Genomic DNA, 66,766 nt, shown 5'->3' with positions numbered 1-66,766 from the left:
CTAAAATAATATGACATTAGCAAATAATTACCACAAGTCTACTGGCCCTTGATTCATTTAGTTGAGTACATTTTAAATATGCAAGTAATACTACTAAAGATAACGGTGTTGAAACCAAAATCTATTGATTGATATACTTTAAATTGCACAGATATGTACTGGCGTATCCTGGTAACCAGGGATTGGGCACTTCCCCATTGACAGGAAAGTAAATACCACAATCTTGAATGTACCATAAAAGCCGAGGGGTCCACTAAGGGCAATCAATCATATATCCTATCTATCTACCTGTGCTACTGAACTATGCTGACATGGGTGATATATTGTATGCGTGTACAGGAATGAACTACTCTACTAGTCTTATATATAAATTGCAAATACATTGCGGTAACTGTAGATTAAAAATAAGATACATTTCAGGTATAGTTTCATGTTTTGATTGTCAATGTTTTGAAAACATTTTAATGCGTTCAATGAATAAAGATTGTTGATTAAAATATTTAATATATTAATGTTATAATAATGATAACAATGAATGCTATTAACTACAATGAGACCGGGACTGGTGTAAACAATATCTAAATACAGTTTAATGCATTCGTCATCAGCATTGATCTGATGCGTGTTTAAGTATAATGTTTGTCTAATGCGCTCGTAGAATGATATACATGTACACACATATATTTTATTTAAACACACTATAGCAGTAACCACTTTGTTATAATGACCAGAGATCCCTCCCTCATCATTGGAACATCTGGAATGTTACAATTATTCCAGTTAATGTAGTAATATCTAGATATTTTAGCCCAGAAAATATGTATGTGCATACATTTCAACTACTACAATTTATTATTAGTATGCATATTTATTTTATGTCATTTACATAAAGGGGCCGTTTCTTCTAACCAATTAGTTATAATATGAACTACCATGAACGGACTCTGATTTAAAGAAAAATGCTTGACCTTATTCTACTAATTCATTTTCAACTATATGTCAAATATTATATAATGTCTATAAAATATACAATGACTAAAAAAATTACAATCCTGTGATGATGCCTTCGAAATAATATAAACTAATTTCCCTCTATGCTAAGTAAATTAAAATATTTTATTGCGTATGGTCATAAAACATTTATCATCTTTGGGCCGGCATCCTTATTACAATAAACAATTCCCAGGCATTTTCATTTTAAATTGCAACTTAAATTTATTTTTGGTATAATATTCAAATTGTCTACACAATAACGACATAGCTTGTTAATAATATTTAACTAAGATTGTTGCACATGGGAGCCATGTTTAAAAAATATATATGTAGAAAGGAATTTTATATTTAATGACACACTCAACACAACTACAGTTATGTGGTGTCAGACATGTGGTTAGTGACCACAATATATTTTAGAGAGGAAACTATGGGCAACTATTTTTTTATTAGCACCAAGGGATCTTTAATATATGCATCATCCCACAGACAGGATAGTACATATCATAGTCTGTAACACCAGTTGTGAAGCACTGGCTGGAACAAGAAATAGTCCAATGATTCCACTAACAGGAATCGATCCTATTCTGACCGCGCATCAGGCCAGCACCTTACTACTGGGCTACGTCCTGCCCCGGCAAATTAATTTAGTTATATTATTTTTTCTCTAATACACATAGTAACTGTTCAAACTAAAATAAGGGAAAACAACTTTCCTTTTTAACTAGTTTCTCTATGTCTCTGTTCAGTTAATATTTTCTCAACTGCGTGTTTCTTCTGTAGAACAAAGTAGACTCTGCAATCACTTCTGATTCAAGTATTTACATAACCGGCATTTATTCAGCAACTACTTAACAACACATACATTTTACCACATTCCAGATGTCTAAGCACTAAACACTTCCAACCCCCCACCCCCACCCCATTGATTGTCTGCAGTCCATCTCAGATTATCACCAACATGTCAGCATCATGGGAATGTGTACTATGTATTCTGTCTCGGGCCATCGTGATGTGTACTATGTATTCTGTCTCGGGTCATCGTGATGTGTACTGTGTATTCTGTCTCGGGTCATCGTGATGTGTACTATGTATTCTGTCTCGGGTCATCGTGATGTGTACTATGTATTCTGTCTCAGGTCATCATTATATCAGGTCATCGTGATGCGTAAACAATTAATTCTAGCTACCTCTGCCAGAGTTGTTATTTCTTTGTAAGCCAAAACACCCAGCCAGAGATAGTTTACATAAAACACCATCGCTGTATGTAAACACTTAGAGCTAGCATGTGTCATTAGCGTGTCATGCGTCATGGCACATAGGATTCAATCTTCTCAGACAGTTTACAGCCCACCACAATCCAGTGTTGTAAGCTAACATGTTATGTCTGTCAGCTATGGGTGATACTACAAAATTCAAGAGAGACAGAATAAGGTAGTGCTCAAAACATGGTTTTGGCCTTTTGTGGAATTGGACATAAAAGATAATTGGTTTGGGTTCCGATGTATAAAAGCATAAATAAATGATTGATTTGAATAAGATACTGTAAAATGATAGTACTCATTCCCATGATGCTGACAAGGTGATTAACTAATTTTTGTATAATTCACCATATAATGGGGTTCTGGCACTAACCCTTTGACATACATACACACATAAATACATATATTTTCTTTCCTTATTTGTAGATTATTTTATAAGGAAGATAGACACCTTGACATTGAGATATGGAGAACAGACTTGAATATTTCCCCCATTCCTTCCAACTGAATGAACTCCAGGACTTCGCCAAGGAAAAACGAAAATCAGTACTTGATCGGTTATTGTTGGAAGAGCGCACAGAGAGCATGGGCCAGATGGAAAAAAACAGAACTGATAACTTTGTGTCGTACCTGTTGTTTCTGGAAGAAAATTACCACGGAGCGGTTGAGAAAAACAATGACGTCATCGAGCGAGATGGGACGAATGTTGTAGCTCTTGCAAATCGAGTTCGTTATGTACACAAGACTAACATATTCAAAGCAGAGGTGCATATGAAACTATTGGAGGAAATTAAGGAAAACGATCCAACTTTTAAGAGAATGCATGTGGTAGCGGAAGCTGAAATTGCCTTCTGCTTGGCGCGAATATCGCCCCTCTGTTATCCCAGAGCGCTCAAGCTTTATAGAAATGTCAACGAAACACATCCTGCTGAATATCTGTGGAAGTTTGGTGAAGCTATAACCCTGAGACGGTCTGTTTCGGCTAACCGTAATTTAATGGATGAGACTCCTGACGTAGTTAATTATGTAGTTCGGTGCAGTGAGCTGCTGCAAGAAATTACTGAAAATGCCGAGGAGCCTCTTAAAGCTAAAGCATGGGCTGAACTGGGAGCACTGAATGACTTGGTTGATCGTGGTATGCATCCATTTAACACTGCTATAGTTGAAAACATTAGAAGACAAAGAAATATAATCCCTCCCATAGAATGCTACGAACATGCGCTAGAACTGGGTCCAAACGATGCATTTGTCCTCCAGGAGTGCGGCATCCATTACTTTTTTGTTTTTAATAAATCCCAAGTATTCACAAACCTTGATCGGGCCGAGAACTTAATGAAAAGAGCAATTCAGCTTCAACCAAGAACGAAATCACATCAGTACCTTGCTAAGATACTGAAGGAAAAAGCTATACTCTGGGGAAATCAACATCATTCGAAGTTGTCTAAAGACAGTCCATATGTACAATCTTCAATCGAACATTTTAATATGTCGATAGACACCAGTGAAGGCTGTAACATGTCAGCAATGTCAGATTTGGGCTTCATGTATTTGCTGATAAATGAGGATGTCATCGCTGAGGAAACTTTCAAAAACATTATTCAATGTTCAGAAAATCTGCCATCACCAATTAAAAAGGTGCAGGCATGTGAACAGGTTGCTCTCCTCTGTTTGAAAAAGAGTCGGAACATAGGACTAACAGAGATTCAAAGAGATGACTTCATTGATGAGTGTCTATTTTTTATCACGAAAGCTGTGAAACATGTTGATGAAATGGGTCTTGAATCCGGTACGTTTAGTAGAGAACATTACAAACATCGCCAGGAATATAGGGCAATCAGTAACGAGCTGAAGAACTCTGAGAATCAAAACACTAGGAGGAAGTTTGCTGACCTCTGTAAACGTGTTGAGGATTTGGGGAACTCTTAGGCTACGTGTAGGAAGATTCGTCTAAGAGGTAAAGAGAAAGCTGAAAAATGAAAGCTGTCTAGTTATATTATAACAAGGATTAATTTCTGAAGTTGTTAAGTCTGTATCCCTATATACGCTAGGTTGATGGCGCTCGATATAATGTCGTCAGTTATAAAACGTTCTTTAAGACAATACACTATAACTTTCTTAACAGTTTGCACCCAATCAGAGCTAACATGTACATGTAAACTGAACTGAAAAACGTGAATTACCTGAACTGAAATTAATTTACCATGATAATATTGAACAAATCTGAACTGAATATAATCATATATTGAATTAAATTGAATTGAACTACAAAGTGGATTGCATTGAACTATAAACTGAACTGAATTAAACTGAACTGGTAGAAATTGTATTGAATACAGGAGACAATGTTTAAAAACCTTAAAATGACAGACCTAGCTTTTTAAACACTACAACGTATTTTTCATTATTAAAGCCGTTTTTGATCATTTAAATTAGAAATAGTTACAATTTATTATTTATAATATTCATTTTGTTACACCTTAAATGATTCTGGTCATCCAGGTTTTCGTAATACATTAATTCATAAAAACGAACGTTCGTCTGAGAAGTAATTTTATTGAGATAAGCTCTAGTTATTTTAAGACCGTTTTTCCCCGTTTAAACATCACAGACTTTAGCTTCTCTCTGTTAAAACTTTATCCAAAGGTGTTGCAGGTTTGTAGATTGACTAAATTTAGAGTCCATTTTCACGGACTGAAACTAGGGTATGTCCACGTGAATCGTGATAACCGATGTGCTGCTTATGAAGTGTTCTCAAATCTGTCTGGATAACGTGTGAAATACACGGATTTCTGTCATACACGAACAACGTGCGAAATACATGGATTTCTGTAATACACGAACAACGTGTGAAATACATGGATTTCTGTAATACACAAACAACGTGTGAAATACACGGATTTCTGTCATACACGAACAACGTGTGAAATACACGGATTTCTGTAATACACGAACAACGTGTGAAATACACGGATTTCTGTAATACACAAACAACGTGTGAAATACATGGATTTTTGTAATACACGAACAACGTGTGAAATACATGGATTGAATATTGAATATACATTGAACTGAACTGAAGTGATGTGCTGTTATCATAATTGTATTGGATGCAACTCAACTGAATTGAATTAATGTGATCGTAATTGCACTGAATGCAAATGAAGTGAACTGAATTGGTGTGATCGTAATTGCAATGGATGCAGCTGAACTGAATGGTATTGGTCGTGGCAAATTTATATATTTTTAAATCATGGAAAGCCACGGAATTTGACGAGAAAATGTATATTAAACTTTTATACACGATGCATTATAATTAATATATCCACTGGAAACGGTTAACAATTAGTATGAAATTATGATTATTTGCCTGCATATCAAATACGTATTGTTTTATGGAAAATGTTATCTCCTTTCACTTGCAATAACAGCGGTGAAAACTGGACAAAGTACGCAATTGTTCTTTGTGTTACATACACCAAATCAATTGCTGTTGTCAATAAAGTTGATATTATCTGATAAGAGTGATAGCAGTGTATCAAGGGACCCATGCAAGCGACTCATCTATATAAAAAGATGATCATCACATTTAATCTACTTTTTAAAAAATGAACCAAACAAAACAACAACAAAATGGAGTCAAGTAAGAGATTTAAAGAATACATTTGATTTGCAAAATATGACAGTTTCATGTTTTATTAATGTACAGCCTACTGGTTTCAAATTCTTCGATGTACACAAATACTACACTAAATAAAAGTATATTAATGTATTGAGTATAGATAATAGTACAACATATTTGCACTGTCACATGTTACTGCCAATCAGCTGTAGCTGTTTTGCTTTAAAGTTCAAGTTCAAGTTCAAGTTAGATGACGTAACATACAAAGTAAATATATTTTCTTATTTAGAATATCAGTGTCTCTATTTACAAGGTGTTTGTTGTTGTCCTAATGCTTGTAGTAGCCCAAACCGGATTTTACCTCCCAATAATATCGTACGTACGAAACGATATATATCACGAAGAGTGCTACAAACATTAGTATACGACCGCAAACGCATTCGATATACAGACACTGGTATTCTAAACAAGAAAATGTATTTAGTTTGAAATAGTAGTGGCCAACAAGGCTCTGTTGTCGCAAACATCTTACAATGGCTGCAAACTCAGGACAGTCCCTTTAAGTCCATATTTAATTCATTTCAGCATCGTAATGTTTGTATAAAGAACAATGATGTAATGTCAGACAGAATGGCAGTAATATATATATATGGGGCTGAATGGCAGTAACAAATACAGTTAATTTCTTGACAACATGGATGATGATGGTTTTAAATATCAGATTGTGTCACTTAGCCGAGATTTGCGGGCATCAAATTATAGACCATAAAACTCGCAAATCAAAAAAGTCCATTTGGTTATGTCCATTATAAACTCAATCGGTTTTCTACAGAACTAATTGTATATTTGGTACTTCTTGAAAAAAATACCTTGCTACAATCTAACTGTAGACCCTTGAACCGTCAACTTGGCCAGTTCCAGTCACAGGTACCCCCAAACAGAAACCCATAATACAAATGCTATAGTTACATATATAAAGAGTACGCTTTAATACATAACGTTACTATGATATATCTGACGTTGTTGTTTGGGGATACCTGTGGTTCCAGTTGCTAATGACGTCATTTACTTTCCGGGTGTTATTTTCATTTGATCCCAGAAAAAACACACTTGCCATCAGTTTACAATTATTTTTAATGTGTTATTTATCTTGACAACTTATCAACTTGCCGGCCTCGGTGGCGTCGTGGTTAGACCATCGGTCTACAGGCTGGTAGGTACTGGGTTCGGATCCCAGTCGAGGCATGGGATTTTTAATCCAGATACCGACTCCAAACCCTGAGTGAGTGCTCCGCAAGGCTCAATGGGTAGGTGTAAACCACTTGCATCGACCAGTGATCCATAAATGGTTCGTTCATGGTTTGTGCTATCCTGCCCGTGGGAAGTGCAAATAAAAGATCCCTTGCTGCCTAATCGTAAAAGAGTAGCATATGTGGCGACAGCGGGTTTTCTCTAAAAACAGTGTCAGAATGACCATATGTTTGACGTCCAATAGCCGATGATAAGATAAAAATCAATTTTCTCTAGTGGCGTCGTTAAATAAAACAAACTTTACGTATCAACTTTGACGTCATCTCGAATTGCACGACGTCATATCTCTCTTCTTCCAAAAAGAAAATATTCAGGAAAGTTTTAAAAATATTTGACTTGGTTTTCATCTTCATCTTTTATAGCACTTGATTTTCAATAAATCCCTGTATTGTTTTATCGGATAACATTGCGACTCAGGTCTCACTACACAGATGTCATCTGCCATTGAAACCATATTAAATTGCCCAACTTGGAGATTGCCAATAGAAAGGTTTTTCGCCGGCACTAACAACATACACCATTGCGAACATACATTATATAAGCATTTATTTTCACTCCAGAATTGAGAACATTTCCGTTTCAGTTGTTTTGGTGGTTCATTAACCGATTTACTCTGGCTGTCTCTTGCGCTATACACCCATGTCCCAAAAGATCAACGCACAATATTACAAAATAACATGGGCAAAATACAGCCAGAAGGCTTACCATTAAACATACATATTATTTTTTATTTTCCTAGAAGTGAATATGTGAACCATAACATGTGTCACACTTAGGAACTATAGTGGACCGCGACGAATGAACTCTCACCCGGAAGTCAACTGTGTAGTGAGACCTCAGTAGTTCAGGCAGCGTTAAATCAAGAACAAACGAGAGTGACGTCCTTTAATTTTGGTAATGAGCACGCGCGTCCAACAGAGCTTTTACCATCCAATATGGAACGTCCAATAACACTGTTTTGTGATTTTGTGGATACAGGATCGGTAACTATTGTTTGATCACGTGTTACAATTGAACCACTTTGATTGGAATAGATTATACAGATGTATAATAAGACATTTTCTCTAATTGTTAATACCAAATAAGCTTGTCACTAGTATTCAATGTTTTTAAAATATTCATATAATTATTTGTTATAATTATTATATAACATTTTAAAACGTCTGCAAATTAATATATTCAAAGTATGTCATTATACACAAATGTTAAATAATTTAAAAATAAATTATTTAAACATCTTTTCATTGTTACTGATCTAATATTTATTTGGCTTATAAATATTACTATCATTTTATTTACATTGATATATGCATATTTATTTATTTATTATACACACACACATACATACATACATACATACATACATGCATGAATGCATACATCAATACATACTATCAGTGCCAGAAAAACTATCTGCATTTTTAATTTCTTTGAAAATTTAATTTTTAATAGATACCAGTATCGATGACGGTGTGGAAACTACACATAAATACAGCACAATCCAAATATCTCCCAACCTGTGTTGTTGTTGTTATTCATATTTTTTAAAGGAAGGAAGGGAGCAAATGTTTTATTTAACGACGAACTCAACACATTTTATTTACGGTTATATGGCGTCGGACATATGGTTATGGAAAACACAGATACTGAAAGAGGAAACCCGCTGTCGCCACTTCATGGCTACTCTTTTCGATTAGCAGCAAGGGTTCTTTTATATGCACAATCTTACTGACATGATAGTACATACCACAGTCTTTGTTACACCAGTTGTGAAGCTCTGGCTGGAACGAGAAATAGCCCAATGGGCCCACCGACGAGAATCGATCTTAGATCGATCGCAAATCAGGCGAGCGCTGTACCACTGAGCTACCCCCCCCCCCCCCCCCCCCCCCCCCCAATTTCGTAAAGGTAACTGGTTCACTAATGCATTGTGCTATATTTCTGTCCAACACTTAGCTTCTTGCTTAAAATAACCATTGTCTGACGTCCTATTGTCTGCCAAATTAATATATGGGGAGAAAGAGCTTCATAAATTGAATAACGCGTGCCCGGTCCTTTTTGTCATCATAAAACAAGACTAAAACAATCACTAGATAGTGCTCAATACCGCCCGCCTGTACGTCTTTCGGATGGAGGAGCGACCATAAGCACTCGACCTCGACTATGCACTCCAACTTGAAGGACCAACGGTGGGATGGTGGCAAGCAACATAAAACTTCGATGCCAATTAAATTAAACTGTACTGTTAAACTCGTTCCATCTGTGACTCCCCGGATGGAGGAGCGACCCTAAGCACTCGACCTCGACCATGCACTCAAAACCCGGGGAGAGAACGGTGGAATGGTTAACATAATATATATCTAGCCAAACGACGAACAACATGCAACACCCCTCGCCTGTACGTCCCTCGGATGGAGGAGCGACCCTAAACACTCGATCTTGACTATGCACTCCATCCCGGGGGACCAACGACGAGGGGTAAAAGCACGATATTATATCCGATAAACTTGTATATTTGTAGATATAAATGCTCTTTATTTCTTCTTCTTTTTAGGAAATTATTGCGGTGGTTATCCCCTTAATTGGACACCGCAATACTGTAAATAACCTTCACGACTTTGCCTTTGCACTTGCACCATGTACTACCAATTACAAGCTCTATTATAGCAATATAAGGTGAGGCGGATAAGAAACCAGAAAACCAGATTACCAGACAACCAGATAGATAACAAGTAAGCTCACTTATTGGACATCATTTAACTTCATATTACCAACAAGTGAGCAAACTTAGCTAAGAATTTAAAGGGGGTGGGAACCAAAATTCAACTTAGTACATGTATACAGTTACTTACATACTATTCTTTCTACCGATAGTTGACTCCCTACCTAAATAGATGCATTGTTTCATTGGCAACCAAACTAAGTATGCTAAACACTAGGCTTTTTAACCAATACTCACACTATAAGGGAAAACCCTTCAAATTAGATAGCTAGGCTAGTATAATCCCCCCCCCCCCTCCTTGTATTTAATTATAATCAAAGGATGGGGGGGGGGGGGGGATGGGTGGCTCTGGATTGCCGTTGATTACATTAGAATAGGGACTTAGGACAATAGGAACAACCTTAACACCAAACTAGGGTTTACAAACAGACAGCACGCACAACGGCAACAGTACATAGGGTGCATTGACTAATGATAACAATGCACCCGCCCCTATTTAATGGCCCAGCACGTACTCTAATAAGGTGCTGGACAAAAGAATACCGGCTCCGAGTACACAATTGCACTGCACCCAGGGGAAGCTGGACAAAAGAATACCAGCCTACCCTATCCCACCCCCAAATACTTGCTGCTGGTGGTCTACTTGATACTTGGTGACACTGATGAGGAGGACGTCGTTAACTGCAACAACAACAAGATTTGGAAAAACCCCTGAACGACAGCGCCTTGCCAACCGGTGTTTACACAATTGGACGAGTCTCCCTTGGGTTGTTATGCAACGACCAGAAGCGGTCGGGCTCTTTTTAAGGGCCCTATGGGCAACCTAGGGAGACACCACAGCATCATAGAGGTCTAATTAACGAGGTACTCTCGATTCACTAATGTCAAAACCTATATTAGCTCCGGAACTTTATTTTTGACCGACCGTTCAAAACTACGCCCAAATTCCTCAATCAAACTTGCGCACCTTTTCTCTTTTGGCATAATTCTTGTTCCATTCAAAATTCCATAGCACCATTAAACCGCCCCCCCCCCCCACCCCCCCCCACCCGCCTGCTACCGACCACGGTCGGGCTGATGGTGCACACTTGCACCTGCCAGTGCAGGCGGTCCCTCCTCTCTCCCTCCCCACCTTTCCTGTCCTGTCCAAGACAGGCGTGCGCTACAACAGCTTGCTCTGAATGTGCACATAAAGCCCTATGACCTGACCTGACCGGGTCCTTTTGTGTGTCCATGTCTGTCAATCTGTCTGTCTATCTTTCTGTCTATCTTCCTTCTAAAAAAGGTTCAAGTTTAACAACAACACTTGACGAAACCCCCACCCAGCTGAAGCAAATGTCCACTTTCAGAACTAAAACATACAGGTTTATACATATGGAGTTTCTGATGGTGCAAAAACAAAATAGAAAAAAAGTCCACTTGGTTCATATTCGAACCCCCCAGGTCCAGATCACGCTACGCCCCTGTGATATACAGGCCATGATGCACTGGCTGGAACGAGAAATAGCCCACTGGGCTATGTTCTGCCTGTAGTTTTCATTACATTTGTACCCAACATTTTGACGATATGTAAAGAACTTAATGAGCATGTGACCAAATTGATGAACATGTTTAACTTTTACTGGCGTAGCCGGGTGGTGGGGTGGGGTATTGGAGTCTTGTCCCCATTATACCTCTTTTTCTTCTCCACCGTTTTTATTTGTCAGTCGTCCCATAACAGTGTGGGTTGCCCCCTAATGTGGATAGACCTCAATATAAAATCCTGGCTACATCAATGTTAACATTTTAGTAAAATTAGTTGTATGCTAACGTGAACGGTCGCGTGCAGCTTTAAGCTAATATCCTGTTTACCGATAATTGATTTAGGTATCACACTGTGCTAACACTGATACTAACAACGTATACGACAAAACTGCTACAAGTAATTAATTTGTAGTTACCATCCGGTTCTAAACACCACGTAGATATATCTCTGATCATATCTCAGATAGCTAGAGCCAGGGTGCCATAGAAACCATTACCGTGGTCATATTAATTAGTCCAGACGGATATACCGAAACTCGTATGAAGTATACCAACCAAAAAAGAAAAGAAAAAAAGGTTAAATTTGTTTTGTTTAACGACACCGCCAGAAAGAAAGAATGAATGAATGTTTAACGACACCCCAGCACGAAAAATACATCGGCTATTGGGTTTCAAACTATGGTAATGCGACACCGCCAGAGCAAAATTGATTAATTATTATCACAGCAGCAAATGATACGCTATATGCACTTTTCCACAAACAGGACATGACATACCACGGCCTTTGATATACCAATTCAGTTATAATTACGCCCGAAACAGTCACCTTATCGTCCATTTACTCTTATTTGCCATATCTATATCTATATCTGTATCTCTCTCTCTCTCTCTCTCTCTCTCTCTCTCTCTCTCTCTCTCTCTCTCTCTCTCTCTCTCTCTCTCTCTCTCTCTCTCTCTCTCTCTCTCTCTCTCTCTCTCTCTCTCTCTCTATCTATATATATATATATAGAGATATAGATATAGATATACATATACATATACATATACATATATACATATATACATACATACATACATACATACATACATACATACATATATATATATATATATAGAGAGAGAGAGAGAGAGAGAGAGAGAGAGAGAGAGAGAGAGAGAGAGAGAGAGAGAGAGAGAGAGAGAGAGAGAGAGAGAGAGAGAGAGAGAGAGAGAGAGAGAGAGAGATAGATATGGGAGATAAGGATAAATATATATATATATGGGAGGGGTATAAAACAATTCCCAAACGAGTTTGATAAATTTCGTATGGCACTCCTGCGAATATTATAATTTATTTATTACCCACAAACTATGAATTCGAAAAAACGTTATTTTTTTTTTAATCACTTCCCAATCGACATTGATAACATTGAGTGATGTGAATTACATGGAGAGAGGTTGGGATTGACATTGATAACATTGAGTGATGTGAATTACATGGAGAGAGGTTGGGATCGGCATTGATAACATTGAGTGATGTGAATTACATGGAGAGAGGTTGGGATCGACATTGATAACATTGAGTGATGTGAATTACATGGAGAGAGGTTGGGATCGGCATTGATAATATTGAGTGATGTGAATTACATGGAGAGAGGTTGGGATCGGCATTGATAACATAGAGTGATGTCAATTACAAGGAGAGAGGTTGGGATCAGCATTGATAACATTGAGTGATGTGAATTACATGGAGAGAGGTTGGGATCGGCATTGATAACATTGTGTGATGTGAATTACATGGAGAGAGGTTGGGATCGACGTGGTATGATTTCAGAGCCCGCGACTGTCGTGCGCTTCCAGTGCGCCGTAACAGTTTTCAATGTATTGTTATGACCAATCACCACTGACCACCTACAAAATCAAATCAACTAAACTGCAATCACACACTAAAGTTATTTTCAGAGCCGGTTTAAGGATCCTTGGGGCCTGTAGCACAAATAGCCTTGGGGCCCCCTTTCCAGGATATATTTTTCAACCCCCTCGGGGAGACAGGGTAAAATGACCCGTGAAAAATAAATGTACACATCACCGCGGGGCCCCCTGAAGCGCGGGGACCGTAGCACGTGCTACTAGGATAAAGCGGCTCTGGTTATTTGAATATAACACAACCACCATATTCTGTGATCTAATGTGAATGTCTTGAGTTTGAACACGAGAAAATTAATAATTTGTGTGCTTTGGTGGTTCGTCTGTATATGCCAAAGTGTTTTGGAGTTGTAATGGTTTCTGTATTAGGAATCTATGAATAATATTCAATATGTGCAATCAGGTAATACGTATTAAGTAACATTAAATTAAGTAAATACTAATTCTGGGGTCTGGGGACTGTGGCTTAACACAACAATATAGTTACAACCCAGCCAGGACCTGTAATACTTCAACTGATCCGGGATATAGCTTTACATGGGTGGAGGGGAGGGGGGGGGGGGGGGGGGATATGTTATGCTAATATAAAGTGCTCAAGTAAGGATGTCAATTGAGAATTAGCTTTGTGGCTTCAAATCCCCTCAATGGAAATTAAATTATCTGTTAATTTAGAACAGTGATTAAAATTCTTCGTGTTAATATAATTGAATTGCACGTGCCTTTTAAACAAAAAAAGAATTAAATGCATATTTCTTTATTATCCGCTGATCAACGTCCCATAGCCGATGATTAATAAATCAATGTGCTCCAGTGATGTCGTTAAACAAAACAAATTTTAAACTTTCTTATCCGTTGAATAAATATTAACGTGAACGGAAAATAACAATAAACATATACATTGTTACTTCAATGACCACGGAAGTAGAAGGGAAGCAACTCGATGCTGTATCTATTCGATTAATTGGTCAAACGGTTAAAGTGACATTCCTGAGTTTTCTGCAATTTGTAAGATGTTATCGACTAACAGAGAATTTTTAACGATTGAAATTACATATCAAATATATTTTCCTGCATACAATATTAGTGGCTGTATATTTATTAAACGTGTTTCTGATCGTTCTAACATTTGTCCTAGGTTAAATGTTATTTATTTCCTGAAATAGTTTTTATTCGTACATACGAAATTATCTGAAGGCAGAATCCAGTTTGGACTTCTTACAAATATTAAGACGACGAAAAACACATTGAATATACAGACACTAATATTCTAAACAAGAAAATATATTTAATAGACAAGTTTAATCGATGAAATATTTTATTAAAGGGACACACCCTAGTTACGTTTATTTGTTAACCATTACGGCGTTGTTTTTCGCTATTAAACCCCATTTTTCACAAATAAAATTGCACTTTACTTACATTTTATTATTTAGAATACACATTTCCATTCACCTGAAGTGCTTTTTGGTAATCCTGATGTTTGTAAAACCACGAAATGTATTTTTTGCATTTTTTCACAAAACGTGTTGTCGAGAAAAAACCGTTAAGCAAGCGAGGTCCAGTCTATTTTTAATGTCACAGACGTTGGTATATCACGTGACCGTTATCATTTTGGTTCGGTTTGTTTTCTCGTGCACGGTTCGCGCAATCAACATCCGATTTGTTGTTGTTCATTTGTGAGATTTTTCTTCACAGTTCGTGAATATTTTCAGTAACAATAAAGTTCAGAGTAAGTAAGTATCTCAATACAAAACGTTACAAACCCTTAAAACCAATAATTTTGGTAAGTCCTACGATATCTGGAGAGGGGATACAACCAGGACAGAACAGTTGGAACATGTCCAAGAGAGGTGAAACGAACGCACCCCAAGTCTGTGAAATTTGTCGTGACGTAGGCATTGTTGTGCTTCTACCGGTGACATCAGAATACTAACTTTCAAAATTATTTCAAGCAATTGGGACATGGGGATTCCCATGGTATTTATCGATATAAAACCTGCTTTTTCACTCCATTTGATAAAAACGTGTTACAGTTTGTAGATTAACCAAATTATAATTTATTTTCGCTGGATGGAACTAGGGTGTGCGGCTTTAATCGGAAACATCTTACAATGCAACAAACTCAGGAATGTCCCTTTAAAGCCAGGAAATGCTCAGCGACATCGATTCATTGGAACCGCATGAAAATAGACTTTTTGAGCATCTGTCATATCACTGACACGTACAACAACAAGGATGTAGCCCAACCATACACGCATCACCCGCTTTCTCGGTAAAAGTAGGTCATCAAGCAACGTCATATCCGATGACGTCATTTTATAACGGTACTTTATATTATTGAGCGTTAATAAAATAAATTATGATCTTGTTTATGTTTTTATAAATAAGTAATGTTAAATTTAATAATAAGGATTTCTGTTATTTCTTTGAGATCCATCGCTGATTCATAGAGAATAATACATGAGTGGCCGTCAGATACCATTTATGTCACGAGTTGTTTTTAAAAATGCCTAACAAGGGAAAGCTATTTTGATACGTTTTTACACAACGAGTTGTGAGATAAATGGTATCTAACGGACACGAATGTATTATTCTATTTCTTACATGTCCTCAGAAAACAGGTTTTAAGCAAAATTTAACATCTTTTTCGACTAAAAGTTATTTACAACCGTTCCACTTGTAGCTGACTGTCAGGCTAACTATACATCACAGTGTAATCGATTTCCACCGCAGCGTTTTTTTATTGGACGTATGGCACTGGTGTCCTGGTCATCACCTAAGAAACACAATTTACGCATCTTTTTGTTTGTTTGTTTATTCCCCCCCCCCCCCCCCCCCCGATGAATCTAAAAGAAATAACAGAAAATCCTTAAGTGTTGCGTTCTGTTGTATTATATCGTATTGCATTACATGTTTATTATATTATGATTTTTTATTTTATTTTTTATTATTATTATTATTACTTTGTTTTGTTAATATTTATTATCCCCAGAAAACTAGGTGATGTCAGGATTGGGGAGCATCGATTCACCACAGTACATGTTTTCATCTTTTACTTTACCCATATAGGTAAAACAATTGGCTATTTCCACTCAGGCCTAAACATACCTTGTGCATTTATTGTACTGAGGGGGCGAGATTTAGCTCAGTCGGTTGACTGTTCGCTTGAGGAGCTTGAGTCGCAGCATCGAACCACCTTGGTAGAACCATTCAACTGATAGGGTTTTTTCTAGTTCCAACAAGTGCACCACGACTGGTATATCAAATGCCGTGGTATGTGTTATTGTCTGCATATAAAACATCCCTTAGTGCGTTAAGAAAAATGTAGCGGATTTTCTCTGATGACGAGTCAACTTTACGATGTTTGACATCCAAAAGGCCGATGATTAATTAATCAATGTGCTCTAGTGGTGTCGTTAAAAAAACAACTATTGTACTATACACACAATAGAAAGTTCTTAAAAGTTTGTAATTTTTCATACTATTATTCTTTTTAAAAAGTGTTGTATATTTTGACCATTTAAAAAAAAAAAAATCCGCTTTTCTACATTTAGTGAAATTAGAACACTTTTAAATTTGGTATCTTATAAATAATTCGTTCTTTAGATGTTCATTATTCGACAAGATATTTTTCACGTTATTATGTATTATATTATATTATATTATATTATATTATATTATATTATAATTTAATGAAATAGTCGTAATTCAGTAAGCACTTCATTTACATGCCCTGTATGAAATACCCACCTCAATCCCGCGTGTATTTTCGTTGGTTTAGTATACTTAGTAACAGCTTGTTTTAGAAAGAACGCTATAATTATTTCTAACACTAAGTCTCACACTGATAACATCTGATCGCCAAAACCGAATTCTCCGACTTAACACCTGACAGTGACACATTCAAGCATTTTGCCTATAAAAGTCGAGTAAATCACATAGAACGTCATTCACCATTCGTCCACGGGTATCCATTGACACTTGGAAGAAAGAACGATAAAGGTAAGATTTTTACAATCATTTTTCGTTTAAACCCTTTACCTGTACCTTTAATATTGCACTAATAACTAAGGTCAGTATCTTTAACGATTTAGACTGCCTAATACTCAGGGTCTGTTAATTAATTTTACACTGCCAGGTGTATGGCGCTGCTTTGTGCTGACTTCAGCCAGACCGAGCGGGAAAAACGCCCGCTAGATTGGTTTGTGCGCTTCACGGTAAACCACGTTACGAACCAATCAAATAGTTCGCGAACGTTAGCGAAACGTTTGCTGGCTGAACTTGGGGCTAGTGTTAAAGTTAAAAGACTTTTAAAAGTTTTATAAGCACTGATTGGTTAATGTATTTCGTTGGTAAGCCTCTGCCCAGATTCTGGGCTGTACCCAACCTTAAAACAATCATTTCAATAAATTGTGGTGATTTCTAGCAAGAGCAGTAGTGTGCAAACATTTCAATAAATGTATGATGATTTCTAGCAAGAACAATAGTGTGCAAACATTTCAATAAATTTGTGATGATTTCTAGCAAGAGCAGTAGTGCGCAAACATTTCAATAAATTTATGGTGATTTCTAGCAAGAGCAGTAGTGCGCAAACATTTCAATAAATTGTGGTGATTTCTAGCAAGAACTGTTGTGTGCACAAATTTCAATAAATTTGTGATGATTTCTAGTGTGAGCAGTAGTGTGCAAACATTTCAATAAATTGTGGTGATTTCTAACAAGAGCAGTAGTGCGCAAACATGATTTCAGCAAGAGCAGTAGTGTGCAAACATAATAAATTTGTGTTGATTTCTAGCAAGAGCAGTAGTGCGCAAACATTTCAATAAATTGTGGTGATGCAAGAGCAGTTTCTAGCAGCAGAGCAGTAGTGCGCAAACATTTCAATAAATTGTGGTGATTTCTAGCAAGAGCAGTAGTGCGCAAACATTTCAATAAATTGTGGTGATTTCTAGCAAGAGCAGTAGTGCGCAAACATTTCAATAAATTGTGATGATTTCTAGCAAGAGCAGTAGTGTGCAAACATTTCAATAAATTGTGGTGATTTCTAGCAAGAGCAGTAGTGCGCAAACATTTCAATAAATTGTGGTGATTTCTAGCAAGAACAGTTGTGTGCAAAAATTTCAATAAATTTGTGATGATTTCTAGTGTGAGCAGTAGTGTGCAAACATTTCAATAAATTGTGGTGATTTCTAACAAGAAAGTAGTGCGCAAACATTTTAGTAAATTGTGGTGATTTCTGGCAAGAACAGTAGTGCGCAAACATTTCAATAAATTGTGGTGATTTCTAGCAAGAACAGTAGTGCGCAAACATTTCAATAAATTGTGTTGATTTCTAGCAAGAGCAGTAGTGCGCAAACATTTCAATAAATTGTGGTGATTTCTAACAAGAGCAGTAGTGCGCACATATTTTATATAAATTGTGATGATTTCTAGTAAGAGAAGTAGTGTGCAAAATTTTAAAATAAATTCACTGTTGCCTGCATTCTATGACATCATTTCAAGTAGGAGTGTTTTGACCTTTAAAACATCATCTTTTCAACGCTTTGTTATAAATATTTGCAATATTAGGCAAACTTGATTTGACTTTTTAGTAAATTGGGGCGGGACGTAGCTCAGTGGTACAGCGCTCGCTTGGTGCGCGATCGGTCTGGGATCGATCCCCGTCGGTGAGCCCATTGGGCTGTTTCTCGTTCCAGCCAGTGCACCACGACTGGTATATCAAAGGCCGTGGTATGTACTATCCTGTCTATGGGATGGTGCATATAAAAAATCCCTTGCTGCTAATCGAAAATAGTAGCCCATGAAGTGGCGACAGTGGGTTTCCTCTCTCAATCTCTGTGTGGTCCTTAACCATATGTCTGACGCCATATGAATAAAATGTGTTGAGTGCATCGTTAAATAAAACATTTCCTTCCTTCACTGTTGTATGCGCTTTGTAAACGATATTTCAAAAACGAACCACATTTGTTTTTGATCTATCAATAAATTCACTTTTGTTTACGTTTTGTTTAGATAATTTTAATATGAGCTACAACTGTTTTGATCTTTTAATAAATTCATTCCTCTACGTTTTATTTAGATAGTTTCAGTATGAAGCGCATTTTCTTTTGATATTTTAATAAATTTACACTTTCGTACCTGCGTCGTGGTTAGATTGTTTGAATATGAAACACAATTGTTTTGATCTATTAATAAATACATTCTTATCTGCGTTTTGTTTAGATACTTTCAATATGAAGTACAATTGTTTTTACCCTTTTAATTAGTTCACTATTTTGTTCTGCATTGCTATATATATATTTGTTTTATATTATTTTCTTTATTATGCTTTATTTTCTTCGTTTTGTCATACATATTTTCAATAAGAAACTGTTTTAATCTTTTAATAAATTCAGTTTTCCTGCGATTTATTATAAATATTTTGAACACGGAGCAGAACTTATTTTAACCTTTTAATAAATTAAGTTTTCTGCGATTTGTGACAGGTTTGGTCTTGTATTAAAGATGCTAAAAAAACCCAACGAAGACCGTTTGACAAATAAATGGGGTATTTTACAATTATGATAACCGTAATTATATTAAATTAACTTTAATGTTGTTGATTTTGTAATTCTTTTCTTGATTATCACAAGTATAGAAACACATATATACTTTAGAAACACCCCGTTTTTCTGCTACAGAGGTCTAGTTACTTCTGACTAACGTGTGCATTCTTCGTGCATTTTAGTTGCTATATAGTAATTCTATAAATGTTTTTAGAACAAGATTTGGAATTTACAATATTACTCAATATCTCAAGCCACGTGAGTATAAAACAAATATAAATGTGGCAATTATTTGTCCCTTACCGGTCCAAGTTTCATTTCCGTCTTTCTATCTATCTGTCTGTCTGTCCGTCCGTCTGTCCCACACATAGTTTTCCGGATGTTTTTTTTATAATGCATTAAAATACTGAGATAACGTTTTGTATATATCTTTAGCATGTACTGTTACAAATCAGGTTTGACTTTCGTGGTGATTTACCCATTTCGTAGATAGCTATGGCCCTTGAACTTAGGAGATACGGTAAGTTGTTTTCCGGACTTTTCTACGCAATGCCTCAAGATATTAAGCTGAAATTTTGTGTATATTTTGATCAGGCTTTGCTGCAGAGTTATCTCTCTTGAAGTTAGGAGATAGGAAAATGTGTTGTGCTTGTATTGCATTAGTAGTGCTCCCAGATTGTTTTTTTTTTTACGGAATAAACTTTCTAAAAAACCCCATAAAGCTGCTATAACTAAGGGTTGGATAAAGTTTAAAGTTTGTTTTGTTTAACGACACAACTAGAGCACGTTGATTTATTAATCATCGGCTATTGAATGTCAAACATTTGATCATCTTCACATATAGTCTTAGAGAGGAAACCCGCTGCAATTTATCATTTGTAGCAAGGGATCTTTTATATGCACCATGCCACAGACATGATAACACATACACCAGCCTTTGATATACCAGGTCCTGCTACACTGGCTGGAGCGAGAAATAGCCCAATGGACCCACCGGCGAGGATCGATCATAAACCAATCGCGCATCAGGCGGACGCTTTACCACTGGGCTACGTCTCGTCCCTACCTACAAGTAAGGGTAGGAGACACCTATAAGTAAGGGTAGGAGACACCTATAAGTAAGGGTAGGAGACACCTATAAGAAAGGGTAGGAAGACACCTACAAGTAAGGGTAGGAGACACCTATAAGTAAGGGTAGGAGACACCTATAAGTAAGGGTAGGAGACACCTATAAGTAAGGGTAGGAGACACCTATAAGTAAGGGTAGGAGACACCTATAAATAAGGGTAGGAGACACCTATAAATAAGGGTAGGAAGACACCTACAAGTAAGGGTAGGAGACACCTATAAGTAAGGGTGGGAGACACCTATAAATAAGGGTAGGAAGACACCTACAAGTAAGGGTAGGAGACACCTATAAATAAGGGTAGGAAGACACCTACAAGTAAGGGTGGGAAGACACCTATAAATAAGGGTAGGAAGACACCTACAAGTAAGGGTAGGAGACACCTATAAATAAGGGTAGGAAGACACCTATAAATAAGGGTACGAAGACACCTACAAGTAAGGGTAGGAAGACACCTATAAATAAGGGTAGGAAGACACCTACAAGTAAGGGTAGGAAGACACCTATAAATAAGGGTAGGAAGACACCTACAAGTAAGGGTAGGAAGACACCTATAAATAAGGGTAGGAAGACACCTATAAATAAGGGTAGGAAGACACCTACAAGTAAGGGTAGGAAGACACCTATAAATAAGGGTAGGAAGACACCTACAAGTAAGGGTAGGAAGACACCTATAAATAAGGGTAGGAAGACACCTATAAATAAGGGTAGGAAGACACCTACAAGTAAGGGTAGGAAGACACCTATAAATAAGGGTAGGAAGACACCTATAACTAATAAGTAAGGGTAAGACGATATCGAAGCACGTGTTTTGTTCCAGCACGTTCCAGCCAATACTCAACAATTGGTGTGACAAAGCCCGTGGTATGTCCTATCCTGTCCGTGGGATGGTGCATATAAAAGATCCCTTGCTGCTAATCCAAAAGAGTAGCCCATGAAGAGGCGACAGCGGGTTTCCTCTCAATATATCTGTGGTCCTAAACCATATGCACGACGCCATATAACCGTAAATAAAATGTGTTAAGTGCATCGTTAAATGAAACATTTCATTCCTTGTAGATGAAGTTCATTCTGCTGTTGCTGTTGGTGACTATGTTCGTCGTCAACCACGAGGCCGACGCGTGGAGAAGGTGGAGGTTACGACGAATCGTTCGGGTTGCGTCGAGAATCTACCGATATTATCGTATCTACAGGGACATCACGGGCAAGCGAGGTGGGCTACTAGTATTCAAAAGCGTTTTCTACATGTCTATCTAACATTAGCCATATAAAAAGTTAAAAAGTGTGTTCATTTTTGGTTTGTTTAACGACAAACATTTGGTTATTCTGACATATAGTCTTATAAAGGAAACCCGCTACATTTTTCCATTAACAACAAGGGCTCTTTAATGGGCACCATCGCACAGATGAGATAGCACATACCACGACCTTCGATATACCAGTCGTGGTGCACTGGCTGGAACGAGAAATAGCCCAATGGACCCATATAAAAAGTGACACATCACATTTAATCTTCTTCTGAAAAGAAAATCTTGATCGAAGGACAAAGAGAGGAAACCCGTTGCCACCATATAGACTTCTCTTGTCAAAAGCTGCACAGGAGAAAATATTAACTTAATGTAGGAAGTAAGCAAGCAGCCAGACAAGCTAGCAAACAAATAAACAAACAAACCAACAAACAAACAAATAAACAAACCAACAAACAAACAAATACACAAACAAACAAACAAATACACAAACAAACAACAAATAAATAAATAAATAAATATCTAATACATAATTGTGACAAAATACATTTATCTATGACAATGTGTAAACATGTAAACATTTTGTAACGTTTACTTTATTTATTTTTTAAATTAACATTTAGATATCGCGGGCTTTGACAAAAACCTGGACGGTCTTGTGGATCTGTCCGAGCTAGAAGATGTCTTATCAACCAGGGACGCTCGGGAAATCTTGGAAATGGCGGACGATGATGGTGAGTTGGGAAAAACTTTTGTTTAGTTTAACGACACCACTAGAGCATATTGATTAATTGAAGACGATAACACACACATAGAAGATCAGACTGCTTGCCTTTGATCCTGGCAAGTGGGACAGTGTGGCAGGAAGTGATCCAAATACACTTGTCAAATATTTGGTAGTTTTGACGTATAGCCTTAGAAAGGAAACCCGCTATATTATTCTATTAGTGCATATTAGAACATAGCAAGACCTTTGATATACTAGTCGTGGTGCACTGGGTGAAATGAGAAATAGCCGACGTGGATTGACCCTAGTCCGGCCCGTGTGTACACTTGTGTAATAAGACGTAAACTATAAAAACACGTGGGTTTACCTCTCTATCGTTCAGGAGACTCCCAGATCACTATGGTTACCACTATTACCGGCCCGTGTGTACACTTGTGTAATAATATGTAAACTATAATAACACTTGGGTTTACCTCTCTATCGTTCAGGAGACTCCCAGATCACTATGGTTACCACTATTACCGGCCCGTGTGTACACTTGTGTAATAAGACGTAAACTATAATAACACTTGGATTGACCTCTCTATTGTCCAGGAGACTCCCAGGTCACTATGGTTACCACTATTACCGGCCCGTGTGTACACTTGTGTAATAAGACGTAAACTATAAAAACACGTGGGTTTACCTCTCTATCGTTCAGGAGACTCCCAGGTCACTATGGCTACCACTATTACCGGCCCGTGTGTACACTTGTGTAATAAGACGTAAACTATAATAACACTTGGGTTTACCTCTGTATCGTTCAGGAGACTCCCAGATCACTATGGTTACCACTATTACCGGCCCGTGTGTACACTTGTGTAAAAGACGTAAACTATAATAACACTTGGGTTTACCTCTCTATCGTTCAGGAGACTCCCAGATCACTATGGTTACCACTATTACCGGCCCGTGTGTACACTTGTGTAATAAGACGTAAACTATAATAACACTTGGGTTTACCTCTCTATCGTTCAGGAGACTCCCAGATCACTATGGCTACCACAATTACCGGCCCGTGTGTACACTTGTGTAATAAGACGTATACTATAAAAACACGTGGGTTTACCTCTCTATCGTTCAGGAGACTCCCAGGTCACTATGGTTACCACTATTACCGGCTCGTGTGTACACTTGTGTAATAAGACGTAAACTGTAATAACATTTGGATTGACCCTAGTCCGGCCCGTGTGTACACTTGTGTAATAAGACGTAAACTATAATAACACGTGGGTTTACCTCTCTATCGTTCAGGAGACTCCCAGGTCACTATGGCTACCACAATTACCGGCCCGTGTGTACACTTGTGTAATAAGACGTAAACTATAATAACACGTGGGTTTACCTCTCTATCGTTCAGGAGACTCCCAGGTCACTATGGCTACCACAATTACCGGCCCGTGTGTACACTTGTGTAATAAGACGTAAACTATAATAACACGTGGGTTTACCTCTCTATCGTTCAGGAGACTCCCAGGTCACTATGGCTACCACAATTACCGGCCCGTGTGTACACTTGTGTAATAAGACGTAAACTGTAATAACACTTGGGTTTACCTCTCTATCGTTCAGGAGACTCCCAGGTCACTATGGCTACCTGTAATTACCGGCCCGTGTGTACACTTGTGTAATAAGACGTAAACTGTAATAACACTTGGGTTTACCTCTCTATCGTTCAGGAGACTCCCAGGTCACTATGGTTACCACTATTACCGGCCCGTGTGTACACTTGTGTAATAAGACGTAAACTATAATAACACGTGGGTTTACCTCTCTATCGTTCAGGAGACTCCCAGGTCACTATGGCTACCACAATTACCGGCCCGTGTGTACACTTGTGTAATAAGACGTAAACTATAATAACACTTGGGTTTACCTCTCTATCGTTCAGGAGACTCCCAGGTCACTATGGCTACCACAATTACCGGCCCGTGTGTACACTTGTGTAATAAGACGTAAACTATAATAACACGTGGGTTTACCTCTCTATCGTTCAGGAGACTCCCAGGTCACTATGGCTACCACTATTACCGGCTCGTGTGTACACTTGTGTAATAAGACGTAAACTATAATAACACGTGGGTTTACCTCTCTATCGTTCAGGAGACTCCCAGGTCACTATGGCTACCACTATTACCGGCTCGTGTGTACACTTGTGTAATAAGACGTAAACTATAATAACACTTGGATTGACCTCTCTATTGTCCAGGAGACTCCCAGGTCACTATGGTTACCACTATTACCGGCCCGTGTGTACACTTGTGTAATAAGACGTAAACTGTAATAACACTTGGATTGACCTCTCTATTGTCCAGGAGACTCCCAGGTCACTATGGTTACCACTATTACCGGCCCGTGTGTACACTTGTGTAATAAGACGTAAACTATAATAACACTTGGATTGACCTCTCTATTGTCCAGGAGACTCCCAGATCACTATGGTTACCACTATTACCGGCCCGTGTGTACACTTGTGTAATAATATGTAAACTATAATAACACGTGGGTTTATCTCTATATTGTTCAGGAGACTCCCAGGTCACTATGGAAGAGTTCCAGAAGGTGCTCACACAGATGAATCAACTGGAGTGAACACACAAAGGACAGTTGCAGAAGTAATCATTTCGGTGAGTTAGAAAAGGGTTGACGCGGAAACAAAGCACACGAATACGCACACACTCACGCATGTACTCACCGCCATTGAGCCGTTATCACTGTACATGGATACGAACCCAGTACCCACCAGCCTTAAGACCGATGACGTAATCACTATAACAGAGAGGCCGGTTATAATTTATGTTTTATCACGTCATTAAGAATGCACACTCATACATTTGTTAAAGGTATACATATATGCACACTCATGCATTCACATACATATATATATATATATATATATATATATATATATATATATATATATATATATGTACACCCACACACACACATATATATGCACACCTATGCATACACACATATATGCATACCCATGCATACACACACAATTATGCACACCCATGCATACACACACATATGCATACCGATGCACAGACACACACACACACACACAATTATGCACACCCATGGATACACACACATATGCACAGCTATGCATAGACACACGTATATGCACACCCATGCATACACAATTATATGCACACCCATGCATATATACAAACATATATATGCACATCCATTCATACGCACACATATATGCACTCTTAACACAACACATATAGCGCACACTGCAATTATTTTCATGTACCAAAAACAAATTACTTAAAGTTATGTAAGGTGTTTTAGCACATTCTAGAACGTTCCGATTTTAAAACTATTAAATAAAAAATGTTGATACCATAAAACGCTGTACCGTACAATGTGGTAACGTAGTTATATAAAGTATAGACCGAACAGAGCACTAAACATATGTTGTTAGTCTACAGTTAGTTACAACAACTAACATAAGTAACTGAGTTTGTTAATTGATTAATGCGTGTTTCTTCTCTTCTTTTTCAGTTCTTTCTAAACATCCACAAAGAACTGACTGTTAATGATATTCTGGTCGTGTGTCTACACAGAAATAAAATCTGCAACAAAAATATCTCAATTGTACTTATTTATTTTATTATTATTATTATTATTATTATTATTATTTTGATCGTGTAGTGGGGGTACCACAACTCTGCCGTGTAATATAACGGGTTTATCGGAACGTTCGTCACTTGTTATTTGTCATTTGTAATCGTTACCAGTAGTAAGGACCGGTCTATAGGGTATATCGATTACACTATTGCATCATCCAAGATGGCCGCCAAACTGCGCACTGGGGGGGGGGGGGGTGTGATGCAATACTGACGCCACTAGGCCCCGCCTCAAGAAGGATGTATACACATTTATTTGAAGAACTGATGTTATACTGACGTCACTAGGCCCCGCCTCCAGAAGGGTGCGTACACGTGTATTTTAAGAACTGACTGGTGAAATACTGACGTCCCTCTTACAGTGTACATCGTAGTTTTTATTTTAAACCCTGATGTAATGATCAATACAGTATTTTTTCCGAATGTGTATTTGAAGACAATGATTACTTAAAAGACATATGTTAATTAATATCCCCCACCCCCTTATATTATATATAAAGATACCGTTCATGACACCCAACTTTGAATACAGGTATACTAGAGAAGAAAAAATAATGATGGGATGTGAAACGATAATAAATGATACATTGATATTTGTATTGTATATACATTTAGCAGCAAAACCACTCCTATGTATTCTTGTTTAGTATTTCCCTATATCACGAAATAGAATATTTCCGCCGTATAAAATAGTAGAAACAATAAAAGTCAACTGAATATGTTTTGATATATATTATATGTACACAATTCAATTCCTCACTATGCTAATAACTAAACACAGTCAACTGTTTCCAAATACAATCATGTGTTTTACGATAGTCATTACTGCTTGATGCGCTGGCCCTAATACTTGACCACTTAAAAAATTTGAGAAATGATTTACAGAGTGAGACTGAAACCGGATACGCACACTTATGTTTGGACTGTAGACGTGATAAAAACCAGAAGAAAACAAAGACCACGTGTACTACAGTGCACTGTACGTCTTTAACTCTGATCCATGAATGTTTCTCTTATGAAACAAACAGTTATATATTATTGCTGTATAATTATATTAAAATTAAATTATTGATTTCGGTTTACAGTTCACAAAAATGGCAAAATTAGAGAACTTCTTGGACCTAAGATACTCAAAAGTCATACGAAACTATTTCGACTCAGCTATTTTGTGTGATACGCACACCATTCAAAATGCAAAAGATTTCTTTGACTTTGCGTGTTATACACTAGAAATACCAAAGTCGGGTATTTACAAACGTAGTGTGTATAATCGAAGTGTTTACATGGAAATACAATGATATGTCTGAAGTTTCCACCGTGTTTAGCTTAAATGAATACTAGTATAACCTGTATGCAGGCCACACAAAATGAAGCGTTTATTAAATGTGGGAGAAACAGGCCCGTACGCAGGATTTTTAATGGGTGGGTGCGAATTGCTCATGATGGGACCAATCAACATAAAAATAACCCCTCAAAACAACATTATTTAAATTTAATAGAGAAAAGTGGACCTTTAGTAATTTGGGGGGGGGGGGTACACACCCGTCGCACCCCCCCCTCCCCCCTGCGTACGGGCCTGGAGAAATGTGTATAAACTTAAGTGCTTTGCGACGAAACACATTTCCATTAAAATCGAAAGTAAACCAAAACTGACGCAACGCAAAAATTGAAGTGTTTTTATAATTGCCAATTTTTCTGACGTTTTTGACGTTACGTAAATTGATAGCAATACCGTGCGCAACGTCTTTATTTAACGATGCACTCAACACATTTTATGTACGGTTATATGGCGTCAGACATATGGTTAAGGACCACACAGATATTGAGAGAGGAAACCCGCAGTCGCAACTTTATGGGTTACTCTTTTTCGATTAGCAGCATGGGATCTTTTATATGCATCATTTCACAGACAGAATAGCACATACCACGGCTTTTGATATACCAGTCGTGGTGCACTGGCTGAAAAGAGAAACAGCTCAATGGGCCCACCGACGGGGGTCGATCCCAGACTGACAGCACATCAGGCGAGCACTGTATCAGTGGGCTACGTCCCGACCCCGCTCTCTTAAGGTGCAATCAGTCGGCTTATATGGACTCGGATTTCCTTCACTCAACCAGTGCCCCACGACTTTTTAAATCTCTAAACTGGTTTATAAAGATGCAGTAAAATGTCAAATGTAGATATTATACAAAGTAATTGAAAAAACTTACTTTGCCAAACTCGGGTATATTATTATTTTATGGTCCTGATGAAGTGTTTTTAATACCTGATTATATCAACGTCATAAGGTATTTTTCAAGAAGCATATGATGCAAATTAAGCTGTAAAATCAATTTCGTACTTATTTTTACATTTTTCTCATGTAGTTTCGTGTTTTAAAATTTGCATTATGGGCCGGGTAAAATCCTCACTTCGTCCTGGCTGGGAATAAAACGCGAATCAAAACGCGTAGGACAGGGTGCTGTTAAAACAAAATAAAACAAAACAAAAGTAGTACTTTCGATCACAATGGCTAACTCAATGCAGTAACCACTGTGACTGTATCATGTACTAGCGTCATTGCGAAATGGTTTATTATCCTGTTATCAAGTACCTATGGGTCGGAGTGATCATCTTATAGTCTATCTCCAAAGTGTGTATAGTCTCCATCCTAGTGTGTGTGTGTGTGTGTCTCTCTCTCTCTCTCTCTCTCTCTCTCTCTCTCTCTCTCTCTCTCTCTCTCTCTCTCGGCGAGATGTAGCCCAGTGGTAAAGCGCTCGCTTGATGCGCGGTCGGTTTGGTATCGATCCCCATTGGGCCATTTCTCGCTCCAGCCAGTGCACCACGACTGGTACATCAAAGGCCGTGGTATGTGCTATCCTGTCTATGGGACGGTGCATATAACATATCACTTGCAGCTAATCGAAAAGAGTAGCCCATGAAGTGGCGACAGCGGATTTCCTCCCTCAATATCTGTGTGGTCCTTAATCATATGTCCGACGCCATATAACCGTAAATAAAATGTGTTGAGTGCGTCCTTAAATAAACCATTTCCTCTCTCTCTCTCTCTCTCTCTCTCTCTCTCTCTCTCTCTCTCTCTCTCTCTCTCTCTCTCTCTCTCTCGTTTTTGTTGGGTGTCCAAACATGTTAATATCAGGGGCACTGAAAAGGCAGATTTAGATGTCGTCTGCTTTGGATTTGGAATGGTAAGTGGCAGTCCTCTTATAGGTGGTGCAAGAAGGATGTGTCATGTTCGCTTTATTCTGTATAATGATCATCAATCTCAGTGTGAACACTGTCAGTATATTCTGAAAGTTCACCACATTTTGGTGGATTGTAGTAATCAAATAATTCTAAAGTTTTCAAAACATTTTATTTAATTTGTTATACAAATAATTAATATACATGTATACTTATCTGTTATACAAATATTTTACTACAGCTCTTCACATTTTGTTTTCACATATTTATATAATTTTAATTTTCATGTAATCCCTTTTATCCACTTACCACAATTTATGTTTGACATCCAATAACCGATGATTAATAAATCAATGTGCTCTAGTCGTGTCGTTAAACAAAACAAAGTTTAACTTTTATTAAATGGGTAAAAACGTGTTTGCATTTTACAGTGGTAAATACTACAGCTGAAAGAACAGTGGGTGGTGTACTATTCAATGAACGGACGTCCCCCACACATCTCCCCTGCTGAAGTAGAAAAACAACACAATAATGGACAGTTCTGTATAACAAAACAACAACCTGTCTGACTTGCCTATTTACTTGTATAGAATTTCCAGAATATGTTTTTATAAAATGATGAAATTAGAAAATATTATTTTATTTAAAGGCGAAAACTGCTGTCAGACATGTTTATAATATTTTAAATTAAGATAAATTATGATTATAATATTTCTAAGCCAGCCAGATATTTTGTAAAAGTACATTAAAAATTACATTTTATTACGTCGCTTGCGATTTGTTTTGCATGTATATACTGAATTTATATCGTACAAAGACAACTGAATATGTATGGGTTTATAAATATATTGTTCTAATATCATAATTAATGCTATTTGCTGTTTTTATTCCAAATGTTACTTCTTTTTGTAAATAGGAAAATAATAGGTCTGACTGTTTACCCCAAGATACCCCAAGACACCCCTAGTTACCACAAGACATCATAAAAAAACTCAATTAAAGTACTAAGTGGAAAATGATATAAAAAATAATTTTATGCCTCATGTTTCTTAAATTATGTTCGTGTTTATATCCAATTAAGGTTCAAGCACACTGTCCTGGGCACACACCTCAGCTATCTGTGCTGTCTGTCCAAGACAGTGGGTTAATAGTTGTTAGTTGGTTAGTTGTTAGTGAGAGAGAAGTCGGTGTAGTGGTCTTACACCTACTCATTGAGTCATTAAAACTCGCTCTGGGTGGGAGCCGATACCGGGCTGCGAATCGTGTACCTACCAACCTTATGTCCGAAGGCTTAACCACGACACCACCGAGGCCGGTGTGCCTCACGTTAATATTAACAGCCGATTGCTAAGGGAGATAATCCAGTGCAGTATCTCAATTCCTTCACTCGGAGCGTCCAGGTACAATTAAATAAACATACTCATAACCATTTATTACATACCTGTTCAATCGTACTATAGTGATAAAGACATTTTAAATCCGCGTAATACATTTATTTTGTATTACACATATGTGCAATCTGGACCGGAACTTTTAAATGGGGAATTCCCTTTTTATTTTTAATGCAGTTAGCGCCCTATATTTACTGACGTCATATATGATTTACAAATTACGTCACATTGTATTTGAAACATTACACAAGGCTGCCACAGAGTATGATTCTTAACGTTAAGCAAATCCATGAAAGGAGTTTTGATCATAGATTTAACAAAGTTGTTATGACGTTAAATTAAAACCCGTTTTTGTAAAACATAAAAGAAGGTATGTAATAAATAAAGAACTTCACATACGTTGTTTCCGCTTCCTATTTATTGCACTCGTTTATTTTGCGAAAGAACATACCATATATATTCTTGCGCAAAATAAACTCGTGCAATAAATAGGAAGCGAAAACAACGTATAGGAAGTTCTGTATATGTATCCAACTATGTCTAGGCCACACCACCAGGAGGCGCTCTTCTCATGGCCTTTAAAAAAATATATATATAATAATAATAATAATAATAATTTAAAGGGACTATCTTGAGCTTTCCGCCCTAGCAAGATTGCGTTTGCACCCTACTAAATCATATTAATATATTTACCTTTGCTCGACAACCAATAGTCAATCTCGATTTTTTTTTTTTTGTATACTGGGGTGTCGTTAAACATTCATTCATTCATCAGTTCATTAATACATTTCCCTATAATAAAATAGGCACACGGTGCACATTCATTAAATAAGAACTAAACATTTTCCTTGTCCGATTCGAACTAAAACACACCCTGCGTTTTCCATTTTTAACCCCCCCCCCCAAAAAACCCCCCAAAAACAACAACAAACAAACAACAAACAACAAAAAACCCCCACAAAAAAACAAAAAAAAACAAAACAACAACAACAACAAAAACAAACAAACAAACAAACAAACAACAACTATCTTACCTTAACATGTTTTGGGTTATTTTGTGGGTGTCATGTGGGTTTTTTGAGGTGTCTTGGAGTATTTTGGGGTGTCTTGGGAGTAAATAGTGGAACCGGAAAAAGGGTTTAATATACATGTATCTATATATATATACCGGCCCCGGTGGCGTCGTGGTACACCATCGGTCTACAGGCTGGTAGGTACTGGGTTCGGATCCCAGTCGAGGCATGGGATTTTTAATCCAGATACCGACTCCAAACCCTGAGTAAATGCTCCGCAAGGCTGAATGGGTAGGTGTAAACCACTTGCACCGACCAGTGATCCATAACTGGTTCAACAAAGGCCATGTTTTGTGCTATCCTGCCTGTGGGAAGCGCAAATAAAATATCCCTTGCTGCTAATCGGAAGAGTAGCCCATGTAGTGGCGACAGCGGGTTTCCTCTGTGTGGTCCTTAACCATATGTCTGACGCCATATAACCGTAAATAAAATGTGTTGAGTGAGTTGTTAAATAAAACATTTCTTTCTTTTCTACATATATATATATATATATATATATATATATATATATATATATATATATATATATATATATATTGTAATGGACCCTATTAGTGTGCCCATTAATTAGTATGAGTCTATACGAAATCACGTGATTAACACGTTAATGGCAAACAGCTGATTTTTACACTAGCTGAGAGTAAATTTATTTTACTTAATACGACGATATTTCGATTAACTGGTTACTCTGTACTTGTTGGTACTGGTTTCAATGTACTCTAAATTATGTGATTTCCCTTAATTAATGATATTTTGGACTATTTATTCCTATTTATGCGCCTATTGTAAAAAAAAATAGTTTATTGTCCCCAGCTCATTTTGACGATGCCAGGGTTGGAGTGCCCTGATTCATCGCCTCACAGAATATGAATTGGATTATACACGCTAAATACTGGGAGTACATACACTTTGTGGTAGTATGCTGATTATAGTAATAGTAATACTTATACAAATAATGTAAATGATGATATATCTAATATTAATGCATATGCACATGCAGATAGTAATATTAATAACGCATTATAAATGGCTAGTTAATAGAAATATATTTAAATAGGCTGGTTGATGTAATGGGGATATAAAATAAATATATAAGTTTAGAAAGAAGGATTGTTAAAAGAAAAGCTATAGTAGTAATTATAGTAATAAGTAATAATGTCAAAATTCACGTCAAGCGCTCACTTGATAATTGTTTCTATTTTCTTCCATCAAATTACTTTCTTGACTGAAGAGTCGTTTCCATGGTGCCCAGATTGTATTATACTGTTCATATTTACAGTTTTTAAAAAGAATATATTTTTCTACTTCGTATTTATTTTTATAAAATTTCATTTTTTCCCCCATTTTTGTCTTGTATATATAATATTTAATATTAACAACCAGTTTATAAATTGTCTTTTATATCGCCTATTTGTCCAAATAAAATAATTGTTTTATTTAATTTTATTTGAATTCCTTTTTTGTTTAAAATCCAATTTACAACAGCATGCCACAGATCAGTCACTTTATTACAATAGTAAATTAAATGTGTTAATGTTTCTGGTGAACTGCCACAGAACGTACATTCATTAGTATCTATGTATTTAATTTTATGTAAACAAGTATTAGTTGTTAGTATCTGGTGTATAATTCTGTATTAAAACCATATCAAAGTTGTATCTTTGAGACTTATAAAAGTCACTCTATAATAGTTTGCCCATTCTTTTGAGTCAAAAAGCAAAACCTTGGTTTCTACATCTTACTTGTTGGTGTAATAATTTCGTGATTTAATAATTTATACATGTCTTTAATACCTGTTTGACTTTTAAGAATAATATTAAATTTTACCGGAAATAAAGGATTAGTTAGCAATGTAAAGTAGCCATTTCGAAATTAAGTTTGGATTCCTTCTGGTTACATAACCTATCAAACATTCTGGGGTTGAGAGAGTTATATCCCCATGATAATAGCTTTGTTTTATATTGTATTTAGTGTAGTGTGTGAATGTGTATGTTTGTATTCACTGCTGTGTTCTCTATATTTGAATACACATGTCCATGTTTGCAAGGGTGTGGATTTGTTTAATACTTTTTTTGTATTCAACACTTCTTTTCCACTTCTATCTGTTCTTCACGTATTTTTACAAACTTCTATTTATCTTTGCCAAAGCCACGTCAAGCTTTTATAGCCAATCCTCGAATATTGCATCCAGTAGTAGTATTATCTGGATAGGGAATGGTACCACATATCAGATCCAGTATCAACAAATTCGAAATATAGAAAATTCCACCTATAAAAGTAAACGTAATCATTTAAGATGGCGTGTGTGAAAATAATGACGGTAAACTGTCAGGGACTAGGAGACCCTGAAAAACGTCAAGACGTACTTAATTACTTAAAATGTAAAAAATTATAATGTTTATTGTCTGCAAGATACCCTCTTCAGAGTAGAACTAGAACCATATATAAAAACACAATGGGGATATAAATGTGTGTTTAATTCTTACGTTGAAAATGCAAGAGGAGTAGCCATTATGTTTAATAATAACTTAGAATATGAAATACACAAAATAGAAAAAGACAATTCGGGCAACTTCATATTGATAGATATCACTATAGGAGGAGAGAGCATTATTCTCACTACCTTATACGGACCAAATAGAGATAAAAAAAACCCATCCATTTTTATTAACATAATATCCACATACATAATAAGAGAGACATAAGTATAATACATAGTTACATGAAGATTTAATATATCAATTTGTTTTCTTCTCTCCACAGAGACAAAAAACAACAACACCAACCCAGCAAGAGAGGCCAATTATGTACTCAAAATTCGGGCCAAAAAAACCCACCCAAAAAAACAAACCCAACCAAACTAAAACCTACATTTTAAATAAGTTGTGGCAAATTGACCAGAATTTGGTGAATCTATCAGAATTACAGGAACAAAAAGCGATAGTCTTTGTTATATAATAGTAATCGGTCAACTCTTTCTGAATCCAGTTCAAATTGGGTGCATATGCATTGTAATGACTTTTGAATAATAAGTGTTTAGTAACCAAAACAATTGCATTAATTGGATCATTATTTCAAGTTAAAAAACCAAGAGTAACATTTTGTTTATTAAATTTACTATTACTACCAGTTTTTATATAAATCCAGTTTTGAATATCAGTCCAGATAGAGTTGACCAATGTACATTCCCAAAACAATTGAGTCATGGTACCAAGTTCTAAATTACAAAAACTACACATTGGAGAAGAAATATAACCAATTTTGTATAGATATGTATTTAATGGAAGTATAGTATGGATTATTTTAAACTGAAACCAACGTAACTCACTGCTTTCCGTGCATCGTAATGGAATTGTATTTATCATTACCCATTTAGCATCAGAAAAAATACAATTTAATATTTTTTCCAATTTTAAGTTACATGCTAATTTTGAAAAAGATGAACTTAATAATTTATTATAATAATATCTACTTCCTCTAACAGCTGTTTTCAATTGTCTCATATTGTATGGTAATATGGGAGAGGTAATTTTATTTATCTGTTTAACTTTACACAATTTAAGATATTGTTTACTACACTAATAACACCTTGGTATGTTAGAAAATCAATATTGAGCTTATATATAGATTTAAATTCGTTGTAAGATAAAAAAAAAAAAAGTAACTTAATAAGTCGTTAATAAATTTTACTCCAACCTCATACCAATCCTTATAAAATAAAGTGTTTCCATTTATCTTTATATTGTTGTTATTCAAAATATACTCTGTCAATATCTCTTCAGATGTCATCTTAGATTTGCATTTTTTAAGATATGAACTCCATGCTATTAATGTATCTCGCCAAAAACAATTATAAATATACTGAGAATATCGATATATTCTTTCAGAGTCAAATTCCATTACATTGGTTAAAAATGTATACTTTTGAATAATTAATTCCTTCCATTTTAAAGACCGTTTTAAAGACCATTTCCATTTTTCAAATAGAAATAATCCTAAATTTTATGAAAATATTTTTAACAATTTAGAAGATTTCCAAACTGATAAATATATAATTTGTGGCGATTATAATTTAGTACTGAATCAAAATTTAGATACCAAACACTATAAATATATTAATAATCCTAATTCATGTAATACAATTATAGAAACGGCAAAAACGTAAAATTAATTGTTGTATAATATTAAGTATTGCTGTGCTCCACTAATTCCGTTTGGGGCAGAGGTAAACTCAAATATTTACTGTAAGAAAACTAAGAAAACAATGTTCGAAGCAAGTCCAACGGCCGACTCGATGTTTGTCTTATAAATTGTACGGCTAATATGTATTTGATTTTGGGGCAGTAAAGTGCACATGAATACTGTATAATAGTAGATTCTAGATCTATTGACGGCAGAACCTGCCCCACGATATTTACAAGATTTTCTTTGTGTAATAGATCCGATCTCGTGTATTGTGACGCGACGTGACGTGAATTACGTGACGCGAATGGTTAGATGACGTAATGTGACGTCATATGAAAAGTATAAAAAGAACAAAGGAACCTTTATTTAGGCCTGACATTTGGAATGGAGATTGACACTGTTTACAAGCAGTTTAAAGTATTTAAACGAAATGAAATTATAATTGTTTGCATTCCTATTACACTGCTTTTGCTATATTCGTAGCTCAGCTTCACTTGAACACCAGACAGGATCTACTGGATAATGATGTTGATGTTACTGTGTTATTCTGGCTATAGAGGTTATTCACGTGACGTCACTAACCGGATGCTCCGCCATATTGGAGATACCGACGGTCGTAAACAAAGGCCGAACAAAGGGGCATTGTTCACGATTACCGACCCATAGCTCTCTAAGGTGTCTTTCACAAATACTTGTTCAACAATGGTGAATTACTGTAACGTATTACAGTGTCACAACAGATCAGACAGGGAAACTGATCGTTCTTTTTATAGAATTCCTGCAATAATTAGAAATCAGGGTCAAGCATGTGAAACGCTGTCCAGCCAACGACGACTTAAATGGCTGTCAAGGCTAAATCAAGATTTTACCGGGAAAAACCTCGGGAATGTCAGAGTGTGTTCAGATCATTTTATTATGGGTAAGTTAAATACTAAATATTATCATTATAGATAATATTGTTTTAATTTGTGGATTGTGTTACTCAATCCGGGGCAACAGAAATGTTCGTTTTGTGGGTGGAGTCCACACTGTGTACAAGTCGATTACCAGTTTGTTTGGTTTAAAACGACACCACTAGAGCACATTGGTTTATTAATTATTGGCTATTGGATGTCAAACATTTGGTAATTTTGACATTGTTATAGAAAGGAAACCTGTTACTTTTTGCCATTAATAGCAAGGGATCTTTTATATGCACCATCCCACAGACAGGATAGCACATACCACCACCTGGTCCTGTGATTTACCAGTCGTGGTGCACTGGCTGGAACGACCAATAACCCAATGGGCCCACCAATCCCAAACCGACTGTGCATCAAGCGAGTGCTAAGTCGTGTACACTTGCAGTGTGCCATATTTCACTTTATTAATAGTGTCAGATTTATCATGTCTTAATTATTGTAAAAACCCCCACAACAAAACAGTGATACACCATACAATATATGTATTAAACAGCCATGATAGTTATTCAAATACAAAATATACAACAAAATGCATGTAGAAACATAGTATGAACAAAACAATATTAAATGAAATAATAGTATACAATGTGTGTGTGTGTGTGTGTATATATATATATATATAATTTTTGAAGTAAGCACACACACCCATATTTGCACTCTCTTGCATACTTACGCACAGACACTCACCAACCCTTCTCTCCCTCCCTCTCTGCAGTATTCAGACACTCATTTAATTTTTTTTTATTTGGCAGGCAAACCAGTTGACTTGTATGACGAGACCAACCCTGATTGGGCTCCCAGTCTGAAGATGGGCCATAAAAAACTTGGGTTTTCTAAAACTTCAAAAGACCGCTATGAACGCATTTCCAAGCGAAAAGCCACTATCAAAGCAAAGGCGGCAGAGATGTTCCCAGAAGAAGAATTCTGTCCAAATGAAGCCCCTGATGACAGTACTAACACAGATTGTAATGTGGAAACACAGACAGATTTGAATGGGTTTTTAATAGATGCAATGAGTTCTGAATTGCAAGCACTAAGACTTGAAATGATGGATATTAAAAAGCATGTTGCCATTTCCAAATTATGTTTGTCCGATTTGATAGGGAAAGATGATAAGGTGAAATTTCTGACCGGTTTGTCATCTTATAATGTGCTTGCAATGTTATACGAGTATCTGGAAGATTTTATTCCTACCAAAAAATCGCTAACCAAATTCCAGATGCTGTTTATGACACTCATGCGGCTGAGACTGAATTTGTCAGAACATTTGAATTTGCTGTTTCACAATCTACAATATGCCGAATGTTTTGTGAAGTTGTAGATGTTTTGTATGCTAGAACTAAACCATTTGTACATTGGCCTGAACGTGAGGAATTGTATAAAACCATGCCTATGGAATTTAGGAAATATTTTGGGAAAAAAGTGGCTGTGATCATCGATTGTTTTGAAATCTTTATAGAAAGCTAGGGCACACACATGGTCATCCTACAAACATCACAATACTGCAAAATTCTTAATGGGCATAACACCACAGGGCATAGTCTCATTCATTTCCAAGGGTTGGGGTGGACGGGCCACAGACAAATACATCACTGAACACTCAGGTTTTCTAAATTACATTCTTCCAGGTGATATAGTCTTAGATGATAGGGGGTTTGATATCAAAGATATAATGGGTAGTCTCTGTGCGGAAGCTAAAATACCTGCATTCACTAGGGGAAAAGACCAGTTATCACCCCTTGAGATAGAATCAACAAGGAAACTTGCTCACTGTCGAATTCATGTTGAGTGGGTAATAGGATGTGTTCGTCAAAAATATACTATGCTTGACAGCACAATTCCTATAAGATTTATGATGACAAAAGACAGTGTGAGCATGACCATGGACAAGATATGCCATGTATGCTGTTCTTTGACAAACCTCTGTGAACCAATAGTCTGTTTTGATTAAATTTAGCATTTTATACACAGCAGCTTGCAACCATTTGGTTGTCTACGATTGCCAAAGCATTACATAATACATGGTTTCCTCTAGCCTTCCCCTACATATTAACATCAATAAGAGAACTGGAGGCGACTCATAGGATTATTAATAAAGTATTATAGAAATTTACTTCTTATAGTCCGTCACACAGGGACCGCCTTTTTTCATACTATGGAATTTACGAATGCCAGACAACTCGGCCCGGAGGACAACTCGGCCCACGTCGAGACAGCTCGGCCAAGAGTTCTGAGACAACCCGGCCCACCGCGAGACTACTCGGCACATGGACAATCTTGTCTATTGTTGAACAAGTGTTGTTTTTTAAATTAAAGTATTCTCACAGAAATAAAAGAATTTGTTTTTTGTTAAATTGATAAATTGCTGATCCATTTATCTTTGAAGATAGTTTCCGCTGTTCGAATAATTTGTTTTTGTTCTACAGTCGGTGACCTAAACATTGGAGATGATGCCAGAAAAAACATGCAAAAGTTATTTATCGTTGTAACAACACTGACTTTTATCTTTTGTTGGACGTTTTATTTCTATGTTCTTTTGGTGATTGGTGTTTTATTTCTTTATTATAACTATTTATGTATATGTGTTCTGTTGGTTTTTTTGCGTACATATGTGCGTATGTATTTAATGTAATAAATGTGGGAATTTGGCAAATGATGTCTTTTGCGTTATTTCTATAGTACAATACTTCTAGAAACCCATCCGACATTACGATATGCGCCTACGACATACACAATTGTCATTCTTAATGGTGACCATATAGTTAGCGGTATCTATCAGTATAATGCATTATTATTACTATAGTACAATACTACGACACTACGACATGGCCAACTATCATACTTAACACGCATATAATGTGTCACAGCATGCCCCGTCTATCAGTCTAATAACTCGGCCACGGGGCCGAATTGTCTCGGACATCTCGGCCCCGTGGCCGAGATGTCTGGGCCGAGTTGTCCCCCGGTCCGAGTTGTCTGGTCCCCGAATTTACTAGAATCTATTTATTTATGAGCCGATTGATTTGTATTGTAAATTGCACACACAAATAATATTTATTTGTTATTTCCAAAACACTTTTACTTTCTTCTTATATCAAACCAAACTGAAATTATTTACATTTTTTTTTTTTTAAATAAAATAAACAGGGATGCAGGCCCCACACCCTTAAATAAGTGGGATGCAGCCCCCACCCAATATTTTCCCCCCTTTTAAAATATGCCTGACCCCTCCTACAACTTCACACTATATTCTTATGGAAAGAGTTAGGGTAAAGTATTTGATACAAGTACCATTGTAAGTTGTACAGACTACATAAAACATTGATTTTAAGAAACAAACAACTCACCTTTGCTGAGACGACACAATGTTCCTTTCTTAGGCACACCCGTTTGTCCCGAACCCAGCCACAAACAAACTGGTTGTAGGCCTCCATACCCTTGTAACTCCTTAAATCATCCATAGTATAGGGATTTGGAGAAAACACTAAATAGTTCAAAAGATCAAAATACGATATGGACGGCAGGAGTTCTTTGTCTCTTGTCCAGTCCGACGTTGGGATTTCATACGGGTCTGCACCACCGATCTCTTCAAGTTTTGCCTCATACCTTAAACGTTCGGCATTTGCAAGGCTTTCCCGATAGCTGCATGCTACTTTATCGTTTTTTTTACTAGCCATGTCCCAAATTTTGAATTCTCAGACGAGTTGAGATTAAAATACAAAACAAATATTCTTTTCCACACTGCTCTAACACGTTCTTTACTCGGTTGATATCTCCAACATGGCGGAACATCCGGGGATAGGTCAAAATCGTGACGTCAGTGCATAACCTCTATTTATCTGCTGCAGTAAATAAATCTGAATTGATGTTTTCTACCATTACTGACTTGTTCCTTTTGTTAGCCGGTTGACTTAGGCCTACAATATATTATTATTATTATTATTATTATTATTATTATTAGTTACGCGAATTTTTGACAGGGCTCACGGGATTGTACACCCTGTCAAAAACTCGCGTATCGAATTTATTACCTTTTAGATCTTTTTTTACACTAACAGTCAAGTACACACACATTTTGAGTTTGAGTTTAATAATAACATAACATAACATCAAATGCCTCAAAATATAGGCCTATTGGATGTTTTTGTAAACAAATAACTTAGTTACTATTCAAGGTATTTACAGCTTTTTTGTTAGCTGTTTGGGTATTAAGAGTGTCAACAAGGATTCCGGGTGGTTTTACCCCGAAACCATTTGGAGACCCGTGTTTCGCAAAGGGAGACAACTCTTAGCGCCTTATTATCTTGCGTGTTTTAAACGTTTACGATCATGTTGTAATCGTATCGGGAAAATAAAATTGAACACCCACATCCGAACAAAAATATTTGTCGTGTTGTACTAACTTATAGAACCTATAAAAAATCCCATGTCGAGTTATAACCTAAAATATGTTCGTGATAATTAGCTCAAGTTCTACCACGGTAACTGATTACGCAATGCTATATTGTAGCATTCGATTTTAATGTGCGAAAAACTACAATGTAGCAAAAATTTTGGCCAAACGGGCTCAAGAAATTTTCAAATAAGCAGTAAAAATAAAATTTACCGAATTATGGTATTCCCATTTATAACAAATTTAACAAATTTAATCAGTGAGGCGTCTTGGAGAAAATTTCGTCGGTCTCATCCGCAGTTCGTATTTTCGTACAACCAGTCGAGCAAGTCACGTGACATTTCGTACACCCCGGCAAATTCTGTATTTTCCCGCAAATGAGACGATGTACTTGTGGTATGCATTGGCTATTGACCAATCAAAACACATGAAATTTATCTAAAAGGTGTTTATATATATATAATATATATATATATATATATATATTTATATATATATATATATATATATATATATATATATAATTATTTATAATATTTAATTATTACTCATATCGTCTACAATAAACGGTTAAATAAATATCATATTTTCCCACGATATCTTTATGGCATGGGTCACAATACAACTTTGAAAACTGGTATGGCACACGTCTGACGTCACGAGTCGGTATAGCAGCTGCAAGCTTACGACAGTCGCGGTTTTTGAAATTGACATGATTCAGCTTCACTATAATTGTCATCGCTTAATAAATGATAACATACGAAATTTATGAAACTCGTTCAAGAATGGTTTTATACCCCTCGATTTCCTCGATACCCCTCGAATATAATCTGAACGACAAAACCGTAATACATGCATATGGTCAGGGCCGCATCTCTGCACAATAGAGAGTCGAATGGGCGTTTGAAGTGCAGCTGTGAGGCTTAAAATGGTGAACACTAGTTTTATATCTTATCGGAGTTACAGCTAAGGAACGTACACGAATGAGGTCTACATACCTGTTTGTTCAAATACTATAGTCCTGTTGAATTGTTTAGACCCCAATTTGTTTGCAAATATTACGTTTAATTCCTATTCAATCCTTGTTTTCTTTACATTTGCACGAAAACAAACCCAAACCCCGACAGGTTTTATATACAATTCATCATCTAAAATGCACGAAGTTGACTTATTTCCATTTAAAACAAATCTCTGTATGTTTGGAATACAGGTTCGTTCTTCTATAAATAACTACGGGTATCTGCACCACTATATAGTATGTTTCAAACTAATGTTCTTTTCCACCTTCCTACCGGAATATATTGTAGTATGACCTATATTTAAGAAACAATTTGGAAACATAAGTCGATAAACAATTCAGGCGCGAATTCAGGCGGGGAATCCAGGTAAAACGCCCCCCTCTATTTTTGTCAAACAATATATATTACAGAATACACAAAAAAATTAAAACTAATCCCATCCACCTGTTAAAAAGCAACAACGGTTTTTGGTTCCCCGCTATTGAAAAACTTCTGGATCCGTGCCTGCTATGTCATTAATGTAATGTACTAATAGAAAAATAAATAGGTCCGGGTGCTATTGGGAGAATAAAACACTGTAAAGTAACTATAAGATAGTTTGACACATTATGACACAGGTAAGTGTTCATCTGAAGACCACGTTCCCGTTTAGTGAGGGGGTTTGGGGTGAGGTCTTAAAGCCGCACACCCTAGTTCCATCAAGCGAAAATAAATTATAATTTGGTTAATCTACAAACCTGTAACACACTAAGATCACCTTTTTATCAAATGGAGTGAAAAAGCAGGTTTTATATCGATAAATACCATGGGAATCCCCATGTCCCAATTGCTTGTAATAATTTTGAAAGTTTGTATTCTGATGTCACCGGTAGATGTCGCTCGAAGCACAACAATGCCTACGTCACGACAAATTTCACAGACTTGGGGTGCGTTCTTTTCACCTCTCCTGGACATGTTCCAACTGTTCTGTCCTAGTTGTATCCCCTCTCCAGATATCGTAAGACTTAGCAAAATTATTGGTTTTAAGGTTTTGTAACGTTTTGTATTGAGATACTTACTTGTCTGACCTTTATTGTTTCTGAAAATGTTTACGAACTGTGAAGAAAAATCTCACAAATGAACAACAACAAATCGGATGTTGATTGCGCGAACCGTGCACGAGAACACAAACCAACCAAAATGATAACGGTCACGTGGTATACCAACGTCTGTGACATTGAAATGGAAATATCCCCTCTAAAAATAGATTAGACCTTGTCTGCTCAACGGTTTTTTCTCAGACGCGCGTGAGTTTTTCAGAAATACGAAAAATGCATTTTGTGGTATTACAAACACCAGGATTACAAAAACACTTCAGGTGAATGGAAATGTATATTCTAAATAATAAACGGTAAGTAAAGTGCAATTTTATTTGTGAAAAATGGGTTTAATAGCGAAAAACAACGCCGTAATGGTTAACAACTAGCCGTAACTAGGGTGTGTCCCTTTAATCTCGTGATGTTCATTGTGACATATTGCACCACACACGTGGCCAGTATATTGTATATCCGCGATTGGCGAAGGCGTGGCCCTCTGCCCAACCCCACACCCACCTCTGGCTTCGTATGTAGGTGTATTGTATATGGTTTTATATTGATTTTCCGTGTTTTGTAATACACGTTTATATTTGTTCAATTGATAGGTTGTTTGATAGTAACTGATAATGAATGTCATGGGAATAAATTGTCTTCAATGTTAAAGAGTTAATAAATGCAAATCCAGAAGGGAGAAGCAACTTAAGAGTTAATAAATATATGCTTGATGGGTAGAAAGAAGCAACTTAATCACTCGACAAACTCATTTCTTCATCACTGTCTTCGTTAAGGGAGACTATCACAGGTGGTATTTTCTATGTTACTTTTCACAAGATCAGAAAGAACTAGTTTTGTTATGTCATTCTGAAAGGTAATATTTTGGTTACTAGCCACAACTGTATGTCGTCCTTCTTGGCGTTAGGTGTAGGACATCGTGTTATATCAGTTATTTTGTTGTGGTAGCTAACATTATCCATGACGAAAAAAAAAAAAAAAAAAAATGTTTTATTTAACGACGTACTCAACACATTTTATTTACAGTTATATGGCGTTAGACATATGGTTAAGGACCACACAGATTTTGAGAGGAAACCTGCTGTCGCCACTTCATGGGCTACTCTTTCCGATTAGCAGCAAGGGATCTTTTATTTGCACTTCCCACAGGCAGGATAGCACAAACCATGGCCTTTGTTGAACCAGTTATGGATCACTGGTCGGTGCAAGTGGTTTACACCTACCCATTGAGCCTTGCGGAGCACTCACTCAGGGTTTGGAGTCGGTATCTGGATTAAAAACCCCATACCTCGACTGGGATCCGAACCCAGTACCTACCAGCATGTAGACCGATGGCCTAACCACGACGCCACCGAGGCCGGTATATCCATGACGATGACAGAACGCTCTGGTAAAGAACGCATACGTTGTTCTTCAAACCATTAAATAAAATGTTCATGCTTCATCTCATCATGGTACTCTCCGGTTTTTTTTTTTTAAATACCAAGTCACAACCATCTATCAGTCCATATTTATCACAGCCAGCATGACAGATAATAAGTCGTTTTCCCTTCTCAGCCATCGAACAGAGTTTAGGTACTCGATGAGTAGCGTTTAATTTAGTCAGGTGATTAGCGGTGCGTGTGCCCGGGTGGATATCTGTCCAGTGCTTGGATATTGTACGGTTAACGTTCACCCACCCACTGGACACTTCATGGAGATAGGAGAGTCTCCTGATTGATATATTGGCGTCCTCAAAAATCACTTTCCCAGTTGTAGAAATATGTTGATATTTAAAATCGAAGTTGTGAAGTGTTCTACGTAATGGTGATATCGATACGTTGATTCCTCAAAGCCAAATTAACCTTATGTAATGTAGGCAATTCGCCCTCTGTATAAAATTGGTATACTCGTCGCCTAATAGCATCTTTATCAAACAAATTGATTAGTTTTCGGTCAGGTTCTTTAACAGTGCATTTTGTGCTCGGATTGGTAGCGTTTACATTTTTTATACTTCATTTTACTGTTGAAACTGAAACTTTAAGTGCAGCGGCAACTCGTTCGACAATTCGATACGCGGCATATCTAGGTCTACCACACTGATATTCGTCTTCAAAATAATAAAAAACGTTCTTAATACAATATTTTACATCAACTGAAATGCTTTTTGATTTACCCATATTTTACTCAAATAACAATAATGTATTGAATGTCCAGTAATACATTTTCTGTGAACTTATATACCCTTCTATACTTGTATTTCATGTGGTTTATACCATGCATGTGCAATCGCAGATTATACTTCGAAAATAATATGTTATTGCCCATCGACTTGATATGTTCCAGCAATGTTATTGTAATGTGGACAGTCAGACCGTGTCTAAGGGATGGGTAAGTGGCGGAACCCCCGAAAAAGTGTGAACAATGGCTTTTTCGTTTACAAAATTGCTTTGCGCATTACAAAAGTACATCTCCCCGCATAACTACTATAGATTTGACCACAAGGGATCCCAAATAAAAGACAAAAAAATGTGGAAAGAGGAGGACCTATCAGACCTAACACTCCGAACTTGTGTAAGCTGTATTTTGTTTGTTACTACACACCGGTTGTATTAGGTTAGGTACAGTATGTAAATATATAAATTATAAAATAAAATTCAAATCAATAATGTATTGGCAAACTTGATTCTATATACTGCATGTATATGGAATGGTGACATGTATTTTTACGTATATGTTTAAAGAAAAGGTTAGACAAAGATGGTACACGTTTTACATTCCAAAACTTTCATAACCTTGATTCAGTGAAACAAGCTATAATGGCCTTCACGTAACCTCGTATCCTAATCTTTTGTTATGCAAATAACCTTAGTTATTTATAGAAGAAAGAACGTGCATTCAAAACATACAGAGATTGTTTGTAAAATGAAAATAATTCAATTCGTGCATTTTAGATGAAGAATTGTATATAAAACCTGTCGGGGTTTGGGTTTGTTTTCGTGCAAATGTAAAGAAAACAAGGACTGAATAGGAATTAAACGTAACATTTGCAAAAAACCTAGTGTCTAAACAAGTGAACCGGACTATAGGGGCAACCACGCAGGAACGGGATAATATGTAAGTGAACCGGACTATAGGGGCAACCACGCAGGAACGGGATAATATGTAAGTGAACAGGACTATAGGGCAACCACGCAGGGACGGGATAATATGTAAGTGAACCGGACTATAGGGGCAAACACGCAGGGACGGGATAATATGTAAGTGAACAGGACGCAGGGACGGGATAATATGTAAGTGAACCGGACTATAGGGGCAACCACGCAGGGACGGGATAATATGTAAGTGAACCGGACTATAGGGGCAACCACGCAGGGACGGGATAATATGTAAGTGAACCGGACTATAGGGGCAACCACGCAGGGACGGGAGTAAGTGAAACCGGACTATAGGGGCAACCACGCAGGGACGGGATAATATGTAAGTGAACAGGACTATAGGGCAACCACGCAGGGACGGGATAATATGTAAGTGAACCTGACTATAGGGGCAACCACGCAGGAACGGGATAATATGTAAGTGAACAGGACTATAGGGCAACCACGCAGGGACGGGATAATATGTAAGTGAACCGGACTATAGGGGCAACCACGCAGGGACGGGATAATATGTAAGTGAACCGAACTATAGGGGCAACCACGTTATGAACTACACAGATACTGACAGAGGAAACCCGCTGTCGCCACTTCATGGGCTACTCTTTTCGATTAGCAGCAAGGGTTCTTTTATATGCACCATCTTACAGACAGGATAGTACATACAATGGCCTTTGTTATACCAGTTGTGAAACACTGGCTGGAACGAGAAATAGCCCAATGGGCCCACCGACGGGAATCGACCTCGATCGATCACACATCAGGCGAGCGCTGCATCACTGAGCTACGTCTCCCCTTCACCCCCACCCCCCATTTCTTAAAGGTAACTGGTCCACTGTGTGGTATTTCTGTCCAACACTTAGCTTTTTGCTTAAAATAACCATTGTCTGCCAAATTCATATATAGCGAGAGAGCTTCATAAATTGAATAACTTGTGCCCGGTCCTTTTGTGTGTCCATATCTGTCAATCTGTCTGTCTATCTTTCTATCTATCTTCGTTCTTAAAATAGTTCAAGTTTAACAACACCACTTGAGTTACTTGAGCACATTGATTTATTGATCGTTGGATGTCAAACATTTGGTGATTCTAAAACATAGACATCAGAGAAAAACGCAACAAGATATCTTTTATATGCACTTTCCATTGCACAGGGCAGCACATTCCCCGGCCTTTGATATACCAGTCGTACAGCATTGGTTGGGACGGGAGAAAAACAGTCGGAGAAAAAATCCACAGATACATTTCGCCCCTGTGACCCATGCACCCGAGTCGAATGCTTTATTATCTCACATGAATCCAGCCCCCTCGTCCCTAGTAAAACTTTGATAAACCAGTCGTGGTGCATGGGCTGGAACGAGAAAAAGCTCAATGAGGTCCACCGACGGGGTTCGATGCTAAACCGACCGCGCATCAAACGAGTGCTTCACCAGTGGGTTACGTCCTGCCCCTAGTTTTCGTCACAGTTTCTACCCAACCTCGTGACGATATGTAACGAACTCATCAACATCTAACGAAATTGATGAACATGTTTAACTTTTATTGGCATAGCCGGGTGGTGGGGGTGGGGTATTGGAGATCTTGTCCCCATTATATCTCTTTTTCTTCACCACCGTTTTTACTTGTCAGTCGCCCCATAACAGTGTGGGTGGCCCCCTAATGTGGATGGACCTCAATATAAAATCCTGGCTACATCAATGTTAACATTGTAGCAAAATTAATTGTATGCTAACGTGAACGTTCGCGTGCAGCTTTAAGTTAATATCCTGTTTACCGATAATTGATTTAGGTATCACTCTGTGCTAACACTGATACTAACAACGCAGGCCCGTAGCCAATTGAGGGTCGAGGTTTTTTTTTTAATATGCCCCCGAACCCCCCCCCCCCCCCCCCCCCCCGAAGCAACTCAGACGCTTCGCGCCCTCGTGTGAGGCACTTCGTACCTCACCATAAGCCTAAACGAACCCACCCCCCCATCCCCCTCAAACGTCTGGCTACAGGCCTGCAACGCGCGTTTGTTAGACGATACTGCTACAGGTAATTGATTTGTAGTTATCCGGTTCTAAACACCACGAGGATATATCTCTGATCATATCGCAGATAGCTAGTCTGGTGTGGTTCCGCAATAATATGTAATTTTCCATAAACAGGATATGATATACCACGGCCTTTGACAAACATCACACGATCGACCACAGCTGACACAAAGGTGTCAACCACACATGTCACAACGTTGAACGCCACAAATGTCACAACGACAAATGACGCAACTCATCAATCGTAACTGTTATAATTTACATTGACGTTTTAAAAAAAAATGTCTTGTTTTGTCCTTTTGGGGTTATACGTTTAGCTCAAAGATAGTGTCCCTTGCTCGGCAGGATTACATGATCTCTTCCCACTGTAGCATCCCTTAAAATGTTTCATTATTAGCACCAACTTAGTGGTCTGAAAACTCGGTATCAAATCAATATTACACTGTAAAAAACCCACTGTTGAATAAAATGACTCTCGTACCATGTTCAGCACCATATAGGTAATGTTAGTGTGAACAAGACTGTCATGTTCCGTCGAACTGCTATATAACAACCATGCATCAATAACGGGCACTTCAAGCGCTACAATACGTATACCAATGCATCTATTTTAATCTGTATATAACGACCACCTGCTAATAAAGTTGACTTTTTGTAAGTTCTTTGTTATATAGAGGTTTACAAAAGACCTAGAACACAACAAGGCTGGGAAGGGTTCGAGGTTTATTCGAATGGTGACGCTCTATCACACCATACGCGTGGTTCTGTAAAAATAATTTCAAACGATAAATATACTGGTAGTAATAATAATTAACATCCTCGACTTAATCACAAAAAGAAATTACATATGTCATATTACATATATATATATATATATATATATATATATATATATATATATATATATATATATATATATACTCATTTAAATCATCATCACACAATTATGCCAAGTTACTGGCATAATACTTTCCTTCATAAATACATGTATACATATACGTTTCGGCGACATTAGTGCCAAAAACAGTCATCAAAATAATTACATGCATTTAAAATAATTAAATGCGGTCATAAAAACAAATACAAAAACAGTAAAGACTTGACAACATTATTACCAACGTCACTCGATTAGAAAACAAATAACAACCCCATTTCAAATGCTATCAATATAAAAAACAATAACGTTCGGGTTTGTATGACAAAACATTAAAATAAAAACCATTACAGAATAAAAACTCAATTACAGCGCAGGTGAAACAAGTCACGTACGTTGGTCAAGACGAACGTGAAACACCTTCGCTGCAAGAATAGACAATACTACTACTACACACCTTCGCTGTGGACGATGAACCGTATAGGATGATAACACTACTACATGTACCTGGACTTCATCCTGTGAATAAATGGGTAAAATATAAGCTAACACTCAAATAATAAAACTACAGCAATTTCTTCATCCAACACTAATTACTAATTCTGCTTATACAATTAACTTGCACCTCTATATATATTTATTCGTTCAGTGTGTTTTAGTGAATTCAATATTTAAAACGTATTTACTTAGCATTAATCATGGACGTCTAAACACTTTACCACATTATGTATTACATTTACATATATCTAAAATAATGTGATAAACTTTATTATAACAATTAATACATGCATATTAGTCAAACCTGTAAGTGCCAAAAGAAAGTCTGAAGATAACGAAAGGCTCAGGAAAAGTTAAAGGCAAGTCGTCGTAAGTATGTAACGTGTACTGTGAATGTCTACACTCAGCGCTGCACGGACCTGACTCACGATCACGTGACACCAAATACACACAGCCATTGGATAGAACCAACCAATGGCTCGTCCCTAGCCAGTATGGCGGGAAACAACCATAAAAGGCTTTGTCTAATGCACCAATATGATATTCTTAACGCAGATTGAGAATATCCTATAATAAAATAAATAGAATCCTAAAATAAATATTAATAGTAATAGATAAAATATGTTATTTATATACAAACGGCCAAATATTTATACCCGGTTACTGATTGTCTATTTTGATTAATGGATACAAGACTAGTTTTTCAGTGGACACGTATGACTACTTTATTGGTACAGAACAGCTGTATCCTAAAAAGGGAAGCTGTTTATCCCATTGCTATAATTAATATGTTCATCTTTTAAAAATTGTATTATTAAAATAATGTACATTATTGGTACAGAACAGTTGTGTCATTATTATAATTAATATGTTAATTTTTTTAATCGATTATTAAAATAATGTTTATGAATGGGACATCTTGTTATTGAACATGCATGACAATCTTATTGCATTTTTAACAGTTGTGTCATACCAAGACGAATGTTTGCCTCTTTTTTGTAATTAATATGCTGACTGTTTATTTTGTTAAAAAGAATAAAGTTTGTGAAAGCAAGACGAATTGTTTTAATATAGAGGAATCGATCCATATATTAAACAATTACGACAATTGTACGGTGATTTAACACTTATCTGCAAAATAAAATACACGTAAACCGTATATTTGAATATAAAAGATATCTACCAATGCGAATAAATCGATTAATGTACTAAACTGCGATCCTTCTCGTATTTATATGACTAATAACCTTTCTATTAAAATATGTTAATACAACTGTACACCTAAAAATCACCCACATAAATATGTAGCAACCACTTACGCAAATGCATATAGAGTATAAAAAGGGGGTATAAAAATGGCCGTTTAAGACAGGTGGCCACTAATATCGGGTGCCAGTTAGAGCAGGTTAATATCATATATGTATTACATGATTTAGGAGAACACAATGTGGCCTTTTCTGACAGGTGACTGTTTAATACAAGTGGGCGTTAGAACCGGTTTAAATATACCATGTTCTGAATATAGGCACAGTTAATATATCATGTCGACACGACGTTCGAAGACCTAGGTCCCATTAACAGCAGGAACTCAATGATGTGCGAGTTAAATCGACATACGTTATCTAGTGTAATTTATAAACACTATAATTATAAAAGGAATGGTTATACATCTACATTAAATGTTCTTTTAAACTGTTTACGGGCAAAGCAACAACATATAATTCAAAAGCGATCTCTCTCTCTCTCTCTCTCTCTCTCTCTCTCTCTCTCTCTCTCTCTCTCTCTCTCTCTCTCTCTCTCTCTCTCTCTCGCTGAGCTACGCCCCACTTCTTTATATGACATCACATTTCGTGGGACACTGTATACATTGAGTATTTGATTGATTAAAACATATATTATTGCTTTAACACATATTTTTAGACACATATTTTCTTCTAACTTGCTAGGTCTTCTGTAAACCTCTATATAACAAAGAACTTACAAAAGTCAACTTTATTAGCACGTGGTCGTTATATACAGATTAAAATAGATGCATTGGTATACGTATTGTAGCGCTTGAAGTGCCCGTTATTGACGCGTGGTTGTTAAATAAAGGTGGCCTTTATAGCAGTTCGACCGAACATGACAGTCTTGTTTACACTAAATTACTTATATGGTGCTGAACATGGTACGAGAGTCATTTTATTCAACAGTGCTTTTTCACAGTGTAATATTGATTTGATATAGAGTTTTCAGACCACTAAGTTGGTGCTAATAATGAAACATTTTAGGGGATGCTACGGTGGGAATAGATCCTGTAATCCTGCCGAGCAAGGGACACTATATTTTAGCTAAGGGTATAACTCCAAAAGGACAAAACAAGAAGTGTTTTTAAAAACGTCAATGTAAATTATGACATTTGTGGTTGGTGAATTACGTCATTTGTTGTTGTGACATTTGTGGCGTCCAGCGTTAATTTTGAACAATGATTAAAATTCTTCGTGTTAATATATTTGAATTCCACGTGCCTTTAAAAAAAAGCCGATGATTAATAAATGAATGTGCGCTAGTGGTGTCGTTAAACAAAACAAACTTTAAACTTTGTTATCCGTTGAATAAATATTAACGTGTACGGAATATAACAATAAACATATTCATTGTTACTTCAAGGACCACGGAAGTAGAAGGGAAGCAACTCAGTGCTGTGTGTATTTGATTAATTGGTCAAACGGTTTAAGCCGACAATGTTCTCAGCCAAATCGATTCATTGGAACCGCACGCTAATAGACCTTTTGAGTATCTGTCACACACAACAAACAAGAATGTATCCCAACCATACACACATAACCCGCTTTCTCGATAAAGGTCAAAATTAGGTCGTAAAGCAACGTCATATCTGATGACGTCATTTTATAAAAATATGTTATAGTTATATATACTGCAGCATCTCAATAATCTGTTCCGATATTCATGTACATAAATGTGTGCAAAACGTGAAGTGTATGTGAGAGAGGTGAAGTAGGGGGTTATATAGCCAATGGATCAGCATTCCAGAAGGTTGAATTTGATTAATGTTAACATTAAATTCACAATTTAATATTTCATTTTGGAATATACAAGGTATATCCGACTTAAAACGTGATGAATTTAATACGTGTTTTAAAAACTTTCATGTTATTGGTCTCTCTGAGACATGGTTAGGAAACAAGAGTGACTTCAATTTTACAGGATATTTTTCAATTTCCAATCCACGCAAACAGTTTGTGCAAGTATCCCGTGGTGGATTGGCTTTTTTTAAAATGTAAAACTGGTTTAAAGCCTTTTGTTTCTTTTGTAGCATGTAGTGAATTTACATTATGGATTAGAATTAGTAAAACGTTTTTATCGGTTAACAAAGATATATTTGTCTGCACTACTTATGTACCACCTGAAAATTCATCATATTGGAAATTTTTTACAACAGATCCCTTTAATGTCATAAGTAATGAAGTTTTAAAATATTCGCAGCATGGATCGATAATAATTGGCTGGGACTTTAACGCTAGAACTGCTACCGAGTGTGGGTGTGTGAATAGTGATGGAGTTAATTTTCTTGAAAACATATATGTACCGTCAGATATTTTTACTACCATAGAGACAAAAAGAAATAACCGAGATAATATAACGAACAAATTTGGACAATCCCTCAAATCGCTAGCAATTGCATCAAAATTAATTATTTTAAATGGTAGAACAGTTGGAGATCACTTGGGACAGTTTACATGCCACACGTACAATGGTCAGAGTGTTGTAGATTATGTTCTTACATCTGAAGAACTCTACAGCCATGTGAAATATTTTAATATTAAACCACTTTCATGGACATCAGATCACTGTCAGCTCTCCCTAAAACTTAATATATCAGTTAGAAACAAAAAGTCACAGGAAAATCCCCAAAAAATTCAGCCATAAATTCACGAAACGTAAACAAAGAAAATGGCACAATAATAATAGCATGCCACGTGTATACTCAGCAGTAATGTCAGATGAAAACAAAGAGGCACTCAATAGGTTCATTTTGACACCACCACCAACGTCGGATGTAGACGCAAGCTGCTATGTCAACTTGTTTGAATCTATAGTAAATGCCATAAATATATATGCTACCAAAAATCAGAATCTAAATAGATCTCTGAAGAAAAATCTTTGGTTTGACATAGAATGCAACAATGCCAAATTGACTATGGAATCTAATTTCAAGACATTTAATGCTAATAACACACAAGAAACAAAGCAAAATGCATTTCTGTCCAAAAAGAAATATAAGAGATTAACCCGTCATAAAAAAAAGGTCTCATAAACGTGATCTTGTTTCAAAACTTAGAAGTATACATAAGAATGACACAAAAGCTTTATGGCATACAATTAACAGTATCAAGGATCATGAATTAGTAGACCACTTTGAAAAGATCTACCAAGATCCAACAGTTAACTGTTCTTCTAATGAGGTTGATTATACTAATCTGCAGGATAACCAAGTGATTAATTCACCAATATCAGCACTGGAAATTATAGCATGTATTGAAAATATTAAGCTGAAAAAGGCACAGGGTGTAGATAATACCAGTAATGAGCTTATCAAATGTCTCTTTCCATTAATACTAGATCATGTTGTCAAACTTTTCAATGATATATTGTCAATAAGCTATTTTCCTCCACAGTGGGCCCATTCAATAATTGTCCCTTTGCACAAAAAAGGTGACAAAACAGACCCAAGTAACTATCGTTAAATCGCTCTAAGTAGTTGTATTGGTAAATTGTTTTGAAAAATAATAGATAAACGAATTGTAGACTACCTACAACAAACCAACCAAATTGATATCTGTCAAGCTGGGTTCAGGCAAGGATTTAGAACAACAGATTACATATTTACACTAAAAAACCTGATTGATAAATATAAATGTAAAAAGAAAAAGGTCTATGCATGCTTTATAGATCTCAAACGAGCATTCGATTCTGTGGATAGAAGCAAATTATTTAATAAACTTGCTCTTATGGGGGTTACAGGTAATGTTTTTAAAATAATCGAATCTTTATATGTTAATGTTACATATAGTGTTCAGACTGATAAAAGCATATCACAACCATTCCAATCAAACATTGGTGTTCGCCAAGGCTGTATTTTATCTCCAACACTATTTACTATGTTTATTAATGACTTCCAAGAATATTTATGTAACATTGGAGATAAAGTATCACTAGACACAATGCGCTTAAGCCATCTACGTTTTGCAGATCATCTTCTACTTTTATCAGAAACCCCACATGGTCTACAACAGCTCCTTGATCAACTAGATATATATTGTAATGACAACAATCTTACTATTAATTTAAATAAAACAAAAATTGTTATTTTTGGTGGCCAAAGTACAACAAATAAGCTTACTTGGCATGTCTCGGGCAATAAAGTCCCAGTTGTAACAAAGTATACATATTTAGGGGTTGACTTTACTCAAAATGGAAATTTTAAAGAATGTTCCCGATCACTTTGGAGCAAAGGACTAGGTTGTTTTTACAAGATGCAGAAAGAATTCTCAAATGTTAACCTACCAGTAGACATTTCATGCCAGTTATTTAATTCTCTTGTTGAGCCTGTCCTTTTATATGCCAGTGAGGTTTGGGGTGCCCAGTTCATATCATTAAAATATTTGGAAACTTTCCTACCAGAGAGTGCTTTTAAAATTCTGTAAATCAACACTACAGGGTACTGGTCGTACCCATAATTGGGCCTCTAGAGCTGAGCTAGGTTTATACCCATTCCTGTTGTCTGTGGTAAAAAGAATGTTACATTTTTACTCCCATATGCAAACTACGGACAACATTATTTTACAACATGCTTTCTCTGAATGCACAAGCCTTGAAAAGAAAAATATTGGTTGGCTTCACAAATTATATTATTACACTGGTGAGTTGAATCAAAAACGAAGCACTGTCAATTATCCCATTCATCTTATAAATATAATTAAAACTAAGTATCACAATATTTTAAAAGAAAACCGTATAGCTCCAGCCAAAAGAGATGGACCCAGTAATAAGATGCGAACGTACAAATTATATAAACACAATATTCAACTAGAGCCATATTTATTACACTGTATACATCCAGAACACCGTAAAGCTTTTACTAAATTACGTCTCAGTGACCACAAATTAAAAATAGAGACTGGGTGCCATACAAAACCCTTCACTCCAGTGGAAGAACATTTATGTGACCACTGCAATCTAATTGAAAATGAATACCATCATATCATAATATGTAAGAAATATAATAGTCAACGTGTCAAATTATATGCATATCTAACTTTCCATAATTACCTATTTAAAAGTATGAGTATGCAAGAAAAATGTATATATATTATGCAAAACCAAAATCCAGCCTGTGCTGGTGCGGTATGCAAATTTGTTCACGATTATACATGTATTGCCCATAATTAGTCCTTATTTAGTCATTTTGTTTGTTTCTTGTTTATGCATATGTTTTGCATCCAGTTCCGTATGTGGAATATTTATATGCAATAAAGTTTTTATCTTTTATCTTATCTTTATCTGACATTACAGGCGCGGATAGACCTACAACGAGAGAACGCTACGTAACCCCTCCTCGAAATTTTAAGTTCCCCGGAAAACATGAAATGTTTATTCATTCATTCATGCAACATTACAGGTTGGTTAGTTTTTACAACGAGGAGACGCTACGTAATTGCTAGCTTGAAATTTGAAGTGCCATGTAGAAAATTATGAAATGTTTAGTGAGGTGAATGCACGAGCTTGGCCATGATTTTATATTGAGAATGTAATACCTAGCTTGATAATTACCTGGGGAGGGCACCCACATTGGTGTCTTTTGAGTCTTGGCCATGATTTTACATTGAGACGGATATATATTTGGGAAGGTAGTGTTGAGTGTGTGTGTGTTACAACATGTGATGTGTATGTAACAGGTAGTGTGTGTTGTGTGTGTGTGTGTGTGTGTGTGTTTCAAGACTTACACAGGGCCCGCAGAGTGTATTTGAAAATGGGAGCGGGGTGGGGCGGATGTCTGTGGATCAAAATACATGTATTTATGGGCCCGGGCATGCTTCTCCGAGAAAAGTTTGAATTTTAGGTGTTAAAATACATTTCAAGCTTTCTGAACAGTGTAACATGGAAAAGTGGGCTGTGTGCCATGACCCCCTGCTATAGGCGTTGTGTTAACGCTGCTAGCTCCCTCAATACAGGAGATGTCTTTTTAAATGTTGCAACTGATAAAGTAATGTAATGGAAAAGAAATCGAAACTATTTAATATTTAATTTTAGTTTGTTTGGTTTGGGGTTTTTTTAAAGAAAATAATTATTTTATATTCACAGATTTATATTGTAACTTTATTACTAATGTTAGTGAAATTGTTACTTTTTAAAACAATGTTCTAATTTACTTCCTGCTGAACTATATGCGACCTGTAGGCATAACTTTCTTCAGCCATTCAGCAATCGCTAAAATTTAGGTCAGACACGCCCGTGGTCTAACAATGGGATACACCACGGGTAAAATCAAAGGGACCGACACCAAAGCGTGGTACAAATAGAGATTATTAAACGAGCTTGTGTGTCGTACTGATTTTACGAAACGAGTGTCAAGATTTTTGTATTGCCCGAGCGAGAGCGAGGGTAATACATGAATCCTGACACGAGTTTCGTAAAATCAGTAGGACTCACACGCGAGTGTGATAATTTTTTTATTATCCATATTATTATTGTTGTTTTCTTTATGAATTGCCTAACAAGACCCAACTCGAAATGTTTCAGCCACAACTAGAAGGAGACGACGAAATGACGTCATATTTCAAATGCAGTCTGAGCTAGGCCTGGGGAAGCAACGTCATGTTATGACGTCGTTTCCCGAAATTACGTCATCACACTTGTTATTACACGTGTGCTTCGTATGATTATTATTAACCCGGTTAGTTTGAACCATGTGGATAATAAATATCAATACTGCTTCTGATGCTTGGATACTAAGTCACCCAGGACAAACAATGACAATATATAATATACTTGGTATAGTGGCAACAGCTTATCCTCTTGCTGCAACAGCAAATAATGTTCAGGCTGGGTTTAAGGTAGCTGAAATATTCCCATACAGCAGAGATGTGTTTTCAGATTCTGAATTCGCTCCAGGGTATGTGACCGGCCGTCCAGTGCCTGCACCTAATACCCCAGCTGCAGACACTGATGATGGATCTATTATGGTTACTGACGATGGACCCAGCACATCTTCCAGCAACGGTGGTAATGGCTCCAGTATGGTAGAACCCAGTGCTTAATAGGCCGCCTCTTAACCCCATTCCAAATGGAACTGTAACTTTACCAGAAGATCTGAGACCACTACCGAAAGCTCCAGCTAGGAAAGGTGTGACGAAAACAAGTCGTAAAAGAACAACTGCAATCTTAACGGACACACCAATAAAAAATGCGCTTCGGGCAACAAAGCAAAAACGACCAGGTTCTTCCAAAAAGTAAAAAAGATTCTCTACTCAACTTCCAAATGTGGTAAGAAGACAAAAGGTATACATCTGGCACCTTCCGACTCTTCTGAAGAGGAAGAGGAATGTTTTTGTCTTGTTTGTATGGAACCCTAATTCCAACAGCAGACCAAGAGAGGTTTGGGTCCAATATATAGATTGCAACATGTGGGCCCACAATGCGTGTACATCAGGAGAGAAACTATATATTTGCCATAACTGTGATTCATGCGACTCTTAATGCATTGTGTCCCTACAGGGTTTTCTTGTTTGATTGTTTTTAATTAATTATTTTTAAGAAAGTGTTATTGTGTCAGTGTTGTTTAAAGGGACACACCCTAGTTACGGCTAGTTGTTAACCATTACGGCGTTGTTTTTCGCTATTAAACCCATTTTTTCACAAATAAAATTGCACTTTACTTACCGTTTATTATTTAGAATATACATTTCCATTCACCTGAAATTTTTTTGGTAATCCTGGTAATCTTGGTGTTTGTAATACCACAAAATGCATTTTTCGTATTTCTGAAAAACGGACGTACGTTTGAGAAAAAACCGTTGAGTAGACAAGGTCTAATCTATTTTTAGACGGGATATTTCCATTTCAATGTCACAGACGTTGGTATACCACGTGACCGTTATCATTTTGGTTCGGTTTGTTTTCTCGTGCACGGTTCGCGCAATCAACATCCGATTTGTTGTTGTTCATTTGTGCGATTTTTCTTCACAGTTCGTGAACATTTTCAGTAACAATAAAGTTCAGACAAGTAAGTATCTCAATACAAAACGTTACAAACCCTTAAAACCAATAATTTTGCTAAGTCCTACGATATTTGGAGAGGGGATACAACCAGGACAGAACAGTTGGAACATGTCCAGGAGAGGTGAAAAGAACGCACCCCAAGTCTGTGAAATTTGTCGTGACGTAGGCATTGTTGTGCTTCGAGCGACATCTACAGGTGACATCAGAATACAAACTTTCAAAATTATTTCAAGCAATTGGGACATGGGGATTCCCATGGTATTTATCGATATAAAACCTGCTTTTTCACTCCATTTGATAAAAACGTGATCTAAGTGTGTTACAGGTTTGTAGATTAACCAAATTATAATTTATTTTTGCTGGATGAAATTAGGGTGTGCGGCTTTAATAAAGCAATCTATTTTATGCAATGAAACTGAAAATGTCATATAGAGTAATGAAATTTGAAAATTCCGTGTATATATTTATAGTAGGCCTATAGGCTTTAACAAAAATAAGTAACTATAGCCTACGTTAGGCCATGCTTGATCTTGCTTAACACTAGTAACTTAATTTTGATTAATAAAATGTTTTTATTATGAAATGTGAAAGCAAAGTTTTATCTTCCTTTCGTTTTAATGTGTGTTCATGCTTATTTCCAAATACTGTTCATGCACGCTGTCCCTGGCACATATATCAGCTATATGTGCTGTACTAAGAAGGACATCTGATATATATAGGTAATTATAATAATTACTGCATTTGCATACATGGCAAGATATAGTGACAACCAACCCCAAGTCCCGTGAGAACCAACCTCAGAATTGTTATATGTTTTAATGGTCAATATGTTGTACTTTGAATTAATCTGGACCAACTTTACTTTTACAATATATGGCCGATATATAGCACTAAAACTAGGTAGGGATATACATTGACAATAACATTTTACAAATTTAAAAACGTCATCTACATAAAAAGTGTGACAACCAACCCAGGTCTCCCCTACTTTGTATTATTGAGCGTTAGTGTTCCAGAATAAATGAATTAATAATAATAATAATAATAATAATAATAAAATTATGATCTTGTTTGTGTTTTTATAAATAAGTATATTTTAAATTTAAAGGGACATTCCTGAGTTTGCTGCACTTGTTAAGATGTTATCGACTAACAAAGACTTTTTAACGATTGTAATTACATATTAAATATATTTTTCTGCATAAAATATTAGTGGCTGCATATTAAACGTGTTTCTGATCGTTCTAATTTTACTTTATTTCCAAAAATATAATTCTTTCGTACGTACGAAATTATTTGAAGACAAATCCAGTTTGGGCTTCTTACAAATATTAAGACGACCAGAAACGCATTGAATATACAGACACTGATATTCTAAACCAGAAAATATATTTAATATTTAAGTTTAATCGTAGAAATATTTTATTAGTTGGAAACATCTTACAATGCAGCAAACTCAGGAATGTGTCTTTAATAATAAGGATTTCTGGTATTTCTTTGAGATCCATCGCCGATTTATAGTGACTAATACATGAGTGGCCGTTAGATACCATTTATCTCACGAGTTGTTTTAAAATGTATCTAACGAGCGAAAACGAGTTTCATACCTTTTTCAACAACAAATTGTGAAATAAATGGAATCTAACGGATACGAATGTATTATTCTATTTCTTACATATCCTCAAAAAAGAGGTTTTAAGCAAATTGTAACATATTTGACGACTAAAGGTTATTTACAGCCGTTGCACTTGTAGCTGACTTACGCGTCACAGACACATGATTGTCATGTTAACTATACGTCACAGTGTAATCGATTTCCATCGCGGCGTGTGTTTTTTACTTGACATATGGCATTGGTGACCTGGTCATCACCTAGGAGCAGCCAGTCGTATGTCTTGAAATTGTTAACAGACGTACATGTGTTAACAACCATGTGTTATCAAAAATAATGCACCAACGGGTGTGTAAGAAACACAATTTACGCATGTTTTTGTTTGTTTGTTTGTTTATTCACCCCCCCCCCCCGATGAATCTAAAAGAAATAACAGACAATCCTTAAGTGTTGCGTTCTGTTGTATTATATCATATTGCATTACATGTTTATAGAGGATAATAAACGAGTTACCAGTTATTATCAAATTTATGTCTCGAGTGAAATAATTTTTGTCACGAGCTTTACAAGGGACATAAATTTATTAATAACTGGCACCGAGTTTGTTATTCTATTTATTACCCCTGCTTTTTTTATTTTTTTTTAAACCTTTATGTTCGATATAGACTACATCAGCTACACGTCCATGTATATAGAAACGACGTAAACTACTGTACTGTTTTGGGTATTACTTTGTATTTTATTGACGATTCACAAATAATGTATTTTTAAAACCCAAAGTTCTATGTATTCTGTAAAAGAAAATCTATAATGATTTGCATTAAACTACCATTTTATTACAAGATTATCACTGAAACTAGAAAGACGTAAACGCAAACGCTTTAAACTACGTGACATCATTGTGTGTGCTTTGCCAAATCGAGATGACGTCATATTTAGTACCGACAAGATGATTGGTTTGTTGGCATCAAATCGCCCAATAGTAGTGTACGTTAAACCAATGCGTGATAATGTCTCAGTGAGAAATTATAATTTTTATTTTCCCCGTTATGAGTGTCTGCTGGGGTAATAAATTATATTATGATTGTTTTATTATTATTATTTTGGTTTTGTTAATATACTGAACAGCATTGAAAACGCACCACCAAGAAATGTTTGAATTTTGAAAAGAATACCTGAGCAATAAATATTTTTGTTGTGAACAGCAATAGATGGATGATTGATAATGACAACAAACAAAAAAGGATGCACAATCATCGACCCGATAAGTCTGCGAATAGCGTTCTGAGGGATAGCATTCTACTCCTGCTGTAGTGCGTTTTCCAGTTCTCTAAGGTTATTCATTTGTAGATGACGTGAGATGCGTCGACCAAGGTAATCCCAAAGATCCTCTATTGGCGATAAATCAGGGGACAGTGCTGGCCATTCAAGCAAAGGGACATTATTGTTCGCTAGATACTGTGTTGTAACACGTTCTGTGTGCGCTCAGGCGTTGTGTTGCTGAAATGTGTGCATATCCCGATGTTGATGAAAGAAGGGAATGACGTGATTTTGCAAGACGTTATCCCGGTAGTAAATGGCATTCATTCTGCCACGGCAAACATGGAGTGATGTTCGGTGATGATAACTGATCCCGCCCCACACCATGACACTCCCTCCACCCCATCGATCCGTCTGGACATGGCAGTCATTGTGGTAACGTTCTCTACGCCTACGCCACATCCGCAACCGACCATCAGCATTCCTTATATAGAAACTGGATTCGTCAGAGAATAGCACACCATGCCAATGTTGCAATATCCAATGTGACCGGCCTCGGTGGCGTCGTGGCAGGCCATCGGTCTACAGGCTGGTAGGTACTGGGTTCGGATCCCAGTCGAGGCATGGGATTTTTAATGCAGATACCGACTCCATACCTTGAGTGAGTACTCCGCAAGGCTCAATGGGTAGATGTAAACCACTTGCACCGACCAGTGATCCATAACTGGTTAAACAAAGGCCATGGTTTGTGCTATCCTGCCTGTGGGAAGCGCAAATAAAAGATCCCTTGCTGCCAATCGGAAGAGTAGCCCATGTAGTGGCGACAGCGGGTTTCCTCTCAAAATCTGTGTGGTCCTTAACCATATGTCTGACGCCATATAACCGTAAATAAAATGTGTTGAGTGCGTCGTTAAATAAAACATTTCTTTCAATCTCCAATGCTGATACCATCCTGCCAAACGTCGGCGCCAATTTGGATGTCAATCAGTCAGGATAGGGGCAACATATGGTCGTTGAGCACGCAGCCCAGCAGAGCAAGGACGGCGACGCGCAGTGTCTGCGCTGATAACCTCTCGGCGACATTGAACAGTTAGTGCAGTCCTGGTAGCTGGCAGCGTTCAATCACGAATATGGAGGCGAACAATATGGCGATCTTGTCGTGGTGTCATAACACGTCGTTGGCCTGGATGTGGACAGTCCCTGGTGGTTCCTGTCTGCTGGTATCTCCTGTGGAGTCTAGTGATTGTTTAATGGTAGCATCCAAACCGCTGTGCGATGACTACTCGAAATGCCGACTTGAAGCATGCCTAAGGCACGGTCACGTTCCTCCGCTGTCAACCGTGCCATCACTTGTTTAACGTTTCCTCAAAGACTACTTCATAAATGGAAGTGGCTTTTCAGATACCATCTTTTATAGCCCCAAATAGCATGATGTGCACATTCAATTTACGTATTTCATGCTATGCGTGCAATATGTTGCGTTTTGGTGTTGTGTTTCATGGAGTGTTCAAACAATCGTTTTTGTAAATTATTCGTCGTCATGCATGGTCTATAAGGTAGTACGGTACTTATTTATTGACGTTTTTAATGCTGATATGCGCCCCATTCACATTTGTTATCATCAACTGGTGGTGCGTTTTCAAAGCTGTTCAGTATATTTATTATCCCTAGAAACAGGTGATGTCAGGGTTGGGGAGGAGCCTCGATTCATCACCGCACCTGTTTTCATCTTTTACTTTACCCGCATGGGTAAAACACTTTTTTTTTTTTTTTTAAATACACAGTTTACAAGACAAACATTCATTCATACACACATACATACACCATCAAATTTTTCAAATAATTAGCCGTTTCCACTCATGCCTAAAAATACCTTGTGCACTTATTGTATTGTATACACAATAGAAATTTCTTAAAGGTGTAATTGTTCACATTATTATTCACAGTGTTGCATATTATAACCATTTAAAAAAAAAAAAAAAATACGCTTTTCTACATTGAGTGAAATTAGAACACTTTTAAATTTGTTATCTTATAAATAATTCGTTCTTTAGATGTTCATTATTCGGCAAGATATTTTTTACTTTACCTTATATACTATATTATATTATAATTTAAAGAAATAGTCGTAATTCAGTAAGCACTTCATTTACATGCCACTGTATGAAATACCCACCTCAATCCCGCGTGTATTTTAGTTGGTTTAGTATACTTAGTAACAGCTTGTTTTAGAAAGAACGCTATAATGATTTCTAACACTAAGTCTCACACTGATAACATCTGATCGCCAAAACTGAATTATCCGACTTGACACTTGACAGTGACACAATCAAGCATTTTGCCTATAAAAGTCGAGTAACACGCACAGAACGTCGTTCACCATTCGTCCACGGGTATCCATTGACACTTGGAAGGAAGAACGATAATGGTAAGATTTTTACAAGTATTTTTCGTACTTTTAACAGTTTTTGCACTAATAACTAAGGTCAATATCTTTAACGATTTAGACTGCCTAACAATCAGGGTCTGTTAAGTTATAGTTACCTCATCCTTTTCCGAGACAGCGGTTATAGCGGCCAATGAGTGACGTGTATAATGACCAAGGGCGGAGCTGGAGGTCTATTACACCCGTCACTCACCGGCCGCAATAACCGTGGTCTAACTAGACAAATCTCGAGTGATAGTAACTGGCTTGTACCACGCCCCGATTACGTCACCATGGTTTTACAATTTAATTTTAGCGGATACATTTCACCTTGCTTCGTAGTCCGAATCGGACGTAGCAAATGTTTAGGTTTTTTTTTTGCAATTTATGCGGTTTGGCCCGGAGGGGAGGGGGGGGGGAGCAGGGAGAAGTTGCCCCCTGAAAAATTCACTTTTTTTTACTCCATAAAATAGCATACACATAGCATACACATCTCAGGGTTTAATTTGTATAGTGTTTCATTTGTTTATAAAAAGTAGTGACCCCCCCCCCCCCCCCCCCCATAGGATTTTAATCAGGGTACGGCCCTGCGCTTTGGACTATTTGCTTTCAATTAGCCTATACGGGAAAACATGACGGGAATACTAATTTATCTGACATTACAGGCGAGATAGGCCTACAATGGGAGAGCGCTGCGTAACCCATCCTCGAAATTTGAAGTGCCTCGGAAAATATGAAATGTTTAGCAGGTGAATACAAAGCATTTATTGTATAGTATAGTTTTTGTATAGTATAGAACCATTGTAAATGTTTTACGCTTCACTCCGGGCCCGTGTTTATAAAACTAGTCTAGACTGTAATGACGTCACACACGTTCAATTTGTATTTGGGCTGCTTTGTGTTGCGTTCAGCCAGATCGAGCGAAAAAACGTCCGCTAGACTGTTTTGTGCGCTTCACGGTAAACCAAATGACCACGTTAAGAACCTATCAAATAGTTCACGAACGATAGCGAAACGTTTGCTGGCTGAACTTGCAGCTGGTGTTAAAGTCTCAAAATCTATTACAATCCAGACTTTAAAAGTTTTATAAGCACTGATTGGTTCATGTATTTGGTTGGAAAGCCTCTGCCCAGATTCTGGGCTGTACCCAACCTTAAAATAACCTCCCGCCATGGAATCGTGGACTGGCTATGCCAGAATCCGAATCCATGGTGGGCGTGCCCGAACCGTAAGGATGTGGGCACGTTAAAATAGTTCCCATTCCCTTAAAATAAGTAGAGGGATTACCTGTCACCCGTCAAAATTGTGATGATTTCCAGTAAGACAGCAGCGCGCAAACGTTTTAATAAATTGTGATGATTTCCAGTAAGACAGTAGCGCGCAAACATTTTAATAAATTGTGATGATTTCCAGTAAGACAGTAGCGCGCAAACATTTTAATACATTCACTGTTGCCTGCATTCTATCACATCATTTCAAATAGGAGTATTTTGACCTTTAAAACATCATCTTTTCAACGCTTTGTTATAAATATTTGCAACATTAGGCAAACTTGATCAAGTCAGGTCAAGTAATTTTTTACGTGTGTATATGCCACTGAAACTTCACGCACGCCTGTCACGGGCTTAATCTCTGACTTTCGCCAGTGATTAAGTCCGGGTCAGGAAGGTGGGGGTGTAAGTTTGAGGTGGGCG

At 36.8% G+C, this 66,766-nt stretch overlaps 2 protein-coding genes across 2 annotated transcripts in view; both read left to right on the top strand.

Moving 5' to 3' along the window:
• Positions 1 to 17,284: 17,284 nt before the first annotated feature.
• On the top strand, positions 17,285 to 26,621 carry LOC121376864. The gene is made up of 5 exons (XM_041504646.1): positions 17,285 to 17,338; positions 22,067 to 22,220; positions 22,878 to 22,988; positions 25,548 to 25,647; positions 26,537 to 26,621. Exons 2-4 carry the CDS (start codon positions 22,067 to 22,069, stop codon positions 25,610 to 25,612), a joined length of 330 nt encoding a protein of 109 aa, XP_041360580.1. The 5' UTR covers positions 17,285 to 17,338; the 3' UTR covers positions 25,613 to 25,647; positions 26,537 to 26,621.
• A 38,363-nt stretch (positions 26,622 to 64,984) lies between these two features.
• Positions 64,985 to 66,766, top strand: part of LOC121377786 — a 10,724-nt gene continuing 8,942 nt past the window's right edge. Inside the window, exon 1 of the mRNA XM_041505876.1 lies at positions 64,985 to 65,075. Coding sequence (XP_041361810.1) covers positions 65,073 to 65,075 — 3 coding nt within the window. The 5' untranslated portion in view covers positions 64,985 to 65,072. The remainder of the gene's footprint in view (positions 65,076 to 66,766) is intronic.

Source organism: Gigantopelta aegis, chromosome 7 (genome assembly GCF_016097555.1).
Source record: "Gigantopelta aegis isolate Gae_Host chromosome 7, Gae_host_genome, whole genome shotgun sequence".
Lineage (NCBI taxonomy): Eukaryota > Metazoa > Mollusca > Gastropoda > Neomphalida > Peltospiridae > Gigantopelta > Gigantopelta aegis.
This window is presented reverse-complemented; position numbering and strand designations above follow the sequence as displayed.

Excerpts from the sequence above, each read along its gene's own strand:
- LOC121376864 (XM_041504646.1), top strand. The coding sequence starts at position 22,067 with ATGAAGTTCATTCTGCTGTTGCTGTTGGTGACTATGTTCGTCGTCAAC. Across the intron at positions 22,221-22,877 it reads GGACATCACGGGCAAGCGAG|ATATCGCGGGCTTTGACAAA; the intron begins GTGGGCTACTAG and ends ATTAACATTTAG. Across the intron at positions 22,989-25,547 it reads GGAAATGGCGGACGATGATG|GAGACTCCCAGGTCACTATG; the intron begins GTGAGTTGGGAA and ends TATATTGTTCAG.